Consider the following 62,250-nt stretch of genomic DNA (forward strand, 5'->3'; position numbering starts at 1 on the left):
TGTTAAAGTCCAAGGGATGAAAAATTTATCAGCCATATGTTGCTTCTCTGATTAATCTCCCTGTGGTCCTGTTTTACCGGAAGGCAGGTTTCCCTCACTGCTCAGGTGAGTAAGCGATGACTCTGGAAAAGATTTCCTCATGGAAATCCTCTACTGAGTTTCCTTTGCCTCCCCAGCACATCCCGATCTGTGCAGGCATCCTCCAGGCAGTAGCACAGGGGGATGCAGAACCCAGGGAGGCTTAGCCTCTTGGGTAATTGCCACAACCCTTGCTAAGCACCCAGGGAATTTGTCAAGGGACATGATGTACTTTAAGCTGTAGGAAATGAGTATGTGCAAGAGGCGCACTTGAACAAGAGGCAATGCCTCAGCTGTGGCAGCCGTCTCTGCAGCAGGGAACAGCTGAGGGGACACTGTGCTCCCCATGGATGTACCAAAGCACGAGCTGATCAAAGAATGGGGCCAGGACATGCGTGGAGCAGGCTATGTGCCTCAGGAAGCATCCACACCGCAGGGCTCTGCTGGGATGCTGCCCAGGGACCTGTGTCTTGTTACACCCAAGGAGCATGGCTGGACCTTGGGGTTGGGAGTGTAAGCTGGGAGTACTCAGGCTTCCAACTGCATAAAGAGATACAGCACAATGAAAAGCAAAGTGGAGAAAGCAGCCCGGACTGCAGAGGAGGAAAGGACTGAGGAGGGAACAAGCATAATACCAGTCCCATCATCCCCAGTCCCTGCTCTGCCCACTGGTTTCCAGGAGTTGTCGCAGCACTTGCACTCACGCAAGGGCAGAGGAAGGATGGGGTCACTGCTACACGAGTCCAGCAACACAAAGAAGAGTTCAGAACTCTTCTTGCTAGAGCTGTCTGGTTTCCCTCCCCCCACCAAGTGGGTCTTCTCTGTGCCTCTGTCTCCATCTTCCTCTTGGGCCATCTCCTGGATCATGGTTGTTGCACAAGCCAGAGTAATTTCACTGCCTTGAAAGGCTCTTCTGAAAATCAGCGCATTCAAGAAAATGCGTCTTTGAGGTCCTCTGGTGCCCAGCAGTTAGGGCCATCCCAGTCCCAGGGACAGAGCTTGTATTCACACTCTGCGAACAACAGGGCATTCAGCAGAAATGAAGAGACAGTAAATTCAGAAGTGATGAAAAAAAGCATCTTTTTACACAATTTGCCTTGGGGAACTCAATGTCATATGATGTGGCCAAGGGCAGGCACTTGTGGGATCAAACAACTGCTAAGCTGACCCTGGATATTTCTGTTATTCATACCAAAAAAATAAACTACATACAAATGGGAAAAGCTTGATGAGTGAACCACACGCAAGCACCAAAAAATCACTGGTTGTTTTGCCCATGAAGCACCATGCTGGAGAAGGCTTCCCAAGGACAGACCACCTTTTCTGGGAACAGGTTCTGGGAACAACCTGGATGCAGGCTGCAGGACTTCTTGCAGCTTTCCCTGAGGTTCCTGGTACCAGCTGATGTCACCTTGGCTGAGTCAGAAGAATCCTTTGCTAGTGACAGTAGCAACCAGCACTGCCACCACAAGGACGGGTATCAGGAATTGTTCCTTCCAGCCACTCCTGGAAGATCTTACTTGTACCCACCCAAATCACTGTACCATTGCTGGGAAGATCTTGGCTCCTAATCTCTGCACCTGCCCTGCAAGGAACTGCAGCCAGTGTTCAATCCAGGTGCTGGGCTCAGGTGTAAGGGCACCTGCAGCTCCAGCCCATGTCCCAGCCTCTCTGGGTGGCACCATCAGGTGTGGCTCGAGGTCGTGGCCTGATTTGGTCCTTTACTGCAGTTGATGCAATAAGTGGGTATACAGCAGTAGCGTGGTTGATTATCAAAAACAGCACTGGAGGAGGTGTGAACAGAAGATATGAATATACAGAGTCAGTCAGGGTAAAAGTTGGGCTTGGAAAGACCACCCTTCTTCCCAGTCCCATTTTATATCAAGGGTTTGATCTTTTGCTCGAGGTGCAATGATTTCTGAGATCCTAAGACATGCCTAGATTTTTTAATAAAAGTACAGTTGGCAAGAGGGATGGAGACTTGCGCTGGGAATTTGTAATACAACATCATGTTTCTCTTCTAAACTGCAGAGGGAGAATGCAGGGCAAGGTTTAGAACCCACGCTTGGCCCTGGAAGAGCTGATGCAGTAAAACACTACCTGCAAAGAAATAATATGCCAGTAAAAGCCCCCAGATACCTTCAACTATTGCAGCTTCCCTATTGATACTTACAGTTCGTTACCACTTTCCTTGAGTGCCAGTGTGGCAGACTGGGTACTCGAGAGCACAGCCTGGATAGGACAAGGGATCCTGCCAGAGCTTTCCTTGCTGGGTCGAGCTGTCCTGCAGTGAGCACTGCCCTGCAGTCCCAGGCCAAGGGGCAGGTGGAAGCTTCTCGAACCTTGGGTCCCCTGCACTGCAGAGGAGCTGGGGAAGCAAGTGCAAGGGGAGCTCATGTAAACCAGCTCTGAATCACTGCAGGTTTGTGGATGTTTTGTTTGGTTTTTTTTTTTTTTTGGTTGGTTGTTTTTTTTTTTTTTTTTAAAGCTGGTCAGATAAATGTTTTGAAAAGACATATTAAAGCCATGGCTGCTTTCTCCAGGGAACTATCAGGATGATTTTATTTGGCTAAAGCACGGTAACAGGGTCAGGCTGTCAGCTTCTATTAAGATTTGGATGTGCGTCACTGAATGGAAAGTGCTTGGCTATATTGCTTCTCATTAGATTGCTTTATGATAAATCTAATCATTAACTTACTACACTTGGCCTATCTGAAGGTTATAAGGCAGGCTCTGCAGCCATCCTAGCAGGCTACAAAGCCTTCCCCTGGGAAAGGCAGCTTCAGCTCGACAGTACCTGTTTTACAACAGTGAATGTCTCAGCACAGCTCCCACCAGCTAACAACATTAACATGGCCTCTCCAGCCAGCGAGGCACTGCCCTCCCTGGTGCTTTGTCCCAGGGGGATGCATCTGCCCCACACTTTCACCCAGGCAAATGTTTTCAGGTAACTACAGTGTACTCAAGTGCTTGACAGCTCAGCCCTGTGTTGCTGCTTCACACCTCTGCGCAGCTCCTCATGCATGAGGCACAAGCTTTGCCTTGGTTCCTGCATTGCCAGAGATGAAAGATTCCACTTTTTTGTAAGTCAGGTTCAGCAGATTACTCTTGCCTGGGCTTAAAGCTAAGAGCTGGCTTTTGGGTAAGCGCAAGGCATTAGGCCAGTCCCATTAGACCTGGTTATTCAGCACTTCCAAGCATAGCCCGGTTATCTCATGCCCCCACCAGCAAGGAGGCCCCAGCGCATCCTAAGCTCCTCTGTGGCTGGAGGAGCAGCACAGCATGATGTAGCCCTGGAAATACAATTGGCAGAGTTGTTAGCCCGAATTCCCCCAGCTTGTGGATTTGACTTCTCTCCAGCTCCACAGATCAAACTTCTGGTGACCCCTCCTAACACTGCATCCAGGCATTTGAAACCCAACTGCAGCTGGTACCCACAGGTGTAAACAGGGCTGCTAGGGACCCACACTGGGACTGACCCAGCACCCTGGGCACAGCAAGCACTTGCTGTTGCATGAGAAAAAGGAGGAGAGACCAGGGTGCCACAACCAGATCTGGGCCAGTGGCTTTCTCCCTGGGAATTAGGGCAGCTCTGCCTCTCATGCTTTAGCACATCCACATCAAGGACTCGCACTTCTTATCTTCATTTAAAGTAACAGAGCAGCTCCTAAAACTCCACTGACCACCTCCTTGGTGGCTATATGAATGGCCAGAAAGGTCCAGACCAGCCACAATTCCTTCCTCCTCCTCCTCTTCTGAGGGCACCTGAGAGGACAGCCAGCCTTTTCCAGAAGACATAGGAGCATTGTGTAAACCCCTGATTGGAGACAGGGGTGACTCAGCTCCCCCAGGGACTGGCAAGAGACCAAGCCATGAGGCCACCAGAGGGACCATGCTAATCCCATGTGGCAAACTTGTGGGACCCATGCCACAGCTCCCCAGCCCCCATGGCAGACTCAGGGGGGCACAACACACACTGAGATAACGCTGCAGAGCTGGGAGGCTTGCTCTCCATGCCTTTTGATTTTTTTTTTTTTTTGGCCTCTGCAGTTCCTCTGGATGCTGAGCTTAATCTGCTCAGGCCAGTTCCCAGTGTGTCTGCCTTGCATCCCATGGGTAACAAGGGCTTAGCATGACTGCTTTTCTATCTTCATTTGTTTTTATGATCTCATGAATTTATCAAAGACAATTAAGCCGCCCCTGATTGAGGCATCCCAGACAAGCTACTGGAGTCCTCCTGCTCTTCCAGAGCAGCTTCTTCAAGATGGGGAGGGTTCCTCCACACAGGGATCGGTATTGTCAGCCCAGGCAGACCCTCTGCCTGGAAATCAGGCAGCAACTCAGCTGTGAGCCATCTAGTGCATCACAGGAGTCTGTGCCACATTCCCTAGCCTGGGCTGCACAGAACACCAGGCTGTACCATACCCATGGTCCCTGCTGGCAAGAGATAAAAGATGCAAATGCAAAGTAAATGCAAACAAGTGCTAAGTGTGTTCTGTAAGGTATTTAGGGAGCTGGTGGGGTGGGGCATGGGGGAGGGTGTGTGTGTGTGTGTGTCCTGCTGGGAAGCACAGAGCTGTGTTTCGAGCCATTGTAACCCCATCTATAAAAGGCATCAGTGGCTCCCGCACACGATCAGATCACCAGGTCTTTGCTGAATCCCAACACCAGCCAGCCACCTTCTAACACACATGACTGCAAGATAAGGCCAGAAAGGTCCAGACCAGCCACAATTCCTTCCTCCTCCTCCTCTTCTGAGGGCACCTGAGAGGACAGCCAGCCTTTTCCAGAAGACATAGGAGCATTGTGCAAACCCCTGATTAGCTGAATTTTCTCTCCCAGCAAGCTGGGTGGATCAACTTGTGCACAGTAACTTGGGAAGAACTGGGGACAGCAGCACACACCTGAAGCCTGTGAGGCGATGCAACACACAGCATGGGGCACACACCCCTCCGGCTGCAGCAGACCAAGGAGCTAGTCCTTCCCACTTACAAGCCCACCATCTCAGGGGTGCATCAGGGTGTATCTGAGCAGAGAAGACACCCAGGGTGGAACCAAAGTCTCTCCTGGGATGCTGCGGTAGTTTCCCAAGCCTCAGGCTCTCCCTTTTAGGGGTTAATTACAGTCACAGCTAACAACCTCTGTCTTTGTTTACACTGGAGGCTGGGCACCCGCAGCTGGCACACCCACCATCAGTGGGAAGCGGGCTGGTTTGGGCCCCGCTATCTATCAAGTCTAAAACCACACACAGCGCTGCAGCCACAGACAGAAGGCGCAGCCTCCCAGCTCCAGCTGGGCTACTCCCCTCCCAGACAACAAAAGGGCTGGTAACACAGTTCAAAGTTCTCCCCAGTACAAAAATGGTCTTTGTGGGTAATTTGTTTCAGCTCAAAAGCAGCTGAAGTTAATTACACAGCAATGAAATATCACGCTTTAATATTACTTAACTCCCCTTGGCCAGGCTACCCTGAAATGCTGCTCTGTTTGAGATCTGTACCTAAGTGCTTTCTGATCTCCAGATACCATCCCAGTTAAACAAGGGAGAGGCAGGTAATGGGATGCACGACCCACCAGAGCCTGGGAGAAGAGGTGACTGGAACATGGGGCTGCATGTGGGGGCCCTGCCATGCACAGCCTTTGAGCTGGGTGGTGGCTGGGGTGTTTAGTGCACCACCAGTCCATGACAGGTCTCCTAGTCCCTTGCGCTTTCCCTGGGGGGACCTATGCAGCCTCTAGCCCCATACTTTGATCTCAACTCCTGTTTGAAATTCAGGCATCTCCTTGCCACCAATGCACAGGCACTTACAGGTGATGCTCTACATGGTCTGTGAGTAATGCTGCTGTCTGGCCCAGCAGTCATCCTGGGAAGTCCCCTGGCCACAGACTGGCATGCCTGTCAGTGCTTGGCTAGATGAGCTCTTTACTCACCCATTTCTTGAGCAAGAACTTGAGTGCCCTGGCCAAGGGCATTGCAGGTGTCTCCCTCCATCCTCTCTGCAGGCCCAGGAGAGTCTGCTTCGAAAGATGGAGCAGAAGCCTTGTCCTGTCTGAAGCTTGAGCTGGGGCAGTGTCTGTAAGGCAGAAAAGTGCCTGCAGGCTGGCAGCCAGATGAACAAAGGTTGCTCCAGTCACTGGTCACCCCAGAGAAGATGCTCTGTGCCTCTTGCCATGATGCCACTTGGGCACTTTCTCCTGTTGTCTTGCTTGGGGATGATATGGAATAGGGCAACAGGGAACACAAGGCTTAAGGACACTGAGACCAAAGCACTTGCACACAGAACCTGTGTAGCCCACACAAGGGACGGGGCTGGCCCAAGGATCACCACAGCCACCACATAATACAGGGCACCTCAAAGCCAGTAGGATGGGAAATCCCAAGGTTCTTCTTAGTGTCGGTAACCAAAGCTGAGTTAAAAGTGTATTGTTAAAGTGCCCTTTCAACGTGCTGAGAGCCTTGACTGCCCCAGCCTACCCCACAGCAGTCTGCAGACCTTGGTCTGAAGCTCAACACCCGCCAGGCAGGCTGAAGCTCCATGCCCTCGTTGCCATCATCCTCCAGTGCTCCACCAAGGAACAGGCTGCATTGCCACCTAATGGGATGTGCTAGGAAAGCCCTGTGCATCCTACTGGAAACCAGCAAGACAGGTACACTGGAGGCTCTGCAAGAGGTAGAGATGGTTACCCAGCTCCCCTGCACTGGCAGAGATCTTCTGGTTGGGACATCCCCAGCACTGTAATATAAAACAGCGCAGGGGGTACAAATCAAAGAGAAGGATGGGGAGGATGCGAGCAGGTTTGTGTACTCAGAGCTGTGCCAGGAAACACCAGTGTGACGCTTGTGACCCAGCAGTATCACAACACAGATCTGAGCACACAGGGAAAGGGTTTGTTGTTTATCAAAGTCATTTTCCCTTCACTGCCTCCACAGCTTGTAAAAACTCCTGCCAGTGGAGCATGCTTAATATTAAGCTCTTTCAGGGAGCTGACATGTTGTCCAGTTAAACATGCCTCCTTGCCAAAACACTGCATGCAGACAGACACCAAGGGGAAAATCAGACCTGCAGGGACTCCAGCAACAGATGTTGAGTCCATGGGGTGGCAATAAGCATAGCTAGGAACAGAAGAAGGGCAGCTGTGCCACAAAAGCATGAGACCGGTCAGGCAGAGGCTGATGCTCTATTCTGCAGCAATCCCAGATCTGCTGCGTGGCTCCAGGCAAGTCACTTTGTCCACCTCTGTCTCCCCATGCCCAAGAAAACCAGTCCTGCAGGAGGCTGGGAAGCTGCCCTCCCACTAAGCTCCTCACTGGGAGATGCAGCAAGCAAAGAGCAAAGCAAAGAGCCACCAAACCATTTCCTGGGAAAAAGCCCACACCACTCGCCTTCAACAACCTTACCGCATGAATGCCTTGTGAGAGGGAGCCTGTGGGTGCAGAGCCTGCCCCCTTTGCCTCCCACTAGAGAGCTGCACTGGAAATAGCAGGGCTATGCTTCACCTGATCTCACTGGCCCAAAGGGACCCAGAAGGTTACCTGGGAGCAGCCCCAGGACCTACCAACCTGGCCTGAGTTTGCATGGGGAAAACTCAGGGCTATCCGTGGAACTGGTGGCAGGGTCTGAAGCTGCTGACAGGATTTGGGAATTATTCATCTCAAAGATGCATAGCAGTACACGCAGGTCAGAAGACAGCTGTCAGACATATCAGTGCATGTAAGGAAGCTATCCCCACAAAACTGAACAGAGTCTTCCACCCCGCTGCTCTCCATCACCACCTGGAGAGCAACATGGCACCGATCTGTCCCAACACAGCAAAGACCCTTCACAGTCCTTCATGGAGAACTGCTGGAAGCAGCAAGGACGCTGTCTCTTGAATTAATATACTGGACAAAGTCACCTGAAAGCAATGCTTGAGCTGAATGCCCTGCCAGAAGGGTCTGCTCATCTCCCTAGTCCTGCCTGGGGACTGGTGGTTGGTCTGTATCACCAGCTTACAACCTAGCACAACCCAGACCATGATCAGGAAGCAGCAATTAGAGCTTCGATGCCTCACCCAACTTTGGTCCCTCACCTCCCTTCTACTGTGTCAAGCTGCAGGATCTCTTTCACTCGTGCTCAGAGCAAGCACCCTAAGGAGAAGTCAGCAGGGATTTGTGAGACCTCTCAGAGACCACGGTGGTTTTGGTTTCTCATTCTCATTGAAGGTACAGCCCCTGCCCACACTAGCTTGACTTCCAAGACCATTTCAGCTGGTGGGACAAGCCTGGCTCATCTCCTTACCTCCCAGAGAGCACTGAATAACAAAGGGAGCAGGCAGAGTGAATCAGGGCTGGAGCAAATATTAAAGCTGTGCCACGGTTTTGGCCGTGGTTCCATTACACACAACATGGGCCAGAAGTTCAAAACCCAGCTAATACTGCACTAACCCCGCACCTCATTTCCATCCTGTCTTGCCATGGGTAAGTTGGACCTCAGTCAACCCCCCAAAAGATGCCATAACTGCTGATAACCTGTCAGGTTCTCTGTCCTTCCCAGTTCCCAGCAATGACCGCAGCAGCAGGCAGCTCTTTCAGAACAGAAGATCAAAACCATGTCTAGGTATCAACATTAATTCTCAACGGAAAACAGACCATTTGAATAGCTGCTGCTTTAAGTGTTGCAACTAGGACGCTATTCTGGGAGCAGGAAACAGCTTATACAGCAGCCATGGCTTCTAGGAAAGCAAAGCCAGGACAGCCACTCTTGTCTCAGCCACTGAGGACAACAGAAGCCTGAGTTTTACCTACATCCAAAAGCAGCAAAGGATTACATCAAGTTCCTTCTTTCTTCTTCTTTCAGAGGCTCGGGTCTCTCCTGTAAGCAGGCAGAAACCAGAACCCGAAAATAGCAAATGGAGTCTCTGTCACAATGGCAATTCCCACCCTGATCAGCAGTGGCTCCCACCAGTTTGTGAACACCCTCATCTCTTACAGGATGATAAAAATCAACCTTGTCTCCCAAAACACCCAGAGACAATGGCAGGCACCAGCAAATGAGCACAGCTTGGGGGTCGACATGGGCCATGTCAGGGGTGGACAGGTCACACCTACTTTATCTTAGCATTTATCTGATGATTTTTTTTTTTTTTGCATGCATCAACTCCCTTTATACAACAGAAACTCTACTGTGAACTTTATATGTAAGAATTTGATTCCTGAAAAGGAAATAAGCTTCCACGCAAAGTTGCAATCTGTTTGGACCAGGCTTCTTTCAAGCAAGGAGAAGAACCAGAAAAAAATTTGTACCACAGCAGCTCGATAAATCACACTTACATCCCATTTCGTGAAATGCAGAGTGGCACCATAATGCAGCACAACCCTGGCCCCCCAAAGAGCTGGTTGCCCACATTCTACCAGAGCCCTATGAGAGCTGAAAGGACGCCATGCAGCAGTGAGATAAGTAACCCAGAGAAACCAAAACATTTGCTCTGCCACAACTTTTAGCCCAGAGCTGGGAGAAACACACTCCCATTTGGCATGCCTGTGACCCCACACCCAGACAGATCCATCAGCGATCCTTCCTTGGTCGCACACTCACATTTCTCTGCCTCACACCTCTATATGGAGACAGAGCTGAGGGCTGGGAACACTGTCCTGTAGGTGCACCATCCCACACGCCAACCAGCAGATGCAGCCTTTATTCCCCATGCAGCACCACTGTCTGGGATTGTGTCTCCAGGCCATGCTCTGTGAACTGCTGATCCACAAGCAGGTGGAGGAATGAGGTGTGGCATCTGCCTCTCCTGGAGGGAACCACAGTGGCTGCCACGGATTTCAATGCCTGGCTATCTTTGAAGACACTTGGTACCCACTAAACTAATTGAGACAAAGTTTTCTCAGGCATGTAAAATTTAGGTATCATTTGTGCCTGTAGCTTTTGTTTGGGAGGGTGGAGAACACCGGCAGGAATCAAAGTCAGGAGTGGTCCCATCAGATAGAAGCAGATAGGCTGGGATCCAGCACCTGCAGAGGAATTACACAGCACCAGCAGACATCCTGCTTGTTTTGATCTTGCTGTGAATATGTATTTGGCAAATAAGACTTAAAGCTGGGAACCAGAGCAGAACTTGCAAATTTCATGCCATCCTGCAGCCTTCGATGCTCATACAATGATGTTATCTGAGCAGCAGCTATGTAAAGAATGCTGCCCTCTTATCAGGATTAAAAAGGTCAGAGCAAATTAAGTGCTTCTCACTGAATGACTATGAGGGGAAATAGTTTCCCTTTCTCAGGAAAGCTCTCAAGCACGAGCTCCTTTCTCTAGCGTGATAGATCTCTCCAACCCATGACACCAAAACTGGAGCAAAGCAGCCTCCTGGGTGGCCAAGACTTTGCTCATCACTGCAGCAAGACTGAGACATGGCACTTTCTCACCAGCGCGGCAGAAAGACAAGCTGAGACTGCAGAGCTGCACCTTGCTGGCAGGGAAACCTACACTCTACCTCCCTTCAGCCCCAAGGAAAACATCACAAACACAATTTTGAATGCCTATCCTATCTTTCAACCAGTGTTTTACATTTCACATATGAGCTAAGCAGGGTCCTGCAAAGCACTGCTGTCAGATGGGCTCAGTTTTGACCAACACAGATGGGAGCTCCCACGGCCATGCACCTCCAAGAAGCTCGCCCAAGATCACATGCAAGTTAACAGAAGGCCAAGAACATATGGAAGAGCCTATCCTTTTCATCAACCTTTGGACCTCCCTTTCCTCCAAGACCTCCTTGAATGCAGATGGCTTTTGAGGTTCCCCATAAATGCTCAGCTTACACCAAACCTGAGCAGGCACACTTCTGGAGAGCAGTGTGTCAGGTTACAGGGTGCCGTCCCACCTCTTTCTGCTCTGGTTGCTTCCATTAACTTTTGCACAAATGATTCATTTTGCCCAGTCTTTTGTAAGCAGCATTTGAAGCCAGCTGGAATTTGTTGTGCACCTAAATTACACTTGCTCAGCAAGCTCTTCCACAGAAGGCATTCATTTTGCCTGTGGTGGGGGGCACAGCAGTGCACATCCTCTCTTTTGCTGCAGCAGCACAGACTCTTTCCTTTCACAGAACTCGAGCAGCATGGTTAATATCCAAACCTCACTGCTATTAAAACATGAAAGTTATCCCTTGAAAGAGGAAGGGGAAGAAGAAACTCACTGAATCTCTTAATTGTAGCCCTGGGCTAAATGTCACTGCTGAAGAGCACAGGTGGCTGACACAAATGCAGGTATTTAAGCAGAGAGGCTGACCTTATCATACCCTGGACCATTTCAGCTGTCCCCCAGCTGACAAGGAAGCTATTAATGGACACATTGGGAAAGCACAAACATGCACCAGTCAACCACAGCAAAGGCCAGAGGGGGATGGTTAAGAGACCAAATCTGAAATGCAGTAAGCAGAGTTTTTAGAGCAGGACAGGTGTTGGCATGAAATCACAGGTTCCTGAGGCTGAGAGGCAATCTTCACAACCTCATCTGAGGCTGCAGTGTATCAAGCCTTCATTTTGGTGGCAGGACCCATTCCCACCCACTTCCTTTCTTCTTTCACCCCTCCTGTGCAACTGAAAAGTGAACCCAAGGAGGAGTTAAGTCACTGGACTACTGGACTGACCAACTGTAGCCATCAGAAAAGCCAGTGGTTCTGCCCATAAAATGTGGCCAACGGCTATAAGTGAAATGCTACCATTCCCAGGTAATGTGCCTTCGTAAAGCAGGCAGAATCAAGCACAGGACATGACAGGCAAGAGGCAAGCTTCCTTATGCATTAACATAGGCAATGGCAACTCAGGGTAAGAGGACAGACTGCAGATGATATCACACGTGCACCTACACAGAAGTGCGGAGAGGGCTTGAGCATTTTATCTTTTCCAATCTAACAAAACACTGGAGATAAATTCATCCAACTGGCACAGTATAGTCTTCAAAATCCAAAAATTTTACAGCTGGTTTGCTAGGAGATTTTTTTTTGAGGTGTTGGGAGTGGGAAGGAGGGAAGAGAAAAAATACAACTAATGCTTCTTCCTACAGCAAGGGGAGAGAAAGTTATTTCCTTCACAGATATAGTTTATAAACAGTTTTACTTTTAAATCAGAGTTAAAACTGGGATAAAAGTATGCTCAACATGCATTTTATCACACCACATTGCTTGCCATACAAGCCAACACTGCTTTTCCTGACTGGAATTAAACTTCTTTACATCCAAAGCTCAGCTCAGCTCAGTGTGCTGTTGGAGCAGGCAGGGAAGGATCTTAGAAATGCTCTGTACCCCACTGTGCCCCACTATGGCAAAGTTGAACACAACAGCTTCACCAGCACTACTCACAGCACCAAATGCCTTTCTAGGAGATCTGACATCACATTGCATGCATATTGCCAAGTGAATTACAGCACCTGGAGAACACAGCAATACCAAGATGGAGGACACCTGTAAAAACAGATCTGGACTTCTCCAAAGGGAAGTTAAAGCCACAGCAGATGTTCTTTTCATCTCCACACGTATTAGTGACTGCTGCAAAATGACACTCTGGACAGGCAAAGAAAAGCTAACATTAATTGCTCAGGATCCCATTGCATAGGAGAAGACAAGAGTGATTTGGGCTGGCAGATCCTCAGGCACTAAGATACACCTTCCTGGAGGAGACATGGGATAAGGAAGCACACTGCTGAGCTGCAACACGCGTAGGTCCAGTGGCCTGATAACCAGCTTCCAGAAGGTGAAAACGCACATGGATCTTGCAAAGTTCAAAAAAAATGCACAGCCTCACAGGACTGACTACACCAGTTCTGCTGCATTTTCACAGAAGTCCAAGGCACAGTGCTGGCCTTACACCCCAGCACTTGCTTGTCATTGTGAAGCCAACAGCTGCATTAGCGCAGGGTGGCACAAGGGCATGAGAGTCAGTCCTATTGCAACCAGAGATGAAACTCTAAAGCCATAAAACATGGAAACAAAGAGTTAAGAGACCAGTGAGACATTCTACATTTCTATCCCGCTGCTCATTTATTACAGTACCTAACCAGGCCCCCAAGGCTCTGGTTAAAGGAGTCTTTTCATACTAGTTTTGATATGGGAAGGGGCATGGGCAAGACTTTGCTGCTTAATTCAAAGGAATTGCCCTATTCAGGGCAGTGCCTGGCAGCACTTTTACCCAGTGATTGAAGTAGTTAGCCCCTGGCTGGAAATACAGAATTACTGCAGACTAAATCTGGACAGTGTTGCTTGAACCAATGCCAAGGTGCCTCATTTCTGTGACTAACTAATACCAAATGAGTAATTTCTTTAAAAAGAACTCCAGCTTGGACTTTCAGGGACTTGCAAAAATAATAGTTACGTTTGTCTTTTATACCCAACAAACATTTTGATCTATAGCTTCCATTCAAAGAAAGCAGCTATGAGTACAACTGCTGGCAATCATTTTGAATAATTTTTTTATACTTTTAAGTACAGATATTTCACTGTTTAAACTCAGATCAACACTTATTTCCTTCTTTCAATGAATTTTTTTATGCTTGCCTGCTTTGATGGTGATGTCCAGTAAGAGGCTTTCAGAATATGATGCAAGCACAGTTTTTTAGCATGTGAACTCTTCTAATGAAACTAACAAAACATGCATGACATAGCAAGAAGTTAACTTTGTGAGAGCCAGAAAGATGCAGGTTTAATTTCTCTTGATTCAGCAAAACAACAATAATCCTGTATAATATGCCACAAGTCTTGATGAAGAGAAAGTTCAGCACTGATCTTAAGTCTGCCCCTGTAACACCAGATCACTTTGCTATCACACATTGACTGTCAAACATCCAAAGACAAAGCACCCTGAATTTGTCAGGGAAGAACAAACCAGAATAAAGTGATTTGCCTTCTAGGAGTCTATTCTGTTATGCTGTAGCTGGAAGATGACTTAACCAGCACTCCTTTGCACTACACAATTGATGTGGAGCAGGTAGGCTGAACTCAGGTTCTTCTTCACTCAAGTTCTGTGGTCCATCACAGTTAGGACTCCAAGGGGAGGCAGATCTCATTTCAGCCAGATCCACTTGTCACCAACATCAGCATTGTAGCCTTGCCTAAAATTGCGGCCAGGAAGCTGGAGAAAGCAGAAAGTTCAGTCAGAAATATTTCTCTTTTCACTCTTTATAGAAATTTTTAGATTTGTTATGAAGTACCTTGTGGTATCTGCAGAAATGCAACATGAAATACTTTTATAGAACATAATGATTAGCACTTGTAGAAAAATCAGTCCCTCTGAAAAATTTGAGCTGTGCAGCTGGATGTGGGGGGCACAAAACCAACTATGTCATAGTGTATATAAAAACTAGACAAATATGTCAACAGCACAACAGCATATCCCACCTGGATTCATCCAATTCTTCTCCTCTACATACCCCAGTTCCCAGTTTTAGTAAGAGATGACCCCTCTAATCATAGCATGTAATACAGAAATTGAATCAGTCAGTAGAATCTGATGCCAAAATAGGAACACATTATTAAATACATGAAATATTTCATGCATGAAATACCGAGTTAATTACTACATTAAATTAAACCATTTAAATGAAATTGCATATTTAGCCTTCAAGAGCTGAACTTTATTAAAGCAAAAGCAATACCTGCCTGTCTTCATAAGCAAAGCCAGAAACCACTACTTCCTAGAAAAACTGAAGTTTCTCGAACCCCATACCTAAATTTCACTGGTACCCTGAGACCTAAGCAACAGCCTTCACTTGCTGCCTCTGAACCTTGCTGACCTTTCAGTCTGCAACTCTTATGCACAGACCTTTAACACTGCTGGGAGTACCCTCCACCTAGGCAGCCTGGACACACAGGTTAGCCTGTGTGCCTTTCTGTACCCATGGTTCCCAAACCACGGCTCAGGGAACCACCGTGATGCTGCATGAAGTCACCACTCTGTACAGTTGTTGCATGTTGCTGTACGCAAGACAGCAGAGAGCTGGGGACCACAGCAGGAAGCCTTTCCTTCTGACAGCATCTCAAGAGCTTGGGCTGGCTGTACAGGTCAAGAGAGGATCATACAAGGAGATGTTCGAGCTTAGCAAACCAAGAAACACATTGCAGAAAGAGAGGCTGGATGGACTGGAGTACTGGGAGGAGGACATCAGATGTACTAGGAAAGCTGGAGGGTCTGCACCCTCACCAGGAAAGAAAGTTGTCACTGAGATAACAGGAAATGGAGGTGAATAGCAGTAGCCTAATCAGAGTCTTGGCATTTGTGCATCTAGACCTAGAGACAAGGATCTGCTACCTCCAAGTCTGTGAAAACACATGGGAGACTGAAGCACACAACCCCTTTCCTGGTAGTCCATCTAACTAGCCAAACAGATGTCCTACAACCAAAGCCTTCCACAGGGTTCAGGAGGAAGAAGACATGCACAGCTGTGAAGACTGTGCATTGGGATGGAATGCCAGGCCTGGCCCTCTCAGCCTGCTGCCGTGTGCAGCCACATCACAAGAGCACTCAGGCAACACTATAGACACAAAAATTCAGCAGCCAAGCTGTTCTACCTTCAGCTTTAAAGATTTGGGAAAAGAAACTGTTCAAGTAGCAGCCATTTTAAGGATCACAGACGCAGCACAAAAGACAACAAGAGAAAGCCTGCCGGAACGGCTAAAATAGCAAACTCCCCTTACACAGCGTATGTGCTCTCTTCTGCAGGCGAGGAAAGTGCTCCTCCAGGTGAAGCAGGCTGCATCAGGTCTGCAAAAGCATGCTTATGTGACAGAAGACTCACCACAAGTATGCCAACAACACTGTCATCAAAATAGTCTCCTTTTGCTTTGCAAAAGCAACACAAATTTTTAGTGCAGTTTCAGCCTGAATAAACATAAAACAAGCTCTGTACCTGCTAGATAACTAAGCCACGGGAACAAAAGCTGCCAGTGACAGATCAATGCGTAAAGTAGCTGCTTTGGCAATTACTCTGAACTGAGTGATCCTATGGAGGAAACCAATGTACATACATTTCAACCTCTGAGTCTCAGGTATTAAAGCAGTCCCCTTCAGAGAGTACCAACCACGACCTGAAGTGCCAGATGGTTAGGTCCTAGCTCCAAAAGCAGAGTCTGTCTCCAGAACCTCTCTTCCTATCTCCAGGAATGAAAAAGAGACAAAACACAGCATTCATCTTTGAGATACAACATTGGAATCAAGAAGGAAACCACCAGGAAAAGTAAATGAGTTTTGTGAGAAAATCTGAAGCAAGCAGAGATGCTATAATAAAATCCTTCCTTTAAAAATAAGCTATCCGCTGGCATTAAGCATAGATCATCTGCTCCTCTCCACACAAACGCTGGTTTCACAAAGTACCCCTGACTTGTCCTGATGATTTTTCCTTTCAAAAAACTGTAAGAGTATCCTGTTTGAGAGCTGCCCCTGCAGAGAGAAGCAAGACCCAGTCTTGATGAAATCTATACTTGGGCCACAAAACCAGCTAATTAACACAGGATGAAGCCTGTTGTTTTGAGGAAGGTGGGAGGGGTTCTTTCTTTTTTTATTTGAAGGTCAGAAAATATGACACTTCTTTCCCTAAAACATCAAGCTAACAGAAGACTTCTACCTCCTTCATGAGATATTCCCCATCTTGCCTTGTCACAAGCCATTACAAGCCATTCTTGATCAGTTTCTCCTGAAGTTTTTCATTTAAAGTTGTCTTTAATGTCTTGTCTAAATATCAGAAGAAACCATGCAGTCCTGTTAAAAGTTACTCCCGCTGAGCAAAGAGATGCAAGATGAAAATAAATGATTACTATCTCTGCCCTGCAAGTTTGCAGGGAGGACATCAGACCTGCTGTGACCAGCCTGTATCTATTAGTTCTAGCACAAAACCAGCTCTCCCCAGTCCTCTCCAGGCAGCACCTAATTGGCCCTTTGATACTTCAAGAGATTGCTAGATAACTAGATTATTAAAGCAACAGGAGCTCTCTGGGAAAACAGAGTTTACAGTTTTATTTCTGGGTAAATCTGCCCTCTTTAAAAGATACAGTATCAGTCCCAACAGAATTCAAATTCATTGTCCAAAACAAATTCCCCATGTGCCTTTGGTTAAAGACATGCAATACATCAAAGTGAATTGTATAATAAGCATTCATCCATACTCCATCATTCACAGTGGGCCTTGGCAGAAGCAGTCAAGTATTGGTATATGTTACAGCCAGGCTTTCAAAATAGCCCCAAAAATGGGAAGAGGAAGGCACAGTAAACAAATCCCATATTACAATATTACACAGCAAGCAGAATGATGTGAATTTATCTTCTGCCCACTATCTGCACTAGGTACAGGTGATGCAGATGACTTCCCAAGAACGGGCTCTTCAAAGCTCACTTTTTACAGCCGCATCCATAGCAAAAAAGGTACCTGACTAGGAACAAAGTACGCCTGTCCCAGAGGGGAGGAAGCTGGTGATCTTTTAGCACTTATTGAGCATTTTGAAAATTACTGGAACAGAAGTCATTCCTGTTCTTGCATTATTCTGCCTCCCCTCTAACTCCTCGCATGCCTACCTCCTGCCAGAACAAGCGTTCGTTCAACATCACGAGGAGCCGGGATTAAAACAGCCAAATAAAAAGCGTTGCAGTGATGTTGCACAGCGTGGCTGAATGGACTGAACAGCATGATGCTAACAAGAGGTCCCACGGTATCCACCTTCTCATCTCTCTGCTGCACAGTCCAAGCCAGCTCTGCAGCTTTGCTGGATCATTCCATAAGCTCCATCAACGCCCTCGCCCAGCAAGAAGCTATTCACTCCTTCTGGGCGAGTTAGTTTTCAGTGACTCTGCAGGCTCAGTCAGAGCCAGACCACTGCATACCAGACCACTGCAAAGAATAGTGGTGGGAGCACCAGGAAACACCTGGGGATACAGGGCAGATAGTGAGATGTGCTCCTTTTGGAGGTAACAAATGGTTAAGCTGGTGCTCCAAACTGCACCCAGCTGAAGTTCCCAGCCTGTTCTGCCCACAGCTGCTTAGCCAGCACAAGGACAGGGATGTGAACAAGTGGGCAGCCCTGAGGCTGCTGGTATCGCAGCCAGAAGATGTAAACTGTCCAGTCTAGAAAAGAGATGATGGAAGGGAGACAGGACAAAGCTCTATCTTGCCAGAAGCTGGGAGAACACAGAGGGACTGATTCACTGTCTCTTCCAGTATAAGATGGTCCCATCAAACAAAGCCAATGGCTTGAAGGACTCCTTGCTGAAGGATACTGCTAACACAAAAAATTCAGTGGACCTCAATGGGAAACCAGGCAAGTACTTGTAAGTCTTGCATTTTTCACAAGACTTGTGCATTACAAGTAAGTTTCCCAGTCAGAACTGCAATGAAAAATCAGCAAGGCCACATCATTTGCAAGTGGCTGGCACGTTCACAGGAACACTCCACATGTGTTACCTTCAAATCACGTTCGAGTAAAACCAAAAAAAAAAAATGTGTCATTTCATGGCCACGTTAAAAATAATAGTAGTGCATCCTATTGCACATGATTAATTATTAACAACACATTTCAACAGGCAAGTAAAAGGAGTAGCATACAGGGTCAAATAAAATCCCCTCAAACCCTCTTAGATCCTTCACTGACATCAGCCTAAAGAGACGTATAGGCCACAAACAGATTTGTCCAGCACCAAGTGGCAGAGAAACCAGTTGACCATCACACCAAAGCTGAACCTCTTTCCCTGGAAAAGTAAGAAAAGCCATGCTGTTATCAGCAACTATCTAGACACAGCCTTTGCAACACAAGAATTAAGTATCTGCCCTCAAGAGCTTACAACTGAAGCAGCACACTGGCCAAGCAAACAGGAACAGAGATCCCACTAGACAAGCTCAACAGCTCACATGCATCCCTGCAGCAGGAGGTAAACGCAAGCCTGCAAGGGTACTGCCAAGTAACAGATTTTTCCACTCCATGGAAATGGATAAGACAGAATCAAGTCTTAGTCTGCTGCATTACACTGTGCAGAACTTAAAGTTGGCAGCAAGGATTATTTCAAGAAGTATGTGATAAAATCCACCGCACAGAGCATGAAACTAATGAAATGAACTGTATCCAAAGGTAGAGCCAGCTCAGAAGAATGAAACTACTCAACTTTAAAAGAGCATCAGTAAAAAGATGAAAACAAGATCATCTCATCAGTTAAATTAAGAGCTCTGCCACAGAAGTGTCTGTCAAAACTATAAACATGATGAAAAGCCCTATAAAGTGGTATAGGCTGCAGAGTAGCAACAAACAGCTTCAGCCAGCTGTTTGCTATACACTGCGGCTGCATTTCATAGCTTCTCACAATAATTTCAAACCAGAAATGTGCAGGTAGAGCTCTGGAGAGCTTTAACAATCTGAAGAGGTCTACATCCATCAGTTTAAAGTCTGTCTTGTTTTCCAAGATTTCAGGAGCAAAAAGAATTACCATTTTTTCCCCTGCTATTTCTGCACTGCTTTCTACTAATGGCCAGGCTTCACAGCTAAAATAGATCTATAAATAGCACGTTTTGAGCAGCGTTGATCAAAGAGCACTTAAAAACAGAGTCATTACTCTGCAACCATGGGGTCATTCATCAATATCCAAACCTCTTCATTTAGTGGCTGTTTATAACAAGCATAATAATAGCACCTTCCATCACTGCTGTTAGCAAAGACTCCTGTTTTTTCCAGTAGAAATCCTGTCTTCCAGAAGTTTATTGTCAACATTTGCTGTTGGCACACAGCTAAAATTTGAGAGAATCTAGGAATGTGTAGCTTCATATACTGGCTGTATGCTGGAAGGGTTTGGTTCCTATGTTCCAGATCGACAGATAAAAGAGAGGAGGGAGGTGTAATACCCCCCAAACACACATCAAGGTGTATATGGTTTGGTTTCCAAAGGATTGGCATAGATAGATGTTTGTTTACAGCTCAAGTCCTGCCATTCTTAATGCTGTTAACATTCATTATAGCCCAAGTAACAAAAGTATTCAAAGGCTTTACTGAATTGAGGTTAAAACAATTCAAATTTGCTGAGATTGTTCAATGAATGTTGTCCTACCCTTCACTCATTCATCAAAGAGACAGACAAGACAGTAGAAATCTTTTGGAAAGAGAGGCATCCTTAAGAAAGACACAGCATATTTCTTTAAAGCTCAAGTATTTTTTATTTCAGCAACCTAACTGAGTTTAAGCAGGAATCTGATTTTATAAAAATTAATGTGACTTGCAACTTGAACAACTGCAGACACCATAAAGAATCTAATGCATACCTCTAGCCTTGCTTTTGCAGGACAGCCAAGAATAAATACGTAACAGAGTACTGCTAAATATTTTGTTGCAGCTCTTTTGCACAGTGCCTACTTGGCCCTAGTGACTATTCTCCACAGTGGCAAAATGATATCTACTTTAGTTTTTCTCAGCAAAGAACATGTTAGAAATGCCAGTTACCCACTACAGAGTGCAAACCTACCACAGGAAAAAGTCAAGTAACTATATCCAGTACCTAAAGGGGGACTACACGAGAGCTGGTGAAGGACCTTTTACAAGGGCATGTAATGATAGGACGAGGGGGAGTGGCTTTAAACTGGAAGAGGGTAGATTTAGATTAGATATTAGGAAGACATTTTTCACTTTGAGTGTGGTGAGGCACTGGAACAGGTTGCCCAGGGAAGTTGTGTATGCCCTATCCCTGGAGGTGTTTAAGGCCAGGTTGGATGGGGCTTTGAGCAACCTGGTCTAGTGGGAGGTGTCCCTACCCATGCCAGGGGGGTTGAAACTAGATGATCTTCAAGGTTTCTTCCAACCTAAACCATTGTATGTTTCTATAAAGTGTTATACTAACTGCAGACTTGCTTTTCTCACTGGACAGGTAAAATGCAAAAAGCCTCTTACAATAGCTTTCCTTATGTCATGTTACCCAAAGTAGCAGCAGGTCTTAGCAATGGCAGTACACTAAAAAGCCCAAAGGCACAGCAGAAAAATACTATCAGGAAATAAGGAAAACACCACACTAATGCCATGCCAGCCAAAATTGTACCACCACACCTGCACAGTTAAACACCTCAAACTGACACTATTTCAGAGTTTAAGACCCATGGAGATGTCACCCCTGAGAAGCTGGAGCAAAGCAGGGGAGAGCCAGAAATAAATCCAAGTATCCTTGTTACAGATTTGCCAAAATCTTTTCCTGATCTACAGCATGATTTTCAATATAAGATACCATGATGAAACTATCCTCTGAGGGCTGGATTTTTTTTTAATTAAAGTTTCCTAGGAGATGCAGAAGAGTGGAGTAGGAGCAGTTCACTTGCAACTTTCCTCCACTTTGCTTAATCGCTGACAAAAGATCTTTCTTCTGAGCTAGTTTTCCTTGGTTTTTTATTATTATTTTATTTTTCTTTATATAATAGAGATCTACCCTCGGAATCACACTCCTACATGAGTATGGGATTGAGAGGGGTTTGGGAGACGGAGAATGTGCTCCCACAAAAAATAGTGTTTTCTTTTATAGGGCTCAGTGGCAGACTCAAATTTGAAATGGATTAGTTTAATGACAGTGGGATTTTACTGTCTTTTTGATTTACACAGGCACCCAGTGCCTGGAAAAGCATGGATTGTCATCTAAAACAAAGCAGACACAAGTACCAGGACCAAGATTTGAGATAGTCCCGATGTCTCTCAGGTCCCTTACCCCCCCATATCTGGGATAGATATTCATGCAAATTGCCCATGATATTTTTCAAGGGAAGCAGGGTAGAGAAGATACGCATTTCTAAAGCAGAAGAGGGGCTGAACAAACTTCTTATGCTCTCTCCGTACATACAAGATCAGCAAGAGTGGAGGAGACTAGAAGATAAGCAGATCACATGCCTATTCCCACCTCTTTCCAAGTACTCTTCAGGCACAACTTCATCATTCCTAGGTTTTAGTTATTCTTCAGGTTCTTCTTGTCTCACTGATAATTAGCTAGGCAACAATCTTGTTACTTTAGAAAGGGCTAAAAATATTTTTGCAGAGATAAAGCAGAAAAAAACCCTTAAATTCAGCATTTTCTGACTTATTGTGTGTCTGTTTCATTCCTTCCTGGACTCAAGAGCAGACAGGGCTGGGCATTATAGCTGTCAAACATGTCCATTAAAATAAGAATTAGGAAGGGAGACCTTGATCCTAAAAAAATAAAATGAAAACTTCATCAAGCCAATAAAAAATGGCGGGAGAAAGAAAACTGAATATTGTTACCATAGCAGCTGTCTTTGATACAATCACAAACATGGAGAACAAAGATATCCTAACCTCTGCACTTCTACAAAGGCAAGAGTACTACGGAAGACAATTCATGGCTTAGATAAGGCTTATTGCCATAGTTGTACTTTTTATGTACGCATGGGTAATGTCCTCTGTGCATACAAGTAGAATTGGTCAAAGGATTTTTTTAGTAGCCTGTAGCTTTTCTTGTAACCCAAAATCTAGAGCCAGAGGCCAAGAGGCTGAGGACCCCGCCATGCAGTATCACCATATTAAACCTCAAAGCGTCAAATTTTGACACAACACTCCCTTTTGTTGATCCAGACTCTGGCTTCCTGAAAGCTCAAGTATTTCTTTTGTAGTTTGGAGTGTTTAAACAGGGGATTTGCGTGTGAGCCAGGAGCGCTCTACACTCTCAGAGGAGATGGGAAAGTAAAAGGACTTCCCAACTCCCCTGTTTGCCAGCAGCTGTCTTCAGCCCCTTGCAACTACAGCCTCCAAGAAGTGTCAGGGCTGCACTTCACATGCAACTTGGGCCACACCAAAGCTGGGGAAAGTATTCCCTTAATGTTCTCCCTTTTTGGGCTAGTTTATGATATTCACATTGTAAACACATGCTCTTACAATATTCTTATTTTTGGGTTGTGAGGCAGAGAGTTAACTAATGTTACAGGCCCACCTTCCCATCACTCAAAAGCTCACCGTGTTACAGCTACTTCCCTGCAACTACCTAAATAACTGGAGGCACAGAAGACATTGCACACTTGAGGATTTCCCCTCAAAAGGTTGCATCCTTATGAAACAGAGGGTAACAAAAAGCATGGGGCTCTCCTCCCCTCCACCCTGTTGCCTCTTCTTCGCTTGCTGCTATGCAAGACTGCAGGGGACTGCCAGCCACACAATTCCAGGTCCTGGGGCAGAAGGGAGGAGGATGAGGAGCTGACTGGACTGACAAGGATGGACAAAACAGAAACACTACGACTGCCAAATAAGTTTCTGCTTTCTTCACATGGTGAATATGGCACATGTGCCACAGAAAAGTATATTGCACAATTAGATGGTTCAAAGGAGGGACAATGAGAACCATCAAGCAAAGGAGCCAGGGGATGGAGGTTGAAGTGTGCTAGGATCAGCAAAAAGTCAGTGCATGGTGGGAAGAAGCAGTAAGAGGGTAAAGAAAGGAAGGGAAGCATGTGGCTCACCATTTCAATGCAAGAGCAAAAGGACACTTCAGATTGAAAGACGACAACTAAAACTGATCTAAGCAGCCTTACACACAGGCATGTGGACTCACTGGAACTGGAAATCATACTGGGATAGAAAGCATCTCTGAAGGTAGTTCAAGAGTATGGAATAAATTCTTCAAAGAATTTATCACACATTGTCTGCTTCGAGGGTAAGGTACACATCCCTGACTTGCTTTTTTCTAATTGTGTAAGTTAGACTAACAAGAGATACAACATTTTGATATGGGATTGCCTTAGTACAAAAGGAACTTCTAGGTGCCTAGGCCTGTCTTGTCTGAAAAAGAATCTGTGTGCCCAAGCATTTGTTCGTTTTCTTTAATATACATACTTTAATATACCAGCACATATACTTAAAAAATCCCAGCACACTATAAAGAGAATGGGATATCCCTCCCACTTACACCCCAAAGAAAGGATAAGGAAGAAAACCCCAAACAAATCCTACAGCATCAGATGCAAGCCACACTTCTTAACATACTACTGAAAACAGGCCTCTTCTTCTTCAGGGTTCCTTAGAGGTGTGTCTAAAGATATTGGGACAAGCCACTGGACAAAAGAGAGGAGCTGGGTTATATGAACCAGGGTCCAGGCAAGTGGGCTAGCACAAATGCTTTCTGCTAGGGCTGATGACATGAGAAAGGAGACTAGGTTTTAACCATTTTGCTTTTACCTGTTCTAGGAAAGGTATTCTCCACTCTAATGCCTGGAGTGAACACCAGCAAGCACTGAACTCCAGGCTTTGGTACACCTTGTGATAAGCAAGCCCACTGATTTGTTTGTATTTTTAAGCACCAAGTTTGTATAAATGAAATACCGATCATTTCCTTATGATCTGCAGTGAAGGGAGAGGTGGCAAAGACTATTTTAAAGTTCTCCAGCTTTGTTTTCAGAGGTAAAGATGTAGGTGATGACTTGAATATGAATCTTAGACAGCTGCACTTTTATGTATACAGAAAAGAGCACACACGTAAAAGATGCCTTTTTTCACCACCCCTAGAAGATTCAGCAGGACTTGCCAACAGCATTCGGGAGTGTGAAGTACATAAGTACATTATTTAAGTACACTGATTCCATTAAACAGAACCATTTGTTTTCATCTTCTCTGCAAACACATCTGCCTAAGTGCTCCAGCTTTGCAGGGCGCACATGGAGTTTGGAGCATTATCTGTGGGGACTGCACGCAGTTGGAAGAAAGCAGAGAGATACAGCAGTTGTTAAGAGAGTAGTCAAGTCTTTACTAGTCTGCCAGTTCCCAAAATAATATTGCTTCACTTAAGAATGAACATGCTTATCTCTGATCTACAGAACCCGACTAAAAGGTTACTTTTCCCTTGCCAGAAGAGCATCTTTAAAGGTTTATGAATGCCTGAACAGAATGGCTGAATCCTGCCAGATGATTTTATGGTAAGAGAAGGCGGCAGAGAGCCACCTCCTCACATGTGAAAAGAATGCTTACAGAAAAAAATTTTGAGGATATACATAAAAAAGCTAGTTTCTAGTATTCAAAGCTGTATGTGGCTACCTCATTATTTTGCAAAAAGGCACACATACTAAAATCTTGGACCCTGAAGAGTGTTTCCTCCTCCTTCTCGGTTGCTTCTGACTAATGAATATTTTGAACAATAAACAGCTTCTGCCTGGAATTTGCAAATCCCTGAAAACCACCATTATTAGGCAGCATGAATTGTGTGCATGCAACTCTGAAAAGCACAGCAGTTAGCTGCCTATTGGTATGATCAAGGATTTACGACTAGTTATAGGATTGCTGAGGAAAAAAATCCCCTACGCAAATCATTGTATTTATGTGGTAAACATCATTACACCAACTTTAAAAGCATGTATTTCCCACAAGGAAAAGTTAAAGTTCTGTAATTACACCATAATTAAGTCTTTAGTTACAAGTCATGTGAGCCTGAAATCTTTATCTGTCTTCAAATGCAAAAGTGGTAGCACAGCTGTAACCATCCCTGCATAAACATGGACAAGGTAAGGGTTTACGATTCCCTCTTGTTAGACCCAGCAACCTTGTAGCCCAGATTTGTATGTCTAAAAGTTCATCTGCTTTTTGTGCCTGTACTGTTTGGTCTCATCACCTGCGAATATAAGCCTTGCTCTACAAAGAAATTTACATCTTCATTTGCTAAACAAAGTTGGAGGCAAAAACACAGGTCTTCAAAGTTTCAACACAAAGAACTGAATTCTTAGAACATAAAATGGCAGGTGGGGCTGGATTTGCGCTTCCCTTTCCAGTAGCTAACAGGAAGCAGGAAAATTCAGCATCTTTTGGCATTGTGCACCGTTGCTAAAGAGTGTCCCCACAGCACTATATAGTGCTATAGAGTGCCCCCATCCCTGAAGGATTACAAGTGTCTAAGCATTCAGAAGAGAGAAAAAGAGTAGCTAGTATTGCTTGAATTTGACAGAATGCTTCATGAAATTTACAACTCCTCCTTATTCCAAAGGACATTATCACTTTCCACAGTACTTTCCTGAATCAGGGCCTAAGAGCATGCCTGCAGAAGAGAGACTGTATTTTGGCAATGTTTTGTTTTTTTTTTTTTTTTTTTTTGCACTGACAGTGCTCAGCTTCTGCTGTCAACTAACTGGCATTAAGCAGAGCAATCCAAGGACCTAGCTTTCCTTCCCAGGTATTCATATTCCTACTCCTAAGCATTCCTTTTTCTACATCTGCAAGGCAAGTCACAATTTTTCCTGGAAGCCAGCTATTTGATGAGCCAGGGCATTCTCAGTTTCTTGTCAGCACAAAGAGGAATGTGCTGTTCCACAGTTAGAGAAAAAAAAAGGCTTTCAGAAGTATTACACCTGGTTCTTAGCACGCAGCACCAAGGTCACATCTAGCTGTGTGTCAGGCAGCCTCAATAATTCCCAGCTACACTGCAAAGTGACATTTCAGCTGAAAAACCCTATCATCTTTGGGAAGAAAGGCACCATCAGTACAGATGGATGTTGCATGCTGGTGACAAGTCATGCAGCAGATCCTTCTAAAATATGTGCTGCACATGCACAGATGTCTCTTGGAGTGAAGGACTCCAAAAAATCCTGAGTCTGAGCTTGAAGTTTTGGACTTAAAAATGTAAGTGATACCAAGAAGCACAAAATCCTGACAGCAATTTCTCAGATGGACCAGGGAGTTTTCAAACCCATTAGACAACCTCAAGGACTACTGAGATGCTTTTTTCTGCTTTAACCTTTAGCTTTAGCCCCTTCTGCAAGCTGGAAAGACTACATCTCAAATGACGCAGAACAGCGTGAACCCAGGAGCCTCTCCACTACGTAGTTAGCTGAGGAGGACCAAATTATGTTGAATATTCACAGGGACATCTGAACTGACTATTCAAGAAGAAAGCATTGGTAATTCAGCGTTTCCAAACAAGTCCACAAACCTGTATCTTACATTTTAATTTCAGTAAGAGACTGACGAGAAAATTTCTCACGATGAGAAAAATTATAGCGTCCTGACTATGAAAATCATGGTTTACAACAATTCATACAGACCTTCGTTCCTTTGCCTTCAGTGATTGCTTGAAAAAAGAACCAACCCAAGCAGTAGCAGAGATTTCAACCCAACTTGAAAATATAACATCACCTGTAACTTCAGTTTGTCTAATCAGTATTAATTGCCATCAATTCCGTAATTTCTCTAATGAGAATTTATAATACCTGGGCCTTAGGAAAACACCGCATGGTGTGACAAGACCCCATGCCAGCTAAATAACAATAAGCGACAGGGCAAAGTGCTAAGTCAATTGGAAGCCGTTGTCTCCAGAACCAGAAAGGCAACCAGCTAATTAAAACACTGTGTGGGAGCCTGCATGAGGTGTAAGAGAGCACTGGGCCACAACAGGCTTTGGATATGTGCCCGCATAGAGAAACACGCTAATTAAAGCAACAACAGTTTTGAGAAGCAATGTAACATTCGTACCTTCTCAGCCTACTCCAGAAAAAACACCCCCTCCCTCAGAGTTTTATAAGCGGTCTTCTTTATAGAAGTCACCATGGGTTTCTAATTTTCTTGTTTGACTGAAAGGATTATTTTAGATTTCAGAGGTCAGAGACTAATCGGGGCAGGAGAAACAAAAACAAATGAAAACCACTTATCCTTTAGTCCACATCTAAAGATCAAAAAAGAAAATCAGCTTACGAAACAAACCATTTGCTTCATTATTCCTCTTGTGGGGAAGCTAGACTTCAAAACAGGTGGGGATCTGGGCAAAATCCTTACTCTTAGAAATGCTTATCCCTGTGCATGAGACTCACACCCAGACCGTGCACAGGACACTTATAAACACGCTTATACTTTGGCAGGGACAGTTGCCTGGCTATCATACAACTGCTCCCCTTCCAGTATTACTTACCGATCGATACTCATAATAGATTTTATCATATTCATTGCCCCCAATTGTGATTTCTGGAATGAAGCGAGGGATGGCTGCAGGATCTAGCACTCCATCTTTGTCCTGAACGCTGTGGGGAAAGAAAGATGGAAAAGAAAGAAAAAGGAACAGTTAGTTCACATCCTGCCCCAAAGTCAGCAACATCAATTCAGAGTCTGACCAAATATTAAAGAAATACTTTTCTGTTAAATAGTACTTCCACAAGTTTTGGCTGTTTTCTAGTTATGATGAATTATGTATTCATCTTCTTCCTCACACAGGTACTATGTTTTTTCCCCTTTGCCTCTAGCTTGTTCCTGCTCCAACTTCTCCCTGTTTCTACATTCCCTCCCCCAGGTTCTTCCTGCCCAAAGATGGTCTGTCATTCCTGGGAACCTTCTCCATAAGGTATTTCCAGCTTTTTGCTTTCCAATACAAGCAAGGTTGAACCAGTGGTTTTATGGAACCCCACACACTATCTTGCTATATTAACTTCATTTAATTGCCTCCTGTTCAATAAGTTTTCACAAATGAACCCTCACAAGCATTAAAGTAAGGTGGTGCTCTTCCCCACATTCCGATCCTAAATAGATCAACGCTGAGGCAATCACAGGGTTTGGAAGCAGACTGTGCCTCTAGCATCCTGCCTGGGAGTAACTGGTGGACACTTGCTGCAGGAGCTGCAAGGACAGATATAAGGATCCACCAAAAGTCTATGCTGCATGGCGCCAGCACTTTCAAATACCCCAAATTTAAAACGTCTGCGAAACTGCTAGAAAGCCACCTTCTGCACAGTGGTATTATACCTAGACCAACAGTGCCACCTATATGTAGTTGGGGAAAAACACATCCATTTGCAGTGCACAGGGACCAAATTCTAAATTTAACGCTTGAAACTCTGCAAACTGTGCTGTTTTCATTTAATTGCACTTCTTTACAAATATTTAGATACATGTAAATACCCTGAGCAAAAGTCAATCATCTTTAAGCAATTAGTTTTTTTTCCCTAAATCACAAATTTTGGGACCTTACCTCACAGCACTGAGCAGTTTCAACAAGTAAACTAGTCTGGTAATGTATCCTAACATGCACACCGCAAATTATCCTACAACAGACAAATTAGTAAGGAAATACAGCAATGTAGTAGAAGTTGAGATGGGAGAAGGTAAGGATAAATGCCCTTTTACAAGAGCAGGATGAACACCAAAGATGCTTCCTATAAAATACTGCATTATCTATCTTCACATACATTAAATGTACATTTCACATGCTGGAAGCCAGGAAAATAAGTCCTCCTTTGCCTCTTCACCAACACAGCAACAGCTCTTTTCATGACATACTACCACTGGCCCTCCTGTGAGTAGTCTCCCATCTTCTCACTACAGGACAGCTTAGAATAACTAAGCTGGGACGGAAGAGCTTGCCAAAACAGTGATCTGATGATGCAACTGGTTCTCTTCCTGAATCCCAGCATACTTTGGGAAAAGCACATTTGCACCTGTTAAGTCTCCTCTCTTGGGGTTCTGCTGAGAAGGAATCAGGTCTAATACCCACTGCTAATTAACCTGGAACTAAAATAAACGGACCCCGAAAGAAAGCAACCCTTCAAGTACCAGCTGCTCATTCCTTCAGTACAGTCCATCCTGCAACCACACTTGTAATCAGTGCTGATGCTATGAGTTTTAATCTGCATGTTCATTGTGCAGAAAGCAGAGACAGCAAACTAGGAATTTTGATGTGAACAGGATCACATGGCAGGCAACGTTTAAAGACCTTGCTGAGCTCAGGCTACAGAAGATCCACTTGTCTATCAGTGAGCAAACATCTCCATCCCTTCTTCCCACAGAAATGGGAGAGTGCTCTCTGCCATTTAGCAGCAGGTGTTCTGGCCCTTACAAGTCTGTAGGATAAAGCAGATAAAATCTGTCCAGGCATATATGAAGTATAACTTGACACACATAAAATGAGCCCAGTAGTCAAGTCAACTAGTCTACAGATAATCCATTCCTTCATGACTCTCAGCCAAGTGGCAATTGTAGGAGACAATTCGCAGGCATAATTCATTTTAGTTAGTGGCCGAGATGGAAAACCTGATGCTCTTGAAACTTCTTTGTGCTCACAACCACTGCCTCCAAAGAAACCACTGCATAACAAAAAAATGCAAACCTAATGCAACCAAAGATGGCTCCTCTAGCTTCAGCTCTGCCCCTTAAGAAATAACTTTGAATACTAAAAGCACCACCCAAAGACACCTGCCACAACATCATCTTTAACCACAAAACCACATTCACTTGTCAGAACTAATTCACTGCTCAGCAGGAAGCATTTAAAGGCATCTTTGATATTTCCTTAGTTTTCTCTCTCCCCGAGCACAAAATTATCGCTATTTATTATTTTCTAGCACTTAACCATATTTTCTTGAAGTAGCTCTCATCATGCAGTAGCCTAACTTCCCAGAGCATGCTTTACCTACCCATAAGACCATGTGACATTTCAAACTTAACTGCAAGCATGTAAGCGACTGCATGGTCCTAGTACTGTAGCAACATTAGATTTTAGCTTACCATCGTTGCAACCATCCATAATCCTATTAGCTAGAGCTCTTCCCATTGCTACACAGGAATCACGCTAGTAAGTATGTTACAGCAATGGATAGCTTATCTTCTCCAAAAGCACCTATTACGCACCTATGTCATGTGTTACGTCCAGCACAACACGCGCAAGCAGGTACTGAGGAATTAGGACTGACACATTCCTGCCTCTCTTCAGAGGAAGAAGTCCTGTTTCCCTTACAGGCAGGTTACAAACTTTACAGGAAACCTGCAGAAACCTGAGGACACACAAGTATCACAAGCTGTCCTGTAGCTCTTCTATCAGCCAAATAGACTTTCTAGAAATTTTGTTCCCGGCATCTTAGCTTTTTCCCTCATCTCTGTACAGAACAAAGTCCCAAGATTGCCCAACACAATGAACATTAAAAAGCCTTATGAACATATTTGCTTAAGGTGCAAGGTAGGCTAAAGGAAGTAGACTGTTTGGAAAAAAAAAAAAACACAAACAGTCAAACAAACAAAAAACCCAGTTTGCATAGCCTGAGCCATCATTTCTCAACAACTGATGTCGGCAGTGTCACAAAAATTGAAGTAACAATACATAGCATTAGAAAACCACACTTCCTACCTAAAAGAACTCACTGGTCTAAGAGGCTCAGAGCCAGCAGCAGAAAAGCATATCAACTTAAATTCTGCACTTATACATGAAAGTAAATTGAGAAGTAGCAGGTGCATCCCACTGGAAAACAGATTTTCTCACACACCTTGAAACCAGCTTCTCACCAACCGGTTATTGTGTTTCATTCAGGTTTGAATCCAAGCAAGTGGGTGGCATTCATTCCTCTGCTATTCACACCCTTATTACCTCCGACAGGGCTCCTTAACCCCTGCTGCAGTCAGCTTCCTTGCCTCATGTGGGTAGGGTACAACACATGCAAGTGAGCCAGTGGGCGTGTGATACGCTCACAATTTTGCCCATGCTTGTGAGAGCAGGGGAAAGGAGAAATGCTCCTGACTCATGCCACAGGCATATAGAACTGGGTGGGAGAGATGGTTCCTGTATCTAAATTTTACCATGCTGACCTCCTCTGCACTTGCACTCATTCAGCAGGCACACAGGACAGCCATAGGCTGTGTGTCCCCCATGTGTCATTCCTTGCCTGTTATTTTGTCCTTGCTCACCTTCTCCAGAGCTTAGCAAAGGCAGGACAATGATGTACAGACCTTCTGCCAAAGGGACTCAGACTCCACCATTTGGTTAGGCAGAATAAGCATGCCATGCCCAAGGTGAACAACAGCCACTCCCTTGGTTAACAACACTCACAATAAACGTCAAGAAAGGAAAAAAAAAAAAAAAAAAAGAGCTTTCCAAGAAAAGCAGGTCTGCAAGAGAAGGTGAGAAGGTGCAACAACTGCTCTTCAAATCTATAAAAAGCCACTGCAAAGAGGAAATTACAAAGAACTGTTTCAATTGAAGCAAGAGAGAAGTAAGGTGCTAAAGGAAGCAGTCTTTAATAGTGCCAGAAGTTCTACAATGAATGGTTTATGAGATTTTGGAATGTCCATGACAAAAAGTTTCAAAAACAAGTCCAATACACCTCTTGCAAGCGCTTCTAGTCCTGCTATTGAAATCAGACAAGACAGACATTCAAACATGGACAGTTCTTCCCTTTGCTAAGCATGCTTGATTACACTGTAAAACAGAGATGAAGGGTCACTCTCCCTCATTCACTTCCATGCTTCCTTGTTGCAACATTTCATTTAACCAGAGCAAAATGATCATAAAGGAAATAGGAGCCAAGCTCTGGGATTAGCTAGCTCCAAGAAACTAAACAAATGTTAAGAAAACTTTTTAATTACTAGTTGCTGCACATACAAGGTCCTTCAGTAACCACCTCAAACTATATGTCTGATGTCCTGCCAAATACAGTACTGGAGGATTTACTACATAGTGTTTGTGGCACACTAAGTTATTAATGAACAAAATTGAACAGATGAGCATGACAAACTTTTTCATGGCTAGACTGTTCCAAATAAAAAGAGATCCCCTTTTCATGAAGATAAAACTAATGGAATACCTATCTTTTCTTTTAAATTAAACCAGTGGTGGCTGAAAAAAGCCAAAGGTTTGTCCACACAAAATATGTTCTTCTATAGCAAATTCTGAAGGAGCTGCATGGATGTAACAGATTTAACCATGGACTTGTCTGATGAAACAAGTCAAATGCAGTAAGCTCCCCCCACCAGCTGATAAAGTAACACAGGCAATGTTACACAAACTACAGATCTTCTTTCCAAAACATTACTTATTTTGCAATGCATGTAGACAGTCACACGATTTCACTGGGACAAATAAAAATATGCTTGAGACAGTGTAGTGGCAACATAGGAACTCCTTGAGCATTTCAAAAAGCCCGCAGAATGATTTCTGTCGGACACAGCACTTGGAGAGGAAGGAAAGATGTGGAGAGCATCCTCGGGGAGATCCCTGAAGCTTACATACTCACAAATATACATGCTTTTAACCTTTTACCAAGACATGCCTCAGTCCCACAACCACACTACTCTCTATTAGGGCAAGGGAGAGAATACCTGAGGGCAAGGCGGGGAGATAAAAGTATCATTATGCAACTGATTTTATATGGGTGCGGCTCACCGGTTTGATTAGCTTACTTATTTGCATTACCAAAGCAGTCAGAGGCCCTGCTAGCATTTCCGTGCATTAGACCATATATGTGTGCAATGAAAAAGTTATCCTCACCCCTGCCCATCAATCGCCTTCCCCCAGACATGCTGGTACAAGCCGAAGGTGGAAGAGGTAAAACTGTCAACAGCCAAGCCAGCACTGGAGCGGGATTATGACTGCAACACCCTGCCTCCCACTGCGGTGGCTGGTCAGAGCATGCTGCCCCTCGGACAGCATCAGATCTGAAATAGCCCAAGTCAGAATGAGCGGGCTGTGCAAAACGCTGGGAGGTCAGTGAAGGAAGCCACTGCAGATGGAGAAAACAGACAAATACCTGCTGCAGCCTTCCAGAAACACCCACGAGAGGGCAGCGTGTACCAGCATATGGAACAGGCAGCCCACCAGGAACGTGGTAAAAATAAGATTTCCAAAAGGAAAAATTAATGTAGGCATGGGACACCTGCAAATCTGCAAAAAGCTAGATTTCTACTTGAGCACTGGAAAAAGTGAGGAAAGCATCAGCTTTAACATTCATGAATAAGCACCTGAGTTTGGCATTTGATGCCAATTCCAACAATGAAGGCATGCAGCAGACTCCCTGCAGTGTTTGTTTGGTCCTTAGACGTTCGTCCTCTGTCTGTCACTGAGCCTGACATGTTTTCATGACTGAAGTTTGTGCAAACTGTGAAGGAAGACTCATGTCTGTGCTGCACTTCCGGAGTTAACATGAGAAAAAAATTATGTCCAAACCTACACATTTTTATAAAAGTTGTAACAGCGCTCTTCCGAGGCTGCCGAACATATTGCCCAGTTTCCTCATTCAGCTGAGCAAGGCACGAGTGCAAAATTCACACAGGATCTGTCATTCCACATTTCATCAATGCCCTAATACCCTAGTAGCAAATGAAGACTCAAAGCAAACACCGAGCACATTCATCATCTGTCTGAATATGAATGGTATCTTGACAATGCTATTCTGAAGGCAAGGCGAAACAGCAAAACTCAAACCGTAAGAACATTTAAATTAGCAGTTTGTTGCATTGTAAGATCTTGAACCATGCTGCCAATTGAAGAAATAATTTCATATTATCTACAGTGACAAGAACCTTGTACAGGAGAACCTCTCACCCTCCCCCAGGCTTCATTGAAAAATTGAATCCTTAACAATGCAATTTATTCCCTTCTTCAGCTGTCAAGCACAATTTTCATACAGTATCTTAATACACTGCTCTTTAAGTGTATGCTTTCCTTTAACTCCCTCCTACACTCTGCAATTAATAATCCTCTTTTAATACCTGTACTAGTGTGAAGCTATGGGAAAACAAGCAACTTAACTGTATTTTCTCTTTCAAGGAAATCTGATTGATAGGTTTGCAGGGTCTAAGTCACCAGGTGCTATCCTTTAATTACTACATGAAGAAACCTCTTCTTAGATACTTGAAGGTGACCCAAATCATGACTTGTTTCTTAGACATCATGCAACACCGCTCTTCTGTGATCTATCTTCACCCCTTGATAGAAGGGCCATAGAAAAGAAACACTATCTCTAATTTTAGGAGGCATTTCAAGTGACAGCACAAAAGACTAAGAGGCAAAGAATACCAGAAGCCTGTTAAAAAAAACCAACAGTTTAACTTACTACTCCAATGCCTGTCACAATACAGACAAAAATTCAAAGGCAGATATTAAATTTTAAGAAATCCCAGCGTCTACTAACCTGTGAGATAACCTGAAATTAATATGACATAATATAATTCTCAAATTTTGTTTTAAAGATGATGTTCTAGCAAAATGGGAAGCTTGTCTCACTTCAGTGCAAGGTTATCCCTATTAATAGCTTTACAAGTGTAGATATATTCTTTCTATGGGGTTATCCAGAGAACACCGTGTTCAGCAACATCACTTCAGAGTGGCCCTCGTGATGCTTCATCTGTAACATGTAGAAAAGTGTAGGTCTGATCTCACCTTACACACACGTCAATGGTCTGGGTTCACATCTTTTGGAGTTTGGAGGGCTACCTCTTTCAGCATTGCTCTGGGAACGCATGCAGTCCCATCAGTAACACTCCACAGCTGAACTGGAGGGTGGATACTCATGGAGTAATTGCAAATAACTATTATAATCAAATTTGATTCTATTCCAGCAAGGCACTTCCCACTATCTGAGTTTGATCTCTTCATATCTAATTAGATAGACAAGGATCTTTAACAAGAAAGCCACCAAAAACAGCCTTAGATTGTTATTACAGAGAATGAAGGATAAAACTGCAATACTTCATTCTGTGAATTCGGATTAAAGCTTCTATTTAGGATTATTTACGTGGAGTCTGAGGAAAAAGGGACTTCTTGAGCAGTCACCCAAGTTTGCCTGTTTTCTTTTCCCCCCTCTACACTCTGTTCTGACAGCTTCTTGACTGCTGGAAAGATACTTGAAAGCAGACAGCATAAGAAACTAGTCCAGTTTTAGAAAAAACACTCTAAAAACACAACCAATCTGAACAGCACCACATATAAAACCTGTGACAAGGTTACTCTGTCAACCAACTTTGATGAAGGATATCATACTGCCAGGACAGCAGAGGAGCCCCCAGGCCAACTGCGTAAGTCCTCTCTTTTAAAATGAAATGTTTTTTGTAATCACCCAGGAACAGAAGTGCTCACAAAAACACATTCCCAAAAGAGCCATAGGTCACAGCACTTAGGAAGTGCCTGGAGAGTTCTTGCACTTCATTAATGAAATGGAATCTATTCTTCTGGAGTCTCTTGTCTAATCAATTATTAGCAGCAGGAAAACACCACACTGTATTAGTGCCAAGCACCAATATTACAAAAGTCTGCTATCACTGCTGACTTCTGACAAAAAAAAAAGTCTGGGTACAAATATAAACATACCTTAAAAAAGTCAAGGCTTTAACCATTTTCCCTGAGATCTGATGCTAAGTAATGTTCAGTTAGTGAAAGACATCAAACTTACTAAAGTCTCAAATGATGGAAAGAAACATCATCCTGCTCCAGCCATGGCCCCTTGTCAAACTTCAGGTACTCAATGTCTTCAATTACCTGGAATCAGAAGATAAAAATCACACTAAGAAGTGGTCTGATCAGAACATCCAAAAAAATCAATGAACATTCCCCCCCAAATCAATGAAATAATCGAAATATATTATTAAACAATTCACCCAGTAAAAACGCGTCACTGCTAGATCTGTATTAACAATGCAAATGTCAAAACATATCATCTCCCGGTCACATTTCTGGAGGTTGTGGCCCTGCCATAAGCACTGTGCAGACACATGGGAGACAGCTCTAAAGTTCCTCATGCTTTCAGTCTTGGTGAGCAGAAGATGGCAAGGAATAAATCAGATGAGAGGTGCTTTGTTTCCAAATTCTTATCTGATCCAAGATGCTCTTCCTCAACCTGCTATTGGGGCTGAAAGGAAACAAAGAAGGTACAACCCCACCTCTAAAGTAGAACAAGGAGGAAATGGAAATAAGTCTAAGTTTCACCCCCTTTTGTTGCAAACAAAACCTGTCATGCTACATAGGAAGCCTGGTTGGTTTTTGGTGTTTTGTTTTGTTTTTTTTTTTTTTTCCAAATGGTTTAGTGGCACACTGAGACAGATTGAAGAGCAATTGTCTCTCGGTGTTGCTGTTTGTGGTTCACATCACAGAAACCAAAGCATGTTTGAGGCTGGAAAACTCAAATACCCTTGAAGTAGCCATAGTGACAGAAGTCCAAAGGCTCCCAGTTTCATTGGTCATCAAGACCTACCCATGCATGCAGATACCCCAAGCAGAAAGGAAAGGTAAAACTCACAGCTCCACCCAGAATCATTCAAACAAGTAACACCAGCTTAGCAAATCACTCCTCCAGCATCTCCAAACTTATCAATCCCATGTTTGAGCTTCACTTACAGACTGTCTCCATCAGAAAAAATCTTTGCTGGTCCACTGGGTAATTGCTTAACACAAGCCTGAGGTTATCACACATGACTGACTAGATCTGAAGGAAACCCAAACTAGTGTTGGGAAGATGCACTTAAGGTGCGTGATGAGGTGGCAATAGTACCTTGAAGCAACTTGGGAAGGAGTGAATTGTTACAGCTCCAAACACCACTTTTCAGAGGCCTTTTCCAGAAGGAAAGATAAAAACTCTTGAGGTCAGAACCAAAATCCTGACGACACACTGTTGATCCATTGACAACAAGTAAGTAGATGCCAGTAATAGAGTGAGTGACAGAATAATAAGTGAAAAATGCTTCTATTCTTTACTGTATATTAAATCCATTATAATTATTCTCTGCAATCACAGCAAACACTAAATCCTATCTATTACCACTTAAAAGGCAATAAAAGTGCTATTACAAATTAGCTTTGACTAGAAAGGTCCACTCTATTACCAGTATTATGTTTTTATGGTAAGAAATAATGCCTTAGAGATATGACCACATGATCATTTTCCTTGAGGCATTTATATTTCTTAAAGATTAATTTTGCTGATAAAGACGTAAAAAAAATACGGTTGACATGACATCACCAAAGCATATTTAAAACTTCAAGCAAGTTTAGATGCTCTTAAACCATTTTTGATCTCTTACAAAGAGGCAAAGTTGGCAAACCAGATACTGTAGCTGAGAGCACAGGAAACCTACTTTTCACATAAGGAAAAAAGTCAATAAATCCACCTGTTGATGGAAAGATACTTCAGTCTTCAAAAAACACTACAGAAAACTGTAACACAGACATTTAGAAGATTTTTCAAAATTGCATTTAGAAACTGCCATAACAGCCCCCAAGATAAGTATTCAAAGAAGTAAAGAGGAAGAAAGGTGTATGGAAACTTAGTTCAAATATCCATTATTGATTTTAATTATTTAATTTATAAGCTGAACCTTCACCATCCTTCACATTAGCTATTCAAAAGCAATTGCTCCTCTACTCCACAGCAAAACTTTGGAAACTCCCCTCTATGGCAGGTGAGAGGACTAATAATAGAGTTCAATAGGGCTCAGAATATGTTGCAGGAAAAAAGAAATCTGTATCCAAATTAGTTTTGCACACTCTTATTATCATATCAGAAGGTATCTCTCCCAGCAGCTCTTTAACAATGGTATCAGCCTCCTGAACAGGCTAGAAGAGCAGCTTCTTAATTTATAAGGAATGCCCTGGCACCCCCCGTGGATTAGCAGCAAATGAATGATTTAAACCTGATTGCAGCACAACTTGTAATAATGTCCAGGAGAGATCAGGTCTTAATATACTGCAGAGCATGGTAGGATTTAGAAAAAACAGTTTTCAATCATGAGGTCCCTTTCTGTAATCTTTGCAACTAAGCCAATATGAACAGCTTACAATTTCTAGGCTTGTTTCACAGCGATCTGGTGAACGCTGTTGCTGGAAGAGCTGGGGCAGTGGTGGGCAGCAGAAGGTGACGCTGTTCTTATTCATACTATTTCTGGGGACAAAGACACCAAACCCCGACAGGCAGCTCTGCCAGCTGACTTCTCCCCAAACTCCTTCCTCGCTTGTTTCTTTAAGTAAAAGATGGAAACAAGGAGCAATGCAGGCTACAACCCTACAGAGTTCAGACCACAGCTTGCAGGAAGGAGCTCAGCTCACATACAGCACCTACAACTGAAAAATTCATGTAGGCTAGCTCTGGAGCCTTTCACTTCTGCACTGGCAAAGGCCGCGGCACAAAGCTGCTCTGTCAGCAGCCTCCCATCTTCACCATCTTCTCCAGTTTACGCAAGCTGGTGACACTGAATAAAACTGATACATAATACAAAACACTATTCACAAGCACAGAGAAAATGAAACTATTTTGATTAAGCTTTAAGTTATTTCCTTTCTATCCTTTTTTAATATCCAGGGCTTTAAAAAAAATAATTAACAAACCTTAGCTAACTTTTTCATCCCAGTTTTATCCTCACAGAAAAGCAGTCTGAAACACCCTAACGAAGCTCATTTCAGCACTCATTACTGCTTTAGCCACTACAACCAATGTTAATTACAATATGAAACCCCAACTGATCTTTTTAAAATACATTTCAGAAACAAAAGTAATTTTTAAGTTGTGTATGTCTGCTACGAGCAAACCAAAAGCCATTAAACTATAAGGTCATAAATAAATTAATTTCCCAAATCACACACCAAATAATCTGTAGATTGAAAATAGCTAACAGTTAAACATTGCTATCTAGCAACAGGACACTCCTCTGTAAACAAACACACTACAAGCCAAAACCAAATCCCTCCTGCCAACCCTTATTTCCAAATTTCAACTATTTCATTCCAAATGTAAATTGAATCTGAACAGAATGGGAAAAAAATCAACTTTATTCTTTGAAGTAGAAAGAGTATCAAACAACACCTAACAGTGAAAATGATACCATCTTGTACTTTGACTTCAAAATAATAACCCTTCCTCTAGTCCAGATTTGTCCAACCAAGTTAAAACTACATCAGTGCATACTGATGACCTTATATACAGCAATGACAAGATTGCTGAGCTTGATAGACTCTCTACTTGAGCAATAAGAACTTTAGACTGATTTTAAACCTTGACTTACAGGATTAAAATAAGATCTCCAGCAATGGGTTTTATTACAAAAAAAAAAAAAAAATCTAGGGAAGAAACGACCACTTCAAGACATGCTCAGAGAGGGAAAGGGAGATAACAAGCAAATAACTCCTTCATCCCAACTTTCTCTTATTTCTTCTACCAAACATCCATAGCTACCTTCTTGAAACACCATGGTTCTTGTTATCCTTTCTTTTATGATACCCTGAAAAACTAACTATAATTGCTCAATATTCTCATCCACATCCTGACCTTGTTTTTTCTGTTCTTTCAGCTTCTTTCCATTTCATTACTTTTGTCCCTCAAAAAACCCAATCATCTAAAAATGTGACAGAGAACATATTATTCCTGGGATGCAATCCTTCTTGCCACAGAGGATGCTTCTCACTGTAAAGTGAATCTTCACTGTGGCTGCAAGCGTGCGAACTTTGACAAGGAGTGCCTTCCAGCTGCTATATGTTTTGTCTACCACAGAAGCAAGGACGCCCCTACCTTGCTAGCACTAAAGTGATACTTTAATTTTTATGCACATGAGAACAATGAGGCTGCGCTCTTGATTTTTCACAGGGGTACTCACAAAACTGAAACCTCAGAGATTCAAGAGCTATTTGGAAACAGCAATTTCAGGACTAAGACAAAATGTGAAGCTTTACCCTCTTCAGTAATTTTTTCCCTTCCTGAAAACGATACGTCAGAATTGTCAGCTGGTAAAGGTTGCAGGTAGCTATCTGTATAAAAACAGCTGATCTCAGAACAAAAGGAAAGCTCTTGAGTTTTTTTGAAGCTTACAAAACCACATCATTTTCAAAGATTTTTAGAAATTTTGCAGTACTCCAAAAGCAAGCAGTTGCCTCCTTGAAATGTGATTTCACAGTGAATTTTATTTATGTGTCACACTGAAGCCACCAGCCGTTTTTGTGGACAAAAGCTCAAATTGCCTCACAAGTCTATTAGTTAATAATGATAACCTCTATTATCAAGTGCATGAGTGACCAGAAATCCAGTCACGACAAGGCAGGACCCAAAATGTGGCGCACAACCATATTCTCAAAAGGCCTAGAAACACACAGCAATGAAGCAAATTGGGGCTAAGGTTTTAGGACCAGGAAAGTCCTTATCAGTATTGTCTGCTTCACAAACATGGAAACAGGAGGATATTAGGTGCAGGCTATTGTTACCTACAAGCCCAACTAAAATCCACACTTCCTTCCTCTGAACAAAGTCAGGCTTAAGAGAGAAGAGTTTACTGCAGACTTCAACTGAAACAGATTCATCACCAACTCCAACAGCAGGAACAAAGCTCAAGGATCCAGGTTTTCCAGCCCCTTGCTCCCAGGATTGCTCTCCACAACTGCTAGTTTGGAAATAACCTTCTCCCAATTTTATAGCTAACTGTGATGTTACGTGGTGTGGAATATCCCTTTGGTCAGTCCAGATGAGGTGTCCTTAGATGTGTCCCCTCCCAAACTCTAGCACACCCCCAACCTAATTGGAAGGGGCAGAGTGAGAAACAGAGACAGCCTTGATGCTGTGCATGCACTGCTCAGCAACAGCTAAAATACTGGTGCATCTTCAACACTGTTTTGGTCAGACCTAAAACACAGCACCATATGGGCTCTTGCAAAGAAAATTAACTCAATCCCAGTCCATCAGCAAGTGAGCGTGCCAGTAACAGGCTGCCTCCTGCAACACATAGAAACATTCAAATATGTTTTTTTTTTTAAAAAAAAAGAAAAACAACAAACTCTACAAAGGCAGTAAGCAGTCAGAAACCTTCCTTGCTATGAACGCCAAGGTTGGGCTTAAGGATGTTTAGTTAAGCATTGACTTGGAGGCTTACCTAGGAAAGGCTCTAAGACATGTCCCATTGCAAGACAGAAGTGCTCCCAGAAAACTACACGCAAACCTCTGCAGTAAGATGGTCTGCAACCCGCTGAATGTCATACATAGTGCAGGTGGGTGAACAAGTGCTGCTGTACCAAAACAACTGTTTTCCTTTTGCATCTGTTTTGGGAAACCCTGTTACGCTTTCCCAAACATCTCCCCTTTGCCAAACTACTAAGTTTTCCATCTCAAAGTAATCACCCTGCCACTTCTGTCTTCTCAGATGATTTAGGAATTAATCACATACTGCTGTGTAAAGGTCTGGACCTATTTCTTAAAGCAAAATGGAATATAACCAGCCTCATATTTCTTTTCCCCTCTAACAGAGGCAAGAAGACCATTAAGTGGACTCTAGAAGGATTATCAGAGCTTTCAAACAAGAAACAGATGCTGAAAATCTTAAAATCAGCAAGACATATCTGAAAATATATTTTTAGCGCAGCTGAGATCCTTATTGCTACTACAGAATTCAAGTGAGCTTTGAGGGATTCACCACGTACCTTTCATCCCTCAAACTGAAATGTGCCCACTACAAACCTGTTCAGAATTATGAAAACCTTGTTGCTCTTTCCAAGAGGAGACAGCAGCTACAGAGAAAAGTTAACAATGGGGAAGAAAAAGGCTTCTGTTATCCCACTAGTAATACTCCATGAGCAAGAATGTTTGCAGAATTAAGGCAAATATATTACACCTACTCCAGAAAATATCACAGTTGAGTAGGAAGAAGCAGTGATCTCATGTTAATCCTGTCACATAAGAGATGGCTTATTTCTATCAGTGAGAAGGCAATTTATGTTGGGCTTTATGTTGCGCAATTTATGTTTAGGGCTAACCATGTTAGCCCTTGGTTGAGGGCTAACATGTCTGACAAAACCATTTGGAGGAAAAATAGCAGTCTAGACACCACATGCTAATTCATACAGATGAATAACCCAGGGTTACAAAGCTTACAACAGCTCTGCTTATCCAGCTCTTTCCTATAACCAAAAAACGACTAGATTTTAGAAAACAACTATTTTACTACATAGGAAGCAGTGCACCAACCTGGATCATAGGAAGCTGCACAATGGCAAAAGCCAGAGACAGAGCTTATACTGGCAGACAAAGTCTCAGCTGTATGCTGGGGGTGACTTACCTCTTGGTTAATGTCACTAGTTCCCAAACTGAGCTATGCACACCCTTGCCCATCCCACCAGCCACTTCAAACAGGGATGCTGACTGAACAGCCAAACACTGTACAGCCCAACAAGGACTCAGGATATGCTGCTTCCACCTCACTCACAGGATTTGCTCGGAAAAACCAAATTTGGAAACACCTGCCATAAGTTACATCAGACAAAAGACACTAAAAAAAATTATTAGTGATAATCATGTGGCCTATGGGGGGCTTTTCTCACTCAGCCAGACAGGTATCTTGGCAAAAGGGATGGGGGGTGAGATTTCCACTCTCCTAACAAAATGACACTCGCTCATCAAAATATTTTAGTACAGACTCAGCCCAGATCTTTCCCACAGCAACAAACACTAAATTCATTACGTAGTTACCTAAGGACAACGTGTTCTCTTTACATTTCAGTTTTGAAAGTTAAAAAAAAAAATAAAAATCAATATATGCAGCAAACTCTTACCTTCTCCACATCCTCTGCCTCAGTTGCTGTGTACTGCAAAACTTCACTAGTCTCACTGCAAAGAAGAAAAAAAAAAAATCGAATTCCCCGGTACAACTGTTCTACTCATCCTCTCCCCGCTGCTCCCAAATAAAGCAGAAATCAAGTTAAAAGGCACAAACAGAGAATGAGAATCATTACAAATTTTTAGAATGCTTACAGAGTTCTTGCAATAGAATTCCTATTAAACTTGTAAGTTGCTTCTTTCCTGGTGGTAAATTGTTTTTAAAGGGTAAATGGCCTGTGGTATCTACATAGTTTCAGTTTAAAAAAAAAAAATTTCCCAACTATGAATTTGTTTCCATTTCTCTAATGTGGATGCTTGTGTCAATTACAATTTCCCAATCTATTTTAAGCCAAGTGAAATTTTCAACCAGCCTAACCCAGAACTTCAGTAGACCTTCCTTTTTACAAGTACATTAATACCTGTGGGTAATTTTTAAGAGAAGAATACAGTCATTCATCATCATTTACTAAGACTGAGCTAACCAAACCAATACAACATGGGCAGCAGGGTCTGCAAGTATAAAAACATCTAAAACAGGTAATAGCTTCCTGCTTACAAGATTTTCTTACTGATACAGCAGCCTTCGTAGAAAAGTCACTCACAGAGCAGGGCCATGATAGGAGTTCCTATATGAAATCATTTCACTACTACATACACGCAGCCACCCTCAGTAAGTTGTTCCCAAAACTGCTCCAGCTGCCTTGGAAGACCTTTCCTTTAGCTAACAAAACCTTAGGAGAAAATAAAATGTATGCCCAATGTCCACAGTATATCAAACAACACACAGCAAAGCTAAAGAGCACAGAGAAGAATTTCCAGACTTTTTGCTCAGCACAACCACTTCCCAGTTTAAACAGCATTAAGGCCGTCAGTTTAAGTTGCTCTAAGAAGTCACATTATCAAAATAACTTATAACTGCAGCAGTCCAAACTAGTTCCTGGTCTGCATTAACAATGGTCAGTCAAAGAAGCTCTGGTAAAAAAGTTCCTTTATAAAATGCCTTTTATTCCTATGGAGCCCCAAGCTCTTACAAGTCAGCCATTCAACTGGTGCTCCTTGTAGGAGAACTACTTAAAAGAGTTTGTTCTCAACTTGAGAACAAAGCAGAAAGCCTAACACGACTCTTCAGGCACAGAAAGAAAATACATGGCCTCCTTTCAAAGGGAGCTGCTGTGACAGTGTAGCACGCACATGCACATCTGCAATATCAACCATTGGGTAATCAATGTGCAAGGTCAGATTTCACCAGTCTTATACTGGCAATTGCATTAACCATGCAGATCAAATCACTTGATACTCTACAGATTATTAGAGCTCTCATTAAGAGAAAACAGCTGTTCAGTGGAAGCAGTACTGGATATGAAAGAGAACATTAGCAGTCTTAGGGCTTTGGTCCAGGAAAAGAAAAATCAAGCAAAAAACAAAAGCTGTCTGTTCAAAATCACGAGGTAGTACCTGCCACAGAACCAGGCTCACAAATCACCATCAAAAGAAACATTAAAAAGACATTCATGAACACATCAGACTAGAAAGGAAGCACGAATTTTAAGATGGCCAAATATCCACTATAAAACACACCACTTCAAGTAGCATCAAGTTGCTCCAATTAAATGGAACAAGGTAACAGGAATTTTGCTAAGTAACAAACTAGACTATTTTCCTGCTGCATTTCAAGAAAAGCAAGAGAACAAGCAAACATAAGCTTGAACATGGAAACTATGGAGGAGTTTGTTCAAGAGTCTATAAATCTTTTTAGCCTCTTTGAACCAGATTTTGATCATCCTCAAGAACTAGGGAATGAAACAGTTCTTAGTCTGCCTGCAGACTAACAGCCAGGCTTGAATATAGTTCACTGCATCACTTTGCAAGCCAGCAAACAAACAATTAAAGGTGGTTGAAGCTTCTGTACATTTATCCAATATACAAGCCATCAGTGAGGTCCAGAGATGCGCAAAGCTGAACTTTTGCACATTCACAACCTCCCCCACGTCAAGGGGACAGAGACATCCTTCTTCAAATCCAAGCACAAAGATTAATCTGACAAGCTATTGCAAGCCCATCCGCTGATGAGGATGTCAACCAGAGGGCGCTTGCTTAACAAGTGTACTGACCATGTACAGACAAAGGGGAAAGAGTTGAAAACACAGCAGGACCAGGTCTAGGATTTAGCCTCACTAAACACCACAGTATATTTCTGGGTCTCGATTTGATCCAAAGAACAAGCAGCATTTTTCTCCTCACCAGTAAATTCAAAACAGTTCTGCCCTCAGGGGGATGACAGTCCCATGGCTTCCCACCCTCCCTTTCCATCCTTAGCCCCTGTTTCCTTCAGAGAGCCATGTGGGGGATGCACTGGGATGCAGCTGACCACATATTGCACCAACAACTTCTGCCCTGTATTAATGACAAGCCTAATATGAAGGCACTCAGTTCAATTGCTGACAGCACAATTACACTGATTTACCCTGAGAGATGGAGCAAGAAAGCAAGGGGAAACAAGCAGGCTACAATATACCTGAAGATCTACTTTGAATTAAATGTAACTCCATCAGCTTCATGCACGCACTAAACCTTGCACAATTACAGATTGTTTTGATGTAAAGTAGGCCTGGCTCTGTGACCCTTAAGAGTTTCCCTTCCAGAAAGCTGTTTGTTTACAAATGACCAAGACTGCTTATGTTCACGAGCAAAATTTTAAGGACAATTTGATTTTTGATAGAGCTCTTTTATAAGAATGGGGATAGCTGGCAAACTATAATAGTCTCAAGTTTACAGCACACAAATTCTTGTTTCCCAACTAGAGAAAGCCAGAGGATCCCAGAGAAGACCACCTTTAGTCTCTCAGAGCAGGTAGCAGTGCAGCCTTTATTTACCAGCACCAAGAAGTCCATCAAATCCTTTCCAAATGTGGAATGCTATCAGATGTATGCCTCATGAGGTGGAGAAACAGAACTAGAAAAGGGAACAAACCCTTACCTGAAAGCCTTTCTCCTCTCCCTTCATACCACTATCAAGAAACTAGTCAAAGCTATGACAAAAGAAAGGAGTTTTTAGGAGAGAAAAAATCCAAACTCTGAAAAAGGGTTGAGAAAAACTTAGATTGCATCACACTCTCCTCAGGTCACACAAACACACAGCTATAGCTATGGCATTCTGGACATCACTCCAAGAAAGCACTCCAACCACTGTTGCAAGCTTACAGTAAAAGAAGCAAAGGCATTGACATCAACCACATACAAAAAGCTGTCAGAACAGGAGACAGAACTTGTTTTTGCAGAGCAAAAAGACCAGATTCCTGCCTTTGCTCCTGAAGCGCTTTTTTGAACATGAAAAAGTTTATGTTTCCCTGTATCTGACTCCATGACAGCAAATTGCAATGCCCCAGGAAAGCAGGATGAAAAAACATACTGCATATCAGGGTCATTAGCTTTGCAACATATTAGGTAGGTCAATTAATGAAATCAAATGAATTTACTATTGTACAACACTCCACCCACTCTGAATCTGTTAAGAGTCAAAAAACATTACTTTATAAAGTTCACACCTAAAAAGACTTCCTTTTTAATCTTCCAGTATTCTAACACTGGCATCAGGCTTCTCAGATACCAGCATTAACTTCACAAAAGTATACATAGTTGTTACACCATGGATGCAAAACCCCATTGTTAGGACATAATATTGTACCACATGGCACAAGGAGGATTTCTCACACTACATGATTTTATTTGCTTATATTAGAAGAGATTTTAGGATTTGCACACATTTTTACTCAAAGACTTAACAGACAAAACATTTTGGTTTGCTAACCTGATCTCTGGTAAGAAGGTTTTCTTGTAAGCGTCCTCAATGTTCTGGAGATACAAAGGAGACACCTTTTTCTCATATGGCTAAAACCAAACAGAAAACAATGTTGTAAAATGAGTTTTCTTTCTTTTCCCCACCAGCACAGATTCCTGCCTAAGCAGAAGGTGCTGCTACACCATCTGCCAAGAGCCCACTCTTGTATTAGAAGTCGAACACCCAAGTGAACCACATACACATTAGTGAAAGTTTCAAGAATTAAGACATTTGGAGTGTTTAGAATTTCTTACGTAGCATTAAATATCTAGCGTACTCTAAGGAACAAGTCAGTCTGCACTAATCGCTGCCTTGTCCTGTATGATTAGCCACATGATTAGCCATATGAATAAGATTTTTCTGATACGCTAGGGAATCCAGAAAGAAAGGGAAACGGAGGTTAAAGAGAAGAATATAAAAGTGAAAAAACTTTCTTCCAATTTATTTCAGTTTGTTACAGGAATCAGCTCATTTTCCCTAAGTTGGCATAAACTAAGAGAACCATCCGTCAACAGCCTCAAAAAGATTAGGATTCCAAGGACTGATCAGTCCTAGCTACCTGCACATTCATGAAGTTATACATAATCATCCAGAAAATATGAGAAGATTGTCCAAGTCTGCCTTTTCAATGAGAGGGCCAACATGCATCCATTTCCACTGTTTCAGACAAGTGCATGGGCAACCATCCACTCCAACCACCCACTCCAAAATCTTTCTTTGAAATTTCATGGTTATCCTATCTGCTGTTAAACAGTCCATCTTCCACACAGTGTACTTAAATGCCACACTTGCAAAATACCAGGAATTTCTATAATCTACCATGTGTTCCTTTAGTTCAATCCTAAAAATAAATTACATTTCCTGCTTGAAATGTTCATCCAAGATGCCCATTATGTTGAAAGGATCTGTGCCTCTGGTCGTTGGGCCCACTGGAGACCTCTCTTTTTCCAGTGCCCTGCAACAACAGTGTGCTGAATACTACTGAAACAGTTCATCTGCCAAGAAAGCAGAGTTCCCAAAAATACCATCTCCAAACAAGCACTAGTGTTCAGCAGTGCCACTGCCCCAAGGATGTTACACCAGCAATTTTTGAAGGTCTCAAAAATGCCACCAACCTTTATGGTCACAAGGGCAAAGAACTCGGGTTCCCAAGTTACATTAAGAAGCTTCTAATTCTGTCCCTGAAGTTGCTAAAACAAAAAAGCTATGGTTTTCCTATATGAAAGTATCTTGTCCATTAAAGCACAGAGGCACGTTCAGTCATGGCCTAAACTGCTGGAGGGCAGAAGAGGAGAGTCATTCGACCAGCACAGGCCACACAGATCACGAGGCAGCAAGGGCAGCCTTCCATTTACAACTCTGAAGTCACTTCTCTTCGGTAATCATCAGTGTCTCCTTCTTAAATGAGCAGGAAAACTGCAAAACAAAATGCTACTAGCTCACCCTAGCACACTAATATACACACACACGCTTCAAGAGAAGCGGGCATAGACAAGCATTTAAGAGACCTGAGAATTTTTTAGTAGTAAATCAAAGTTTTCTTTGAATCCATCAGGCTTTCCACAGTTAAATACTTCACTTGACTACAATTTCCCTTAGCCTTTGAACAAAGTACAAGGTAAACATCATTTAATCCTCATAACACATCTGAGAACAGTTACAAGCACATGTCCAAATATCACAGAAGGGGGAAGAAAAAACCCAAAACACAAACTTTATTTAGATTAGTCATTATACAAAAGTACCCTACAGCTTTTCTGGTACAAGAATATTTCAATAACCCAGTAATCCAATATGCTAACATAATGAGAGAGGTAATTTGAAGACAATACTACAGAATTAAGTTAATTTTCTTTGCTTTTTAACAGTAGTCTCCATCCAATACCGTGTCTTAAAAACAGACATCTTGGAGAGAAACTATGCCACCCTCAGAGGGTTTTGAGAGCAAAAGTCTCAGGATGCTCGACAACTGTCAAAGATCGACAATAGGTAAGAGTCAGCTATTATGATCTCAGACTAAACTGAAGTTACACTAGTGATAAGGAGCAACTGTATTTCTTATCAACTTTATATATAAAATCCAGGGTGCTTTCTGGCTAATCTAATATCATGGAATACCTATACAAAATCAGTTTTAAGTTTAAAATTGGTGGGTTTGCTGTGTTAACACAACAGCACCAAGCAGTAAATTTCTTCATTTCAGAAAGTTACTGAATTTGGAGATCACAAGTGGCTCACACATTAACATCAACTCAGATCTGAAACAGCAGTCAACTGGGGAAGCTGGAGAAGGGCACAGACAGTTGGGGCTTCTGGCACCCAGGAAGCACTGATAATGCCACAACAAGCATATTACTCAGACATGACTCCTGACATAGCAGCTACAAAGGCTGTTTTTTAAGGTCAGATGATTTTTACAGAGCTTCTCATTACAGAACTGACAGCATTTTGACACGGTCAAAAAAGTTGATTTTTGCCTTTTTTTTTTTTTTTTTTTTTTTTCCAGAGCAAGCGTACCAGAGTCATCACCAATACACAGTTCTTACACCTAAGAGGACGAGGAGCTATTCAGAAGCAGAATTCTGCAGCAAACCCCATGGACTCACACATAAGGATGTAATTAATGGCAGACATTAGCAGGCAATAACAGTGGCAAGAGATAAAATTACCTCGCCCTTCTCTTGAATCCTCTTCTGCACATCTGGGACAGGTACATCTATATAAATGACCAAGTGAGGTGGCAGGAATTCACAAATGCTGATCTCTTTGATCTCCTTGTAGTGATCAAGACCTGTATAACAAAGCAAAACCAAGCACACTGGAGGGCTAAAGGCAGCCCAGTTGAACACATACACATTTTGCAAATGAGGACAAGTGCAATAGGAACAGCATTAAAATTCTGACTTATCGGGTAATTAATCTGCAATCATTTCTTGAGTGTTTTTTCCTGCAGTTGCTAAACACATTCTATTGGCTAATAAATCCCATCCCCTTTGTATATGTAGTCTCCTCTTCTTGGCTGATATAGCAAGTTTAGGGTAGGCTTTTCCTCAGATAGGATTTAGAAGTTTTTAGAATTAACAATCTTCCAGAAACAGAAGGTAAAACACAACTAAACTAAGAAGCTACATGCACTGAGATATAAGAATATAACACCAGTTATATTAAAGAGGGGATTTATTTCTGACTTAAGTTTAGAGAAACCTAGGGTTTTCCTCCATTGTTTAGAGACAGCCACTCAAAATATTAGGGAGAGACTGCAGCACTCAGGTCATCTGAGGGGACCACTGGCTGGGGTTGCGTTCTGCCACAGCCTCATACACAAAATAAATGGCCTTGTCCTACTACAAAGATGATAATGTGGCAAAGGTGGTAATGGAAAAAAGTTCCATGCTTCAAGAAGATTTTGAAAGAAGTACTCTATTTCCCACCATGAGGGGAAACCAAAGGATCAGGCAAGCATTTGCCTCGCCTTCCAACGCATACACAAAATCACGCTGAGGTAAAGCAAATAATTTAAGAGGTCACCAACGCAGCAGTGTCCCTCTTCACTTGTACTGGAGGCATACTCTGCACTACTGTTGCTCAATAGCTCTGTGATCTACGTAAGCAACAGATCTACTCTCCAAAAAACACAACAACCAGACTCCACTTTGGAGGACAGGACTGGAGGACCTCACCTGCCCATACAGAAAAATGTATCTGAGAGGAGTTGGTCAGGTCTGTGCAACTGGGTTCTTCTATCACATCAATAATCTGAAGCATTTCTCTCTAATAGTTGGTGATTAGGAAGCCACATAGGTGCAGGGGAAGCATCTATTCAAATTTAAGTGGCACAAATAGCACAGGATCCATTAAACATACCTCAGGTGGAAGCTTTCCTCAATAAGGCTCACCAGCTTAGCTAGAAATGTAGCGCCAGGCTTTCAAATTCAAACAGTTCATGAAAAATTTAAAGCCCGCTGTGCTTGCCACCACAGTAAGCAGCAGTCAGCAGTACCTCTAAATCAAGATGTTTGCTTTTTAAGGATTTCAGTATAATCCATTAGTTGTTGTTGGAATTTTATATTAAATATAAATTGTGGGTTGCTGGGTTTTGTTTCCCTTGCCAACACAAAGCAGTAAGACACAGTTCATTATAACCAGCTCCCAAACTCATTCAGCAAGAAGCTGCAACTTACAGCAGGCATTAAAAAACAAATAATACACCTCCTAAACCTAAGCCAAATCAAACAAGACAGCAGAAACACAAGGCAGTCAGGAAAACAATTATCTTCACCTCAGGAGTAGCCAAAATGCCAGATTCACTAAGAACAGGCAGAAACAAGAATTTCAATAGCGATTTACTAAGGGGTCAGCCGATGACTGGGCTTTACAGTTGTTTTCTACAGACTTTCAAACTTTTGTTCAGCTATTAAGTTTGCATGTTTAGGCTGTGGCTGGTCTCCTGTGTATGTCACATAACTGCTCGATTCCTAGCCAAGGGATGGAGATTCCACGCGTCTGCCCACAATGCACCAGCACAGTAACACCACGCTGCTCAGGAGCTCAGCACTCACAACCCCAAACCACAGAATCATAGAATCATAGAATCAGTGAGGTTGGAAGGGACCTTTAAGATCATCAAGTCCAACCATTAACCTACCCTGATAAAAACACCACCACTCCTAAACCATGTCCCTAAGCACCTCATCTACCCTTTTCTTAAACACCTCCATGGATGGTGAATCCACCACCTCTCTGGGCAGCTTATTCCAATGTTTAATAACCCTTTCAGTGAAAAAATGCTTCCTAATATCCAATCTAAACCTGCCCTGACATAACTTGAACCCATTTCCTCTTGTCCTATCACTTGTCGCCAGGGAGAAGAGGTCAGCTCCCATCTCTCTAAAACCTCCTTTCAGGTAGTTGTAGAGGGTGATAAGGTCTCCCCTCAGCCTCCTCTTCTCCATCACAAAAGGCCCTTTGCCTCTTGTCATCTCTCTAGGTGCCACTGAGAAAAGACTGGTTCCATCCAATACTACTCCCCATCAAGTATTTATACATGTAAATACCATCAGGTGTTTATACATATCCCCCTGAGCCTTCTCTTCTCCAGGCCAAAAAAATCCCAGCTCTCTTAGCCTCTTCTCATACACTGGATGCTTTAGTTTCTTAGTGACCTTCATGGCCCTTTGCTAGACTCGCTCCAGTAAGTTCCTATCTTTCTTTAACTAGTAGTCCAGAACTGGGCACAATACTCCAGATTTGGTGATCACCTCCCTTGACTTACTACCAACACTCTTGTTCATGCAGCACCCGGGACAGTCATGGCATCCTTTGCCACAAAGGCACATTGCTGACTCACATTCAACTGAGTGTTCACCAGGACTCCCAGATCCTCCTCTGCAAAATTACTTTCCAGTCAGTTGGCTTGCAGCATATACCAGTACCTGCAGCTATTACTTCCCAGGTACAGAACTTTGCATTCCTTTTTGTCAAACTTCATGAGGTTACCATCCAACTATTTCTCCATGGTGCCAAAGACACATGGTGTATCAACCATTACCTTTCCAACTTTGCATCACGTGCAAATTTGCTGAGGCTGCAAATTTGTCCTGTCATCCACGTTTTAAATCATAGAATGGTTTGGGTTGGAAGGGACCTTAAAGATCATCTAGTTTCAACCCCCCTGCCATGGGCAGAGACATCTTCCACTAGACCAGGTTGCTCAAAGCCCCATCCAACCTGGCCTTGAACACCTCCAGCAACAGGGCATCCACAACTTCCCTGGGCAACCTGTTCCAATGCCTCACCACACTCAAAGTGAAAAAATTTCTTCCTGATATCTAATGTAAATCTACTCTCTTTCAGTTTGAAGCCCTCGTCCTATCACTAAATGCCCTTGTAAAAAGTCCCTCTCTAGCTTTCTTGTAGGCCCCCTTCAGACACTGGAACACTGCTATAAGGTCTCCCTGGAGCCTTCTCCTCTCCAGGCTGAACAACGCCAACTCTCTCGGCCCGATTTCACAGGGGAGGTGCTCCAGCTCTCAGATCATCTTTGTGGCCCTGTTGTGGGCTTTCTCCAACAGGTCCTGATTACTCCAGAGCTAGACGCAGCACTCCAGGTGGGGTCTCACAAGAACAGATTAGAAGAGGAGCATCAGCTCCCTCGACCTGCTGGCCACACTTCTTTTGATGTGGCTCAGCATGTGGTTGGCCTTCTGGGATGCGAACATACATTGCCAGCTTATATTGAGCTTCTCATCAACCAACGCCCCCAAGTCCTTCTCCTCAGGACTGCTCTCAATCTGTCCTCCACCCAGCCAGTATTTCTGCTTGGGATTGCCCCAACCCATATGCAGGACCTTGCCCTTGGCCTTGTTGAACTTCATGAGGTTTGCACAGGCCCACCTCTCAAGCCTGTCCAGATCCCTCTGGGTGGCATCCCTTCCCTCCAATGTGTCTACTGCTTCACACAGCTTGGTGTCATCGGCAAACTGGCTAAGGGTGCACTCAATCCCACTGCCCATGTTGCCAAATATGTTAAATAGTACCGGTCCCAGTTTAAACTTGGTTCAGCTGCAGTATCCTCCCCTGGGATAGACCACAGTTTATTGGCCTCCAGCTGCGCTTTGCACTGTTGATAACAACCCTTTGAGCCCTGCAGTTCAGCCACACTTCCATCTACCACCCACATACCTAATCCATTCTTCATCAGCTTGTCAATGAAGAGGTTATGAGAAACAGCACTGAAAGTCTTGCTTAAGATTAAAAATATCCATTCCTCTCCACTCATCCACTCCTTCTACGAGGAGCTGACTATCACATGTTTAAGCGTGACTCCCATCTCATAAAACTATGATGACTATTCTCCATCACCTTCACGTCCTCCGGAAATAGCTTCCAGGAGGATTTGCTCCATCACCTTCCTGCAAATCAAGCTGAGGCTGACTGGCCTGTAGCTCCCTGGATCCTCCTCCTTGCCCTTCTTGAAGACAAGAGCAACATTTGTGTTCTTTGAGATTCAAAAGGAAGCTGGCCATTTAAGACAAGTAGGCCAAACCCTGCTGACCCATTATTTATCTTCCACCTAATGCTGCAAGACCACAATCTGCCTGAAGGACCTCTAGTCTTCATTAGCATTCTCACCCACATTTCCAGGGAACTACAGGAGTCTCTAGCTGACAGGACACAAGCAATATACAGAACACATGCTCTTTAACACATAAGCAGAACCAAAGCCTTGAAGAAAAACTGAAGTCTCATGGCTTGAGGTTGGTCCTTGATGCAATAAGATGCTAAGCATCTTATGAACAACTCGAATATTTAAGAGTCCATCTTCCAAGCAGGTATTTTTGTTTCTTTTAAAAAACTACTACCACATTTCTAACAGATTATGGCAAAATAACTTCCTTTTGCATGCAAGTAACTTACATCGCTTGTGGATGTAGCCTTGTTTAAACATTGCATCGAGAAACACAAAGTCACTGTAAGGAGAGCGTTCCATCACCACACCTTGTCCTGCAATTCAAAGTAGGTTCCAGTCAACAAGGCTTAAAGAGACTGTTAGCAGCAACATTTAAAATTAAAGACAGTACTGCTCTTAAGGTCAATTTTCTGAATGTTTTTCCTAGAAATTTTAAATAAAAGAGAAGAGCGAGGTTTTGGCTCGCACAAACGTACCGGATATGTATGCTGAACATGCCTGTCTCACCCATATATTCTTCTACTGTGCCCACCACTGCAGTGGCTAAGTACTACTACACTTAAGGAGTACATTTACTTGTGTCTGAAACTTCATGGCATTCACATCTTTTCATAAGTATTTTCCAAAACAGATGAAGGCACAAGCAATAGGTAAATCAGTGTTGGTACAGGAAATCTTTTCTCACTAGAAGACACTCAAATTATAACAATACTACCACAAAACAGTATTTAATGAAATCAAAAAGACTGGACAAAAGACACCATCAGGCACTAAGTCTAAGAAAAGATTTTAAAAGGCTGTATATAATCATCAGGGATCGCCAAATTAAAACTAATTAATTTGGTAACTAGTGTGTATTTCCTTTGCTAGAAACGATACAGGATACTGTTCTAACAGAAAGTGCACAAGGGAGTTTTCTAAATGGGCTGTTAACCTGTACTCACTAAAGGGAAGAAAAATATAAAAAGCTTAACAATATAAAAAGCTTCACAATATAAGAGCCTTTCATTTTAAAATGCAGATACTAGCAAAGCATTTCAAAACAGCTTACTGACAACTTGTACTTGGAAGTTAATTTATAAATGAAATTTATTTACTGTGAAATCTAACCTGTGGTTAGCAGATGCTCCAACGCATCAGCATACTGTAAAACACGGTTACCAAACAGCCAAGCTTGCAGTCGATAAGAGTGTCCATCAGGGCATTTTGGGTCATTGTAAAACCTCTCTAGATTACAGAAACCATTAAATTTCTCGTGCAGCAGCGTTCCGTCTCCCGTGATTCTGTCTAGGTAATGGATGTCTGCTTCTGGGAAATATTTCATTCCTGACAAAAAAGAAACCCACAACAGAGTACCAATCAAAATAATAAGTTTTTTTTGTTGTTTACAGTAAACATCTATTCAGCTTATTTAAATACATAGCTGTACTTTAAACGACTCTTGAAAACAGCACAAAATCCTTTGGTCAATCACATCACAGAAGGCAGACAAACCCTAATTTGAAATATTGCCACCTTTCACCTCCCCAGTGAGAGCTGAGCTATCGTTCTAAGTAGAACCTTTTTGCCACCAATACTCTAATCACCTTGATCTTCTGCATACACCTGTGCAGAAAATCCTACCTCTAAACATGCTCGGTGACTCTACCAGAGCCAGGAGCTCAGTAGGCAAACTGACTTCATTAGAACTGAAATTTCATTCACAACAAATCATACCGACAGAAGTATCCCTCAGATCTGACAAGTGTCCCATCCTCATCCCAAACCTCACCAACATTTTATTCTCCCCTTATCTATAAGCCCTCCACATTAATTGCGTAACTAATAATTTGCTAGTCAAGAATTGCTGGTTTCGTGAACTAACTTTGTTTACATGAGAATCACAATTACACTGTTAAATTCTATTAACTATTAGATAAATAGATAAAATAAGATGTACCTAGTTTTTCTGCTATTTGTTTTGCAAGCTTCCCCTTCCCAGAAGATAAGTTTCCTTCCACTGTAAAGACCTTGCTGTATTCAGTGAACTTTTTTGTAGCTCTGTCTCCCAACATATAAGCCAGCCAACCATACTGCAAATTCTGCTCAGGGCTGATATGAATTCTTGCCTGAAAGAAAAAACAACAAAATTAGCATATTTTAGTTTTCTTAGCTGAACTAGGCATGCTCAAAGTGCAGCTTTTTTAGACTTTCTAAACACACAGGAGGATAAGCACTTGCACATCTAATACAAGGAATTTTCATACAGTAGAGTTAGCACTGCCATTTCAGCTTAGCAGCTGAAGCAGTATTTAGGTTGAGTAGCCGTTTATGAAATATAAGGCTGAGAAGACAGGAACCATGAAACAATGTTCAGTGATTAAAGCGGGACTACTCTGCCAGAACTCTGCTCTAAATCTACACAATGACCAAAACTTCCCCAACTTACTGCAGGCCACAGGCACACGATGTGCCCTGTGTTAGGGAGATACAACAGTAGGCTTTTGCTTGCATTTTTTGTTTGTTTGTTGTTGGGTACATATTAACATTAAACCCTCTCCCAGTCTCTCAGGAGAGTTATAGCTTCCTTTCTGCACAACTAGACAAAGACAGAAAAAAAATAATCCCCTGGCCTGTAAAGCTGAATGCAGTATCTTACTGAACCCTGCTCAGCAAAGCCATGCAGAGAACTTGATAAAAACTACATAATCTTTACTTTGAGCAACGTATTGATTTTTTTTTTTTTTGAGCAAAATGTGAGATTTTTGGTTTTATTTAATACTCCTCTGCTTGCACTGTCACTTTAACAAGCTGAAGGTCCCTGGGTCATCACACTCCGGTCTCAAGTATTTACTTGTGCCCCTACCTCCAATCTTAACTCCTCTCCAAAGCCCCTGCTTCCCCATTGGGAATCTCGCCTCCTACGGAGCAGCCCAGCCCAGCCCAGCCCAGCCCATCCTCTGGCCGCCGCAGGGCCATCCCCAAGGCTCCCCGGAGACGCGGCCTCCCCGAACACAGGAAGGCTGCTGGGAGCGAGCGGAGGCCGGCTCGGGGGCCCAGCCCCGCTCCTAACGGGCGGGGAGGGGGCGCTACCAGCACAGCCCCCCGAAGCGCAAGCGGGCAGCCCCCACCCCCGCCGCCAGCCCCGCGGGGAAGCCGGAGCGGCCCGGGCACCCCAAGGTGAGCGCGCCCGGCCGCGCTGAGGGGCGGCCGCCGCAGACAGGGGAACCGCGGCTGGGCGCAGAGACCTCCCCCTTCCCTGGCCCCGCTCACCGCCGGCACGACGGCGCTCGCCAGGCGGCCCCGAGCGGCGGCGGCGACGGCCGCGGTCGGGCCGAACCTGGCCAGCCACAAGGACATGGCGGATCCCTGGAGACGCGGCCGACCCCGCCGCGACGGAAGGGGCCGGGCGCGGGGAGATGACGTCACGGCAGAGGCCTGTCACCTCTCTTACAGGGGGTAGGCTAGAGCGCTGCAGCCGGATGCGGGCTGGTGGGTACGCAGCTGTTACAACAAAAGCCTCTGTGTCTGGCTATCCACATCATTCCAGATTTGCAAAGCCGAAGAGGTGGAAATCAAGATCTACCTCCTTCTGCCGCTGTATGGGAACTGGTGATCTGGGACAGTTTCCATCTCCCCGTCTAAAACACTTCCTACCCTATGCTTTGGGCCTTTGATTTGGGTTGTGTTTGCTAGCCATTGCTGGCTGGCGACAGCATGACACCTTCCATACTGGCCCCTTTGAGTCATCCCATCCCTGTCTGGATTCTAGCTGTTCTCAAAGAAGAATATGGCGAAGGTCCACCAACCCCCGTATGTATTTGTCACTACTTGTGTGACACCAGCTGCTCCCAGTCTGGGGTTGATCAGCCACCATGGAGAGAGGACCCCATCACTCTCTGTGGAGAGAAGGGCACCTGGCTGGTGCTTCTCACTGTTGTTCTCTGCTTGTGGTAGAGCTCCCTGGGCCTCCTTCAGCAGGGAAGGTGGTGAGCTACCATGATGGCTTCCAGAAATACAAGATGGACCAGGAATGGAGACCACAATGAGGTGGCAAATAGAGGATATGGGCAATAAGTCACCAACGTGTGCTTCTACAGTCAAGACATGCCCAACCTGTTTGCAGAAACCCCACAGCAGGCTCAGGGCTCAGGTGACAGCACCAAGGACGTGTGTGTACCAGAGCTGGCTGGCTGCAGCTCAGGCCAACGCTGTCACTCCTGCCTGCAGATGGGATGGGGGATGCTAGAGAAGAGGGAATGCCTTAACCAGGCACATAGGGCAGGAGAAGACATGTTCGGGAAACCACACTGATGTGCACACAGCAGGGAGACGTGGTGGTGGTGGTGGCGAACCTTACTGCTGCTCTTGGAGGCTTTGCTGATCCTTGCCACAAGATGGGGCTGGGTAACGCTCAAGGAAAGCTGCTTTCTGTCTGTCATCATGGCTTGTCCCACAGAGCCGTGTTATGAGCGCCAACAAGTCCCCATCTTGCCCAGGGCTTGCTGGAAACTCTGGGAAAGACACTGCTGATATCTTGAGATACCACATTCAAAGCATCTTCTCTGTAGAAGCTGCTCTTGTCTCCGTACCGCTGCAATGCCCGGTTGCTGGAAACCATGTGGGCCATTTTGCGTCCCCTTCTTTTTTGGTTTTGTGCTCTGTGTTTGCCAACAGGAATGCTGGAAAAAAAATGGTCTGCTTCAGGAAGCACTGAGAGCAAATTTGTTTTGTGTCTAGAAAGAGCCATCTGCCCAGCCAGCCTGGCCTCCCATGTTGGTGAAGGAGTGGAAAATAGCAGAGAAACCTCTGAATAAACTGGAGACTCTGGCTTTCTAATGCTCAGCTGTTGACCGAGCTTTGAGGTCTTGGAAATGCCTTGTTGAAACAAATGGGGAGGAAGAAGAAGGATCAAGATGTCAGGTTGGGAAGGGACAGCTGTGCCCCATACCAGGTGTCTCCTATGTACGTAGGGCCACACTGGGGTTTCCTTGGTTTGGTGGAAAAGAAACTCCTCCAGAGAAGGGAGCAAGTGGAGGCTTAGTGCTGCCTTGCGCTGCCTTGCAGAGCACATCCACTGCCACTCCAGGCCACCTTGGAGAGCTGGGTGGGCAGAAAAACATTGCTGGCTCCTGCAGTGTTGGTCTCCGCAGTGCTCTGCTAATATGGCAGGGCTTGACACTGCTCCCTAACCTATGTTCAGTCTCTGCCCAACTTCTTCCTCCATAATCAGATTTCTTCATCTATTGATTTCCTGGTTTCAACTGCCACATAATTCCCAGCCTCTTATCTCCTTGGGGACTTGTATCACCTGTGGGTGAGCAGGGCAGCTACTCATCAGTGCTGCCAGGGAGACGGCCATGCTTCCAGCCCTGTCCTGAGCATCATCTGGCAGATGCTGTGGGGCCTGTGCCAGGTACACCCTTGGCTCCCAGGTTATCATCTTGTCGCCTCCTCCACAAGCCCTGGCCCTCAGATGCTGCAGGGTCTTGCCCCTGTGTCTTCCCTGGATTTTGCCCTCCTTCACTCCCCCAAACCCTGCCTGTCTGTGACCCTGGGCTCTATAACTACCCCCAGCCCTGGGGGTCCTCAGCGTTGACCCCCACTCCCTTCCCATCCAGCCTCTGGGGCATCTTTGTGACTCCCCATCTCTGTCCCAGGTCCAAGCCCCCATGCCGTGTCCCTGCCCTGGAACTGTGCCACCCTGACATAGCCCCATGGTGACCCACAGCACCTCTTAAGGGACACCTGAGGGAAGTTGGTGGACCATCTGCCAGGGCTCTGCAAGCACCAGCAGTGTTCTTAGCAGCCCTGGCCAACCTCACCTTCTGCACATGGCGCTGTAGATCCCATTTAATGTCAGCTCCAAGCACCTAGGCTTGGTCTTAGGCTGTACCTTTACCTGTGTCTATCTCTGTCCTTTTCTAACCTCCCTGTGCATAGGTGGACCTTGGACCTACACTACCGGTAGCCTTTTCCCCAGTCCTGTCTCCCAGGCAGACCTTGGACCTACAATGCAGCCTCATGTCTTGTTCAGCCTCCATCTCCTGCTGCTCCTAGGCTGCCCCAGGCTGAAGCCGGAGCTGTCATGGGAGGCTTCCCATGCTGTCACCAGCTCCGACCCTAGATGCTCCTTTAGGGAGGGCACCTATGGCTCATCCTGCCCCTGGCTCTCCTTGCTCTTTGGCAGGGAGCTGGGATGGAAGGGGGTGCCATCGCTCTGCTGAGCACTGAGTCTTGAGCACAGCAAATGCTTAATTACACTCTGGACCTGATTTGATACTAGAGGTGAGTAGATGAGTTGTTTTTTTTTCTTTTTCAGCTTGAGCATCTCCATGGCTTCTGAACTGGACAAAAGTGTTTCCTTTCTGCCATCTCTTGCAGAGATGGTCAAAAATCAATGCCCTGCCAAAAGCCAGTGACAGACTTTTGACCCTTCTAGCTATCCCCTGGAGATTATGAGTATCATCAAAGACAAGGCAGCTCTAACAATTTTTGCTGGGTGAAGGTTTGCCTCTATGCTGCCCTGATTAGGTTTAGGCACTTTTCTCAAAGAGCACAAGAGCCAGCATCTCACCCTTCACAAATCACTTATTCCCAGCCCCATGTTTGCAGTAGAGGTGAATGCAAGCAAGCTGGTATAAACCCACAAATGCTCATTTCTGCCTTTTGCTTTGATAGAGACTCATATCTGAGTTTCACAGTTGGTGAAATCTGGACCCAAGCATGTTCACAGCAACCTCCAGCATGGCTGCAGAGCAGGCAGACAATCTCCAGGTGAACTGACTGTCCAAGTGGGCCAGTTTTGCAGCAGGGAGATTATTTTCTTTTGCCTGGGCTGCTGTCTCTTTCAATATCTGCACACTTGGCTGTCTAAGTTCCCGCTGCGCCCTGCTTTGAGTCCTTGACCAGTACCTCAAAGCTTCCCTGCCTGCAGGTGAGCCCACGTGAACAAGCAGGGACAGCCCCGGTGACATCCTGCTTTATTCACCCACAGGATTTTGTGCTTTAGATAGCCTCCCTGCTGACCCACTTTGATGCCTTGTGCCTTTCCTGTGCCACACAGGAGGCTGGATTGAAAACCTGCAGAGGTCCCTTCCCGCCAAGACCTCTGGGAGTCTATGTACAGCAGGTGATGAGCAACCCAAGGCAGGTCAGCAGGGAGAAAACAGGTATAGCTGTATGGTTTTGCCTCTTGTTCAGTACAGCTCCAGGCACCTGATTTTGGGGCTTGGAGCTCAGGTAGGACATTCACAGCCCCCTCCCTGCTGCAAGTAGTGCCAGAGACACCTTTAGAGGGTTCCTCATTTTTAGGCTTGAAACATGTGCAGTGTCCCAAGCCTCACTCTGCTTGGCAGGAGATGCCTTATGAAGCCTGTTTGCTTAAAACTGCTCTAGGTCTTGCTCTATCTCTGACACCCCCAGCGGGTGGAAAGAGGTAAATCAGGTGTTTTTTCCCAGAGGAAAGCTGGCAGTAGGTGTAGGACAGCAATGTAGAGCTACCTTGCAAAGGCACTGGGGTTTGTAGGAACTGGGGAGGAGAAGTCCAGGAGGAGAGCATTGGGGGCAAAGAGGGGCTGGAGGGCTTTGGCCAAACAAGAGACCGTGTGTGCTCTTCCCAAATCTGGGGTGTCCCACAGGTTCTGGAAACTGGTTTCCCACAGTTCTGCCTGCCACTGAGACACCTGAGAGCTGGGGAGCCCACAGTGCTAGTGTCTGGGACACCTTCCTCCTGCAGCTTCCCTTCTCCACTTGATGGAGGCACTGGAGTGCAATTTCCAGGGCTGAGCTGCATCTTTGCCTGCCTTATTAAAAAGCATGGGTAAATTACTGGGTCTCTACGTATGGTCTAGCAAGGTCATAAATAACTGTATTAACAAACTTCCCATCAAACTGACATCAGCTCTGCTGACC

The 62,250-nt window shown here is 44.1% G+C and overlaps 1 protein-coding gene across 1 annotated transcript; it reads right to left on the reverse strand.

Moving 5' to 3' along the window:
* Positions 1-11,942: 11,942 nt before the first annotated feature.
* On the reverse strand, positions 11,943-57,723 carry NDUFA10 (NADH:ubiquinone oxidoreductase subunit A10). Its single transcript, XM_082484091.1, has 10 exons — positions 57,610-57,723; positions 56,297-56,465; positions 55,468-55,683; positions 54,585-54,671; positions 49,838-49,959; positions 47,139-47,218; positions 43,286-43,340; positions 36,165-36,250; positions 27,935-28,043; positions 11,943-14,182 (listed from the first exon to the last, which is right to left on the reverse strand). The coding sequence occupies exons 1-10, from the start codon at positions 57,694-57,696 to the stop codon at positions 14,114-14,116; spliced, it is 1,080 nt and encodes a 359-aa protein (XP_082340217.1). The 5' UTR covers positions 57,697-57,723; the 3' UTR covers positions 11,943-14,113.
* Positions 57,724-62,250: the final 4,527 nt, after the last annotated feature.

The sequence above is a fragment of the Vanellus vanellus genome, assembly GCF_965231255.1.
Source record: "Vanellus vanellus genome assembly, chromosome: 5".
Lineage (NCBI taxonomy): Eukaryota > Metazoa > Chordata > Aves > Charadriiformes > Charadriidae > Vanellus > Vanellus vanellus.

What these genes read in the sequence shown, in the direction of transcription:
- NDUFA10 (XM_082484091.1), bottom strand. Translation starts at nt 57,696, where the DNA reads ATGTCCTTGTGGCTGGCCAGGTTCGGCCCGACCGCGGCCGTCGCCGCC. An exon ending in CGAGCGCCGTCGTGCCGGCG is followed by an intron (nt 56,466 to 57,609) that starts GTGAGCGGGGCC and finishes TTTTTCTTTCAG; the next exon opens with GCAAGAATTCATATCAGCCC. An exon ending in ACAAATAGCAGAAAAACTAG is followed by an intron (nt 55,684 to 56,296) that starts GTACATCTTATT and finishes CTTTTTTGTCAG; the next exon opens with GAATGAAATATTTCCCAGAA.